This window comes from Podarcis bocagei (assembly GCF_964188305.1).
Source record: "Podarcis bocagei genome assembly, chromosome: 6".
Lineage (NCBI taxonomy): Eukaryota > Metazoa > Chordata > Lepidosauria > Squamata > Lacertidae > Podarcis > Podarcis bocagei.
Genome location: NC_138130.1, coordinates 70,774,703 through 70,833,795, shown reverse-complemented (window position 1 = coordinate 70,833,795; position 59,093 = coordinate 70,774,703). Strand labels below are relative to the sequence as shown.

The 59,093-nt window shown below is 42.5% G+C and overlaps 1 protein-coding gene across 1 annotated transcript; it reads right to left on the bottom strand.

Annotated features, from left to right (window-relative positions):
• Positions 1-35,501: 35,501 nt before the first annotated feature.
• Positions 35,502-57,050, bottom strand: IFT57 (intraflagellar transport 57). Its single transcript, XM_081199027.1, has 11 exons — positions 56,804-57,050; positions 50,677-50,839; positions 48,739-48,857; positions 45,010-45,100; positions 44,139-44,207; positions 43,096-43,215; positions 40,095-40,166; positions 39,434-39,565; positions 39,072-39,134; positions 36,642-36,708; positions 35,502-35,892 (listed from the first exon to the last, which is right to left on the bottom strand). Exons 1-11 carry the CDS (start codon positions 56,980-56,982, stop codon positions 35,711-35,713), a joined length of 1,257 nt encoding a protein of 418 aa, XP_081055153.1. The 5' UTR covers positions 56,983-57,050; the 3' UTR covers positions 35,502-35,710.
• Positions 57,051-59,093: the final 2,043 nt, after the last annotated feature.

The window sequence follows — 59,093 nt, the reverse complement described above, 5'->3', positions numbered from 1 at the left end:
CAGTGGGGTTTCTGGGTGGGAGTTCATCACGGTGAGGGTTTGCCAAACATGCCTTCTTCTTAGTACATTTCTCCTTTTCTCCCTGAGTTTGAGCGTCCTCAGAGTCCATGACACCTTAGGTAAAGGCTGTTCTCCAACTGGAGCGCTCACAGGCCAGTGTTTCCCAATTGTCGGTGTTTATACTACATTTTTTTTAGATTTGCCTTGAGAGAGTCTTTGAACCTATTTTGTTGACCACCAGCATTACGCTTTCCGTTTTTAAGTTTGGAATAGAGTAGTTGCTTTGGAAGACAATATTCAGCCATCTGAACAATATGACCAGTCCAACGAAGTTGATGTTGAAGACCCAGCACTTAGCTCTACACATATGGCTCCTTGAAGCTGCTGGTATGCGGCAGTTCCCCTGCATCCAAATACAAGCTCCAGTGGACTGAGTGGATAAGACCAATAGTGGGCCCAACGGTCAAGAAGGCCGTTTCTGCATGTGCTATAGAGGGAAATGAGGGGCAGATGGGGTTCATGAACCTGGGAAGGTAGTCCATCTAGGAGAAGGAAAACTCTGATATTAAATTCTGCTGTATTGCATGAGAGGAAAAGGTGAAGGAATAAACCCTATACAAATCCGGAATGAAGTCCCTAAGATGGTTTCATGACACCATTGTACACCTTCTTCTGGCAATTTCTGCAGCCAGCTGGTGCCAAACATTTTGCTCTGCTTTCCTTTGGATCACATCAGCAAGGCTGATAGGGTTGCAACCCAGGATCTCCATATACACTGCCCAGGCTTGCACCCTGGGGAGGTCACTTTGGTACTGCTAGCACTGCAGTTTCACTTCACCCCTGGAGGCGCACTCCATTGTCTCTCAAGACAGATGGATGCCAACAACATACAATAACAATAATTAGGGATGTATTGCAACATTCAATGCAGATCTCCATGTTTTGCCTTTCAGCTGGATCTTCTGCACAGGCACCTGGGAAATGATTTGGAGTGCTCCAATATAATTTTTCAGAGTGATTTAAGTTGTATTCTTTGTGAAGTTCCGTTGTGTGTAAGAGAACTTGCACACCATTCTTTTGAAGCTGAAGCACCTTCAGTGTTCTGAAATTCTTTGTTTTGCAGCATACGGTGGCTAAAAAGAACCATTTCATGCCAACGGGATGGCTCTTGGATGCTGTAGACAGAGACCCTGCTGCAGAAATAGTCATGGATCTTCAACCCCCTGAAACCCCAGAACGCTACACTCTTGGGTAGGATTTGTAGTCCAACAACATCTGGGGACCCAAGGTTGAAGAACAATGGTTTGAAGAAAGTGGTTGGAGATTCTTCTCCCTCTCACATAATGCTAAAACTCATGTTGTTGAAAATAGCAACATATTGGGAAATGACCTTCAACAACTGAAGGAGAAACAATATAGTTGAGTGTGAATGATGCAGAACATCTCTCATTGTGGAATGTAGATCTGCAAGGGAAATGTCAATGTGACACATTGTAGAAAACAGCGAAGGGTTGTGAATATGGTTGGGAACAACAACAGAGCCTCGACAAACAGTGACAAGGGCAGGATTAGACAACAGATGGGATTAGAACAAGTCATGAATTGCTAACGTCAGCTGGGTGAGGGGATCAATTTGGTCATGATAGTTCTTCAGATGAATAAAGCCCTGGAAACAAAGCAACAGAAAAAGTCTGCTGGCAAAGGACAAATAGAATTAAATAATGGGTTGCAGCAGGGCAGAAGGGAAGAGACATGGAAGGAAGGGAGCAATGGAACTCTCAGCAGAAGAGAGAACAGTAAACCTGAAGGTATAACTAGGCTCAAGCGCAAGCAGAAGTGGAGGCTGGTCCTTGAGGATGAATGGGGCACTGCCCCGGCAACCTCTGTCTGCCCTCAGCCAGCCCCCACCATCATATTTACAAGCAATACGAGGGTGGCTCTGCCTGTCAGCTTCCTCCTCCTTAAATCCAGTGTTGCCCATTGTAGAACTCAGCAAAGGAGGCGGAGGGACAAAATTAGAATCAGGCCACCTTCACATTGCAGATTTAAAGCACTATGATGCCACTTTAAACAGAAACAGCTAAACCCAAAGAATTCTTGGAGCTGTAGTTCGTGATGAGTCCTGAAAGTTGTTAGGAGACCCCCCCATTCCCCTCACAATTTGCAGAGTTCCCTGTGAAGAGGAATCAAATGTTAAGCCACTCTGAAAATTGTAGCTTTGTGGGAGGAGCGCTCAGCACCCCTAAGAAACTGCAGCCCCCAGAATTCTTTGAGGGAAGCCACGACTGTTTAAACTGGTATCACTGCAAGGTATGTATGTGGCCACAGCTGGCTCTGCCTGTCATTGGTTCTGGCTCCACCTACTGGGTGGGTTCCCTACCAGCTCCAACTGATGCTAGCTGTTATGTACTGAAGTTCTCACCCTGGGCCAGCAGGGGGATACTGTAGATAGTTATGCAAATGAAGGATCGAAAGTGACGTTCAGTGATTGGATAGTTTTAGAAAGTTGTTACAGTAACAAGGTACTGGAGCTCTATATAAGCAGGCTGACTGAGCCCTTCAGTTCAGTTCAGTTCTGGCCTCAGAATAAAGAAGAGCTGTTTGAAGAATCGCTGTGTCGTCTGATATGTTCGCCCACAACCTAACACTAGCCGCCACTGAAAACAAACACCTGAGAAGGGAAAGAAAGGAAACACCTGCTTGCAAAAGAAAGGAGAAACGGGGATTGGTTTTTGAGAAACTGCATGGACTTATTTCCCCTCCTGGTTTGAAAACAAGGGAGTTGTTTTTGCCTCATGCTTGCTCTGAAGCCATTACAGAGGCTTCTTAAACCTGCGGCCTACTTCTCCATATTGCTCACCCGGCCACCAACAAGACCATCACCACTGTCTCTGCCGAGCGTACAACTTGTGTTGTGCACTTGGAGGTGTCTGTGCCCTCTTTTTGTTCTTGTGCCTGTCTGAGGTATAGAGGACATCCAGTGAACTTTGTGTGCCACGTCTCACTCATAAAGCTTCTGAATACTGGTTGCTAGGGAACAAGAGCTAGAAAGGTCTGTCTCCTCAGGTTCTGCTTGTGGGCTTCTTGGAGGAATGCTGGTGGTGACCACCATGAGAACAGAACACTGGAAGAGAAAGGCCTTTGGTCTGATCCAACAGGGTCTTTCTTGCATTCACAAAACCTGTGAATTGCTATTATTGACTCCGACTCTTCCTCCATCTCTTTCTCTCTCACACACACAAACTTTCCCTGTGGGGTATGTGAAGTAGCTTAGACTCAAAGATTATGGCTCACTAAATGCCACCCAGGGATTTTCATGGCTGAGCAGGAATACAAAACCAGAGCTCTTCGATCTAAGTCAGGGGTCAGCAACCTTTTTCACCGTCCCTCAGAGCATGTGGTGGGCTGGACTATATTTTTTTTTTGGGGGGGGGAGGAATGAATGAATTCCTATGCCCCACAAATAACCCAGAGATGCATTTTAAATAAAAGGACACATTCTACTCATGTAAGAACATGCTGATTCCCAGACCGTCCGTGGGCCAGATTTAGAAGGTGAATGGGCTGCATCCGGCCCCTGGGCCTTAGGTTGCCTACCCCTGATCTAAGTTCAGTATCACATTACACTATTTTCACAAGGGGACCCCTAAGTATGTGCACCAAAGAGGACTCAGGCACAGAATACACACAGTCACAAGGGTAATGGTGCCTCTGAGCATGTGCAGGGTGCCTTTCGTTTCCCATTCATTCCCCTACACAGGGGCATCAGGAAGTGAAGTTTTCAAGTAAAACAGCATTGCACTCAGCCTCTGCACTGATTTTATTTTTAAAAAACAACCATTGTTTCAGCAGCTAATTGTTCCATCTGGAAAAAGTTATTTTTAATGCCATCAAAAATACAAGCAAACAGAATAATACGTATTGCAAGAATCGAGTCCCTGTCAGTCAGCAGAATGCCTGCCTATCTCATACTTCTGGCCAGCCAAATATAAATGAAAGATAAACCCTGATCTTTCGGCAGCAGCTGTATTTCAGTATGGGGTGAAAGGCACCAGTGAGTGGCATTCAGGGTTAACCTGGTCAGCACTAGAAAACAGAAGTCTGTTTGTGTTTCATTTGTTTTCACATGCCCAAGAGGAACAGATAAGCAATGGCACCATTGTCTGCAATATGTGTGTGCCCATCCAGTTGAAAACACAGGATGGCATGGTGAAAAAACAATTAACCCCTGATTAGATAATAATCCTGGAAGTGCTACCCAAGTTAGTCCTCCTCTGGCATCCCATCAGCATGTTAAATGAACACACAAGGAGCAGGCAGCTGTGAGGATAAGTATGGTAGCACCATCCTCCAATGCAATGGTATTCCCATCAACCTCCCTGAGCTGGAGGGCAACTTTGCAAAGCAAGGAGTCTCCCGTGCTCATAGAACCTTCCAGCTCATTTTAGAACCCTGATTTTTCAGGATTCTAAAATGTGCAAGGAGCCTCCGTGAATACAGCTATTGGGTTGTTGTTTTTATTTTTATTATGTATTTTGTGGTTTTAGATCTTGATTTTATTCTGTGAACAGCTCTGAGACCCCTGGGTATAGGGCAGTATAATAATAATAATAATAATGGAGACTCACTTTAACAGGCACTCCCCAACTCACAGACAGTAATATGAATTGTGGGGCAGAACTTGCATGCTCAATCCAGGTCCCGCCTTAATCTGTTTCCTGAACAGGCTCACATAATTTCTGAAAATGCTACAGTCTGAAAGCAATGAAAGACAAAGGCTTAGAATATACAGCGATGGTTAAGAAATATACCTTTGAGAACTCATGGTGATTATTACCCCTTTTCAGTTAAATATAAAGTTGAACAGCATCCTGTAATTACTGGAGGTGCCAATGGTATCTCACTAGTCCAAAATATATATTTGCCCAAATCCATCAGCTCAGCATCTTTCTCTCACTTCAGAAGCAACTTGGGTACCTGCGTGCCATTTATGAATTAGGAGCAGAAAATCACCCACTTTGTCTTCCAGCAAAATTCTAATTTAGGCAATTATTATTTGTTGTTGTTTTTGTTGTTATTAATCCAAATTAATTGGAACAGATGGAATTTAGCAGCATTTGCTCCATCTCCAGAGTCAAAAATTGCTACATGTAAGTTGCTGAAAGGTTCGTAAGTCTCATGGGTAGACAAAGATCTGTCTGGTTTTATTATAGGTGTGATCAGTCAGTGCGCTGTTTCTCAGATATCAGTGGAGTATTGTTGGTGCCTGAGGGTTTCCAGATATGGAAGAAGAGAGGAGCGATGAACATACAGGCCAAGAAATAAATAAGATGGAAGAGGCCAGAACAGATGAAAAAAAAAGATGTGAATGTTTTCCCTCACTTTTAAAACTGACTTTACTGCTTGCAGATTTGCCAGAGCATTTCTGTGGGAATACACACCTACACAGACTGCAAGCCAAGGCTATTTTCCTTAAAAACTATGGCTGATGGGCCTAATTCCTCCCCCCCCCCAGCCCCCTACCCACACCCCTTGCTAAAACAGGGAGTTCCCAAGAGGGGAACTTTTTTGTTGTTGTTGTTTAGTCATTTAGTCATGTCCGACTCTTTGTGACCCCATGGACCAGAGCACGCCAGTCTTTCACTGCCTCCCGCAGTTTGGTCAAACTCATGTTGGTAGCTTCGAGAACACTGTCCAACCATCTCGTCCTCTGTCGTCCCCTTCTCCTTGTGCCCTCAATCTTTCCCAACATCAGGGTCTTTTCCAGGGAGTCTTATCTTCTCATGAGGTGGCCAAAGTATTGAAGCCTCAGCTTCAGGACCTGTCCTTCCAGTGAGCACTCAGGACAGATTTCCTTAAGAATGGAGAGGTTTGATCTCCTTGCAGTCCATGGGACTCTCAAGAGTTTCCTCCAGCACCATAATTCAAAAGCATCAATTCTTCGGCGATCAGCCTTCTTTATGGTCCAGCTCTCACTTCCATACATCACTACTACTTCCCAAAGCCCTCCCTTCCTTATCAACTTCTGCAGGGGCAGCACAAGCCATGGAGGAAAGAAGCCCATGCAGAGAGGAGGACCCACTGAGAGCATCTAGCCCCAAACCTGGAATTGGCATGGGCTATGACAGTAACCCTGATGCGGGGTTTGTTATGTATACAGTGGTACCTCGGGTTATATACGCTTCGGGTTACAGACCCTACTAACCCAGAAATATTACCTCGGGTTAAGAACTTTGCTTTAGGATGAGAACAGAAATCGTGCAACGACTGCGCAGCAGCAGGAGGAGGCCCCATTAGCTAAAGTGGTGCTTCAGGTTAAGAACAGTTTCAGGCTAAGAACGGATCTCCGGAACGAATTAAGTACTTAACCCGAGGTACCACCGTAATTGGTTTAATTCACACTGAAATGTGAATGCCTGTGTGTATTGCAGAAAGGGTTTAGCTGGAAGATTCAATTGAAGCCAAATGAAAGCAAAAAGGGCTCTCTGAGCTGCCTTGATGGGTTGATAATTAACTGTTATTGTTCTCTGGTAGCTCTGATGTGGCTTTTAACCTTAGCTCACATGAGAGGTATTGAATTGCAAATTCACCACCTTGAAAGGGAGGTGGCTGAAGGTCTTTGTTCCCAGGCTCTGTGAGAGTAAGGATGTAAATGAAGATCTCCAGGTAAACAGCCTAAGTTAGGATGCAGGCTCGAATGCAGGCTGTCGGAAGAGAACGACCTCTGCTTTTACGTCTGTTGGAATTATGAAGAAGAAGAAGAAGAAGAAGAAGAAGAAGAAGAAGAAGAAGAGGAGGAGGAGTTTGGATTTGATATCCCACCTTTCACTCCCTTTAAGGAGTCTCAAAGCGGCTAACATTCTCCTTTCCCTTCCTCCCCCACAACAAACACTCTGTGAGGTGAGTGGGGCTGAGAGACTTCAGAGAAGTGTGACTAGCCCAAGGTCACCCAACAGCTGCATGTGGAGGAGCGGAGACGCGAACCCGGTTCCCCAGATTATGAGACTCTTAACCACTACACCACACTGGCTCTCTCATTAAGATGCTGAGCCTATGCCTTGAACTGCCATATGTCTTATGGAACTGTTTGGATGTATTGTTTGATGTTTCCGTTCTGTTTTGAAGAAAGTTCTGTAAGTAAAGTTTTGAAATAAACTCATGGGCCTTAACAATGTTTTATTTCCAAAAGGGCTCAGTTTTTATGCCTCCAGTCGCTTCAAACTGTGCAATACTAATATCTGCAATAGGGTTTCCCATGTGAATTAAGCAACACACCTTTCTAAACTAAAACAGTGCCTGGACCCGATGAATGGGATACAAAGAGAGCTCTTCTTACTGACAGGCCAAACTCATTGACAGTCGTGTGAGCAATGCTAGTTCGTTGAAACAAATGAAAACTGTGCCTTGGTATATGGATGCAGAAAGTGAGAGCTAGCCTGTTGCTGGCAGGAATTCCAGTACAGCATGTGAAGTGTATTTTTCCCACTTATTAACACAGAATGGCCTCTTTATAGTATGCAGACCTTTTAAAACAGTCTTTAAATAACTGCATTTTTAAAGCTCTTGGCAACATAGAGATGCTGTGAAAACACTAAGTACCCAAACAGAATAATCTTAAGAGAGAAAACTTATGGTGGCAAAGCAGACAGGAACGAATAGCTTACCAGAAATTTCAGTTTTATTGGCAATACATTGAAATGCCATAAAATTGTGCTGAATCAGCCCCCACAGAAGAGTAACTGAGGCCACTATATCATATTGGCACCTCCATCCAGTCATGGCTGTGCTTGCTGAATAATAACATAAGACCCATGAGATTTACAAACCTTTCAGCAAGTTACATGTAACAGCAGTGGTGGGCTTGGGTACTATGGAGCCTTGTAGAGGTTAAATTTGGCACCCCCCACCCAGTCTTTGTGATTCCTTCCCAAAGGCGGCTAAGGAGATTCCAGAGAATGTAGACAATGCTCACCCCAAACTTTTGCATTCCTATATATTCTCCCATTTCCGCCCCTTCCGCAACACACAACCCAAGCACAGATTTTTAGGTTGTATTCAATCTTAGGCTAATTTTCTGTAATTGGAAGGATTTCTCCTTGCATAATGACACTCCCCCCCCCCTTGTTCCCAGCTCTTAAATATCTTCTGCGGTTTCCTCCAACCTTTTGGAACAGATTTGGTGGTAGTCATGCATGAGGATTGGGACGCGGGTGGCGCTGTGGGTTAAACCACTGAGTCTAGGACTTGCCGATCAGAAGGTCGGCGGTTTGAATCCCCGCGACGGGGTGAGCTCCCGTTGCTCGGTTCCTGCTCCTGCCAACCTAGCAGTTCGAAAGCACGTCAAAGTGCAAGTAGATAAATAGGTACCGCTCTGGTGGAAAGGTAAACGGCGTTTCCGTGCGCTGCTCTGGTCCGCCAGAAACAGCTTAGTCATGCTGGCCACATGACCTGGAAGCTGTACATCGGCTCCCTCGGCCAATAAAGTGAGATGAGCGCCACAACCCCAGAGTCGTCCGTGACTGGACCTAATGGTCCAGTCCCTGCTCCTGCCAACCTAGCAGTTCGAAAGCACGTCAAAGTGCAAGTAGATAAATAGGTACCGCTCTGGTGGAAAGGTAAACGGCGTTTCCGTGCGCTGCTCTGGTCCGCCAGAAACAGCTTAGTCATGCTGGCCACATGACCTGGAAGCTGTACATCGGCTCCCTCGGCCAATAAAGTGAGATGAGCGCCACAACCCCAGAGTCGTCCGCGACTGGACCTAATGGTCAGGGGTCCCTTTACCTTTACATCCATGAGGAGCACTACTGGCAATCCTTTTGCACATTGAATGCCACCAATAATCTTACGTAACTGTAGCACAATCTTTTCTGGTGTCCACAAACTCTAGTGATATTGTCTTACCTAGGGACAGAGAAATGAGTTGTGTTCTTGGTGAGAGCACAGAATCCCACCTCTCCCGTTCTAGTAACCCCTGAATTTTCTTTTCCACTGCCATTTTCTTCAAAGCAGTGTTGCATCTGACAACAATCCCTCCCAACCCAGTCTCTAGGACTAGCTCAAGGGTGCCACTTATTTCCACTTCTGAAACGAAGAGTTCACGGGGAAGGGAGGGATCACGTGGGAAGCATGTACTAACCACAAGGCTCGTAGGCTTGTTTGGGAATTTTTCACATGGTTTGCCCCTCCTGTTTTTATATATTACAGGAGTACAGTGGTACCTCGGGTTACATACGCTTCAAGTTACATACGCTTTAGGTTACAGACTTCACTGACCCAGAAATAGTACCTTGGGATAAGAACTTTGCTTCAGGATGAGAACAGAAATTGTGCTCCGGCGGTGTGGCAGCAGCGGGAGGCCCCATTGGCTAAAGTGGTGTTTCAGGTTAAGAACAGTTTCAGGTTAAGTACGGACCTCCGGAACGAATTAAGTACTTAACCTGAGGTACCACTGTAGTATGGGGTGAATCATCTGGAGGCTCTATCCATACTACCAAGATGCCATACTAATCCTTTTCCCAGTTGATGTCGATTGCTGGTCATAGTTTAGTGGTAGAACTCAGTGGCAGAGCACGAACTCTGCATACAAAAGGTCCCAGGCTTAAGCCTCAGCATCTCCACATAGGTCTCGAAAAGACTCTTGTCCATAAACCCTGGGCAGTCAGTGTCAATAGTGCTAAACTAGATAGACCAATAGTCTGACTCAGTTCAAGGCAACTTCCTATGCTTCTGAATGTTTCGAGTGTTACAGGCTCAGAATCAATAAGAGCATAAGTCCATTGAACTTGCGTGACATAATTGTTTTGAATTTGGAAAATAATTATGTAGCTCACCCCAACTGGAATTTTGCCCAGAACCAAGATAAAGTGAATAACCTTTCAAAATTATAAATTATCTCATGCTTCAATGGTATTAAAATGGAACGAGATGCCAAAACACCCAAAATATATGTGTGTGTGTGTGTGTGTGTGTGTGTGTTTGTGTGTGTGTGTGTTAGTTAATGACTAAGAAAACCGGTCTTTGGTCTCTTTAGTGATCAGAAGCGATTTTTTTTATTGAATTCAAAAGAGCTATTAGAGTCTATTCTCATAGGAAACAGCTGCAATCTCTCCATATTTTTCCATAGCAACTGCCCAGAGCTGACTGCATAGCTGTTCCAAGTCTATTAAGAGAATGAATTTTCAGATATCAAGAAACCTGCTTGTATCCGCTTTGCATTGCATTTGATGAGCCTACCAGATTATGCTGGGCCTTGTAAACCATCCAGGAAAAAATTAAAGTTGTGGATATACCTGGAACCTATCACTGGAATCTGTATCACAAGCACTTGATTTTGAACTAGCCAAGGAAATAAATCTTCAAAAGGATAAAATTCAGTAAAAATCTTAACATTTAGCATATCTGGATCTGAAAGCTGATCATTTCAGCCTTGGAATTCTAAGATCATTTGAACAGTGGTCCACAGAGGTGGCATCAGGACTGAGTTGTGGGGAAGACGTCTACCCATTGCCAGCATAATTAGTAGGAAGCTGTCCCGCCCCCGTCCCGCCCCCACCCCCCATGCAGCAGGGCTCATTTACCATATTGTGAAGAGATACACATTAGCATCTAAAGAGCTTCCTATTCCATAATATCAATGTTGAATGTCTAAAATTTCCCGACTGTACCATTGATGGCCAACATTGCTGGAAAGTTCCAGGAGATGGATTTTTGGACTGTACAAAATGATACGAGCCATAAACAAAAATAATAATTAAACTGATAAGAACAGAGGAATCTCTATATTAGAGGATAAAGGTAAAGGGACCCCTGACCATTAGGTCCAGTCGTGGCCGACTCTGGGGCTCATCTTGCTTTATTGGCCAAGGGAGCCGGCGTACAGCTTCTGAGTCATGTGGCCAGCATGACTAAGCCGCTTCTGGCGAACCAGAGCAGCGCACGGAAACGCTGTTTACCTTCCCGCCAGAGCGGTACCTATTTATCTACTTGCACTTTGATGTGCTTTCAAACTGCTAGGTTGGCAGGAGCAGGGACTGAGCAACGGGAGCTCACCCCGTTGCGGGGATTCGAACCGCCAACCTTCTGATCGGCAAGTCCTAGGCTCTGTGGTTTAACCCACAGCACCACCCGTGTCCCTATATTAGAGGATACTTGATTACAAATCTATGTACAGGCAGTAAAGCAGCATACATCTTGGGAAATGCAAGTGCACGCAAAAAATGGTTTTAGTGGGCAACAGTAGAAAATAGCACCTGATATGGTGTACAAGTCCTTCCCAGGGTTGAGGTTTGGAAGTGAAGGTCAGTCTGGTTTGCAAATGTCCAAAAAGGGAGTTTGGGGGCATGTCTGGGTTTGCTTTTTGTGTGGCTACACTAATCTTCTTCCACCATATGGGTGCTTGGCAGCAAGAGTGTTTCTCCAGGCTAGGTGGTACTCTGAGGAGGCTCCTGGGAAGTCCAGTCTTGCCTAAGTCACAGTGGCGTAAGGGATGTGCTATGGTGCACATAAACTAGACTGGTTTATGCTTGGCGGCATTCCGTGAATCTTCAAATTCATTCAAACTTGCAAATCAAATATGGAGGCCAGTGTTTCTATCAAGAACTACTTGTCACTGGGTTAGGACCGGTTTGAATGGTTTAAATCACCCAAAGCAGGAAATATTCAGCCTACTGTAAATGTATTTTGTCTTACCAAAATGTGCCTTGAGTATGGAGTGTATGTTTGATCTTCTGTGTGTTTTGATACTTGCATTAAATAAATTTAATTTTTAAAATACTAATAATTGGGCTCTTTGGTTCTATACTTTGTTCAGAGGACAGGAGTTAGAAAGCATCTGCCTACCATTAGATAAAAGAGGAAGGATGCTTAGTTCATATTGCATTGGGAATCTATGTGGCAGTCTTCTCTTTCTTTGCTTACAGAACAACGTATTGTTCCTTGATCTAGAGTCATCATTACCCAAAGAGTCCAGCTATTGCACACCCCTGGGTGATCCTCCGGTTGACCCCTATATGGTGCAAGCAGAATGACAAACAATGAATGTGGCAGACTTGGAAAATCATTTGATTGCCAAATACTGCACTAATTGCACAATATCTGCTCAGATGTAAGTCCCACTGAGGACCTTTCACACGGGTATGATTAGCTCCCTGTAGTTTCTTTAATAAGCCGCTTATGTTCTTCCAGATATCTCTGTGTTTTCCTTAAGCTTTGATAGTATGTTTCTTTCAGAAGCAGATCTATTCTTTCCCTTGAAAGTTTTGTCGCTTTCCTGGTGATTGACTGCGGTTTAGCATTAGGGCGTTTTTCACACCTGGCCTTTCAAGTCGTTCTTGTCATGCCGGCGTTCAAGCTATATTAGCCAGCATGCTCATTTGAATTACAAATGTAACTTTTCCTGCTTTCTGTTCTGCATCAACAACAATCAGATGTTCACACAAATGAACACAATTTCAAAGGCTTGAAAGGCGTTTAAGTCTCTTGTATGAAAATGCTCTTCATCTTGAGATGGGGAACTCTTATCGAGTGATGCCGGTCTAGACTCTCTTTCCTGCCTATAGTGTTACAAAAGTTGCATGCCACCCCAACTTCTGCAGAGCGGTGCATGTGATTCCAGGGGGTTCCAGGCCTTCACCCAAGGTCAAGACACAGCAGAGACTGCAGTGCCTCTGAAATATACAGTGGTACCTCGGGTTACATACGCTTCAGGTTACATACTCTGCTAAACCAGAAATAGTGCTTCAGGTTAAGAACTTTGCTTCAGGTTGAGAACAGAAACCGTGCTCCAGCGGCGCGGTGCAGCGGCAGCGGGAGGCCCCATTAGCTAAAGTGGTGCTTCAGGTTAAGAACAGTTTCAGGTTAAGTACAGACCTCCAGAACGAATTAAGTACTTAACCCACCCGAGGTACCACTGTAGTTTATTAGCACATAATTACACTTAGGAATAGGCAAAGTGAGATTACAGTATTCTCAGCTCAGCAGCAGCTTGTTCTTCATAGCAGCCCAGCACTGCAGACAGAGATAGTCTTCTTCTTTTTTTAATTAAATATTTTCTTGATTTACAAAAGTGTGTGCAATGTCTCTCTTTCGTATTTTTTTCCTCCATGTAACATTTTTACAAATCAGTTTCATTTGTTGAGGCATTAGGAGGAAAAGGGGGAAAGGGGAGGGGAGATGGGTGGGAGTGGGGTCGGGTGGCGATGTTTCTATTTTACTTACTATATGTGGGGTTTGGTGTCAGCATTGCTTGTGCAGGTTCTCTGCTGTTCACTTGTGTTCCTTTGGTGGTGAGAGAGGTTGGGGTTGGCCTAGGATGTGGTTATTCGTTTGTGGTTGGCTGTGGTGGTCTTTGTTTTCATGTGTGAGTGGGGTGGGTGGGTGTTTTGGATCAGGTTAGCCATATTGATTTGTATGCTGTTGGTGGATTTTTGTGGTTGTCTTGTTGGGCTGTGTATTTGATAAAGTAGAGCCATACCGGGGTGAAGGTGTCTTCTTCTATTTGTCCCCGTGCCAGTTTATTGGTTAATTTTTCTAGTAGGGCTGTTTCCCAAGACAGAGACATCCTAAGCACCATCGCTGCTTCCCAGCCAGCTATAATAGCTACAGCCCTTCAGCCCCCACCTGGTATCCTCCCTTTGTTCACCTTCTCCTTCCCAGAAAACCCCTGCCAAACACAGTCCAGCCCCTTCGGCCTCAGCTATTCCAAACCTGGTGCAAAAGGCCGGATTTTCCTGTGACAGTCACGCCCCTTCCTGTCACCTTGGCAACCCCTGTTTTCCCCCCAGACCTCAGGATTCTTCTTGGAAGTGATAGTGACTTACTGTGGTTAGGCTTATCGCTTCCTGGTCCCAGGAAACTGGTCTCACCTATATTTTAGCACTTTGCTAAGTCCAACATCTGGCTCCAAGCATTTATTAAATTTACAAACTTTGGGGAATCTGCCCACCACCTTCAGAAACCTACACCACTTTATTCAGGAAGACTATGGCTTTGATACATGATAAACATAGGAGGTTAAAGAAACAATATCACCAAGTCCTAATCTGGATCCTTGCAAATGGAGAAGATGCTGATGATAATAATAATCACTGCCACCGCCATCACAACTAGTTCTTAAGAAGCACTTACCCAACCTCATGTTCTTACCTAAAATATTAGTTAAATGTGTTTTGAATTAGTATATGCTGTATATTGTTGCATGCCACCCCAGTCTCTGAGCAGTGCAAGATTCCAGGGGTTCCAGGCGATTTGGGATGAGGCACAGTGCAGACTGTGGTGTCTTAATGATATATACACATGATATATGTGTATAAATAATATATACCTGAGCCTGTGATGGAGGGATCTACACCCCAGGTGAGTCTTGCTTCTTCCTAGGCCACAGTTTTTGATTCCAACAGAAATCCAACATGGCTCTCTCTCTCTGTCACTCCAGCCTTCTGATTCTGCATCCAGCTTTTATCTCACATAACTCCAGCCTCCACTCTGGCCTTTTGACTTTCTAACTGACAGGTCGGGGGACGGGGACCCCTTTGCCCTCTAGCACAGATACACTCCCTTGGTTACCTTAACAACCTATATTTAATATGCCAGCTATTCCAGCAATGGTGGATCCAGGAATTAGAGGGGGCGGGGCTCGTGCATACAGCCTACCCCCTGCAAACTCATAACAATACAGAGCATTTGGAAACGTCTAAGGCTCACTTAAGACTGCCACCCGCTCTGTATGCAGCACAAAGATAGATTGGATGACCCAGTATTGTCTGACTCTTCTTTCAAAAATCTCTGTAATTCTATTTCAATAAAGGTTTGAAAAAAAAGCTTACATTTCATAACTCCATCTGAAATTCAGGGGATAAAAACGCTTACAAGCAATTTACAAGAAAGCAGCAGCTACTCTTTTAGTGACCCAGCCGCAAAGTATTTTTCACGACTGGAGGGTTGTGGAGGTAAATTCATCCTGGGGTAAGAGTAAAATTATTCCAGTCACAGCAGGAATACTCAGTCAAAGCCTCAATAAAGTGTGTACCAAATAGTGTATTCACAACAGTGAACAACACTCTCACAATTATAAGATTTCAGTGTGCATTAGCTGGTGTTTAGGTGCCATAAACAACACAATCTGTGGTAGCATCTGTTTTTGTTTTCTGTAAACTTGCTTGGGTCACATCTGTGCCATGCTTATAGTGACCTGGAAGACTTGCCATTTTAAATATTTTAATATGCATATTTGATTTCAGTTTAATTTCACTCTGTTGACACTGCCTACAGTATTAAGTGTGAGGACCAGTGCATCCGTTCGGCAGCTTAGAATGGTGTCCAAGATGCTCAGTCTTCAGATGGCTTTTCTTCCTCTTCCTTATCTTCTTGCAATAGATGGTTTCACAGGTTTTTAATAGCAATTGCAGACCCTCATATTCAACAGCTTCAGTGGCTCCAGAGGAAGGAAGGAACCAGAGGACTCTGTGCAGCACAAATGGGACCTTCCTACAAACTGTGATGGGAACTCAACAGTTAGAGAATTGCTTTGGAAAGAGTTACAGGCTGTTGACTGGAGCCCAATGGCAAGTACGTGATTCCCAGGGTACAGCAACTACACAAATCCAAGTGCTGGTTATGCCATATAAACAGTGGCAGACTTCAGGCTCTCAAATTTCAACAATGCCCAGTGCGATGCTAAAATTTGGCACCCCTGTGTCTCACGCTCCATTCTACAGCATTGTTGTAACACTCCCTGCAGTGTGGTGCCCAGTGTGGCCAAACTGCTTACACTACCCCAAACCTACCTCTGCTATGAAGTCCTAAATGGCTTGGACCAGGATATCTGAAGGATCACCTTCTCCCATACAAGCCTGACCGGGTGATGAGCACTTTTGGAGAGTCCCTTCTCTTTCTCCCATTAGCATCTGATGTGTGTGTTGGTGGGAACTTGATACAGCATTTTCTCAGTGGCTATGCCCAAACTTTGAAATTCCTTCACAAAGCACCTTTCTTGATAGCCTTGGCTGTCATTCTTTTATTTATTTATTCCAGCTGCTCTTATCTGAATTTTACATTATTTTACATTATTTTATTGTGATTTATTCTGTTGTTGCTTAATATTTATCATGCACCAGGTTTATTGTTAGCTGCCTGGGGCACTTTTTTATGAAAAAGTGGGATACAAGTGTAATAAATTCTCACTTTCTTTGGAGTGATTGACACTGGCCATCACAGTTTTTGAAATACAAGTCGCACACCAAGTACCATTCTTGAAGCAGAGACTTACAAAATACATACTGTCATCGCATAATATACATGTAACAAAAGTAATAATATTGCAATGTTATGTGCTGTGGCAGCGGCATAGCTTCATAAATATGAGATTGGATTTGGAAAATAAGCTGGTGTCAACCAAATACGTGGAATGATAAATAGGCAAGGACCCCTACTTTCTTTAACTCAAAACAGGAACTGCTAAAGAAAGGGTAAGTGCTGCTTTGTTTTGCTTTGAATGATGAACACTTAAATTACTCTGCATTAATCTTTTCATTTTCATTTAGTTATTTTGCAGGGACTCGCTGAAGAAAGAAAATAAAACGACAACTCTGATTTTTTTTAAAAAAAAACCAACAACAACCATGAGCCAAGACATTATGAAAATACCTCGCGCATTTTTACTCAAAAGTAACTCCCATGTGTGCAGTGGGACTTACTCCTAAGCAAGCATGCAGTTCCCAGCCTAAATCATGACATTGCAAACAAAAGAGTAACTTCCTGTTGCACAACAATCTCTGACTCCCAGATTGCAACAGGCGCTTCTGCTTCTGAAGAGGTAATATAGATTAACTCTGTTGACCTCCCATAGAAGCCAAGATTTTCAGAAACCTTTTGTTTACGTTGAATAAGCCTCATGTTCCCCTGTGGGTTCATTAACCGGCTTACCTCTATGGGTATATAAATGCCCACAGATAGAGATAAATCGATACATTTCTGTCTTGTCTGGCATGGTATGTGCCAAGTGTGCATAGCAAATGTATAAAGGGTATTGACTGAGGAAATGTAATTGATAAGGAGGGTTTTAAGACATATTTATATAGGTATGAAGTTGGCTTATACTGAGTCAGTCAGTTGACCCATCTAGCCCAAGTGTAGGGAACTTCAAGACCAGTTCCCAAATAACTGGCCCTCATAACCATACCCAAACCCACATCTCTTGCTGCCTCTTCTTTGCATTCAGAGTGTTTTCTTTTGCTGGAAAGTCTCCTTGAACTCTGTCCTACTTGCCTAGATGGAGCCTAGAGAAGCCGGTGTGTGTACAAACCATCTTAGCATACAAAGGCTGCTCCGTCCATTTTTGCCACTGGCCCTGCCCACCACTGGCACACGGCCCTCAGAAGTTTGCCTAGAAAGGAATGTGGCCCTTGGTCTAGAAAGGTTCTTCCCACCAGTGAACCAAAACACAGACATCCCTTGACACTCACGCATCTCGGAATTTTGCAGTGCGGTTTGCCAGCTAAGTAGCATGTACCAAAATGCATATTCAGAGGTAAAGTTATGCACATAAATGCATACGTCAGAGGAAATAACTTACAAAAATGCATTAGATATGTGTCTATTGGGCAAATACGCATGCAAACATATTTCTGTTAGGAGCAATTCACACCCGAATGCTGATGAATTTTTATGAGGAGTGTTTCCATTGCGAACGAATACACAGAGAACTGAATTTACAAGCGGAAGAAGGAGAAAATGAGGGAATCCAAAATTAACAAATTAACCAATCCCACATAAAAGGAGACCTGCTTGATCAGACCAAGGACTTGTATAATAAAGGCTCAGGAAGCAGATGAAGTAAAAAAAACTTTGCCTGAGACCAAGGAGAGCTGTTGCCAGTCAGAAATGTCCCCAATTTGCATTTTGTGTGTATGCTTAATTCTAATCTTATTTCAGTCCTATTGTCTGTCCTTCTGCCCATCCTTTTCTGTCTATCTTGCATATGTCCTTTCTTTCTTTTTTTAAAAAAGTAGCTTGGCGATGTTCTGATGTTAACAGGCTCCACGCTGTGCCTTTCTTCAGCTGCTAATTTCTTCCCCAAAAGATGCTCTGGAATGCTCAAGAGCAAACCAGGCCAAATTATTTTCTGCTTCGTTGACAATGGTCCTTTGTGCTGCACCTGTCACATTTCTATCTGTCACCCAGTAGTTAAAAATCAACAGCAGCCAACCCAAAATCGCAATATACAGGCACGGCCAGCTGAACAGACTTTCAGCCGAACAAGAACAATCCCCAGTCCCACCCGCCCCCCCTCCACCCACTTCAGTTCCTTTTAATACTAAATTATGCCATCCCTAGCCAGATTAAGGCCACCCCATTGTGCCTTAGGCTGAAAACGGAGTCTAAAGAGCAACAGCAGGTGGAGGTGGAGTGCAAAAATCGTTACTACTGATGGCTGGCCACCTGTGCAGCTGGGCTGCTGGAGGAATTTTAAAGATGAAAGGATTCTGGGAGGGAGGGAAGGAGAGAGAGAGAAAAAAAAATCTGGCTGTGAAAATGTGCAAGTCTTGGACATGTTGAGGATTGATTCCCCCCTAGTGTGTGTGCGACAATACAGTTAAGTGCTTCCTCTGATGTCTTCCATTAGCTTCAGGCTGCAATCCTAAGCATATTTACTTGCAGACAAATCCCACGGAACTCAATGTGATGTATGTCTGAAGAAACGTGGTCAGGATCAGGCTATTAAAGAAATGGCAGTCATGCATCTTTGGGACGGAGCTGCACCGAATACAGCAGGACTTACTTCAGGCTGAACACGCAGAGGACTGAGCTGTCCTTCTTGCTTGTTTCATTCATTTATTTATAAATCTCTATGCAGATTATAAAACTTCACCCTGCCCTTCTGATACATATGCATTATTCGGGGCAATTTACCGTATTTTTCGCTCTATAACATGCACCCGACCATAACACGCACGTAGTTTTTAGAGGAGGAAAATCCGTAGGCATGCCACCCGTAGGCATTCCCTCCATAACACGCACATTTTCCCTTACTTTTTAGGAGGAAAAAAGTGAGTGTTATGGTGCAGAAAATACGGTACATAGGTTCGAATTGCAACCTCACAACAGAACGTCGACATCAATAAAATATAATAAAGTCATGAGATTTTTTTTAAAAAAAATCAAATGTTATCTACAGAGCAAGGATTTTTTTTAAAAAAATAAATAGATTATGGTAGCTGTTCTGAAGTTGGTTTCAGGACTTATTCCCACTGGCCCCATATTATTGACTGACTAAGCAAAACTTAAATAATAAAAAGACGGAGCCACACGTCTGATCAGTCTGAGGAACTTTTGAAACTTGGACTTCCTGACATTCTGCTGCAATCACTTCTCAGGAAATAACCTGAGCGGCTGTTGGGGATGCAATTACTGCGAGCGAAATACTTGTGACGAAAGGAATGCCTTGGGGATCTGTGACTTTGGGAGCAGGGCACTGGCAGCAAAAATGCTCCCCAGCTGCCAGAGCACAAGCGGATCGTCTCACAGTGTAACAGAGGACTGAAGTGTGTCATCTGTTTCTCCCTCCCTCTCTCCCTCCCTCCCTGTGTGTGTTTCTGCACTAACACACAGCTGCACAAAGACAGCACAGCACTGACATACTGTGTAAGAAGTCAGAATTTAAACAAACAGCATCTTGCTTGCTTTTTTGTAAAAAATAAAAATAAAATTAATAACCACATTTGTCAAATTTTGGCAATGGGACCCAGCTGTACAATAGAGATCTGGATTTCCCACAGTTGCAGTTTGGTTGGCGCAAAGGTTCGGTGATGCAGTGCGCAGCTGTTGCTCCTTGCATTTTGCAAATGGCAGCTTTCGTAACCGGCTAATCGGTGCACCAGGAAGAAGGCTAATCGAGTGGCATCACTTTCTCTGAGCTTGTGCCGCCCCCCTTTTGTTGCATCAAATGGTACATAGTGGCAAAATAATATTCCACAAGATGTGCCTTTGAGATACGTGACTTTCAACACGGGGTCACCGACAGTGTAATGCTTTACATCTGCCAGAACACAAACAGGACTTCTCACAGCGTAGCAGAGGGCTGGAGTGTGCCGTATGTTCTGCGTGGCCAGGGCTGGCAGGGACCTTTCTGGGCAGCCAGCTTGGCATCAGCTCTGAATCAGAAGCAGAGTCATAGCACTTGGTAACAGAGGGCATCATGTTAACACATGCTGATGAGCAACCTCCTTCTATGTGGGCCTTTGGCAGACACACACACACACACACACACACACACACACACACACACACACACACCATGAAGAGCAGCAGAGAGAAATCTGCAACTCCACTGGTGTGGGGGGTGAACAGATGGAATCAATACAGTTGCTGGGTGACTTGCACAGAATAGATGATCTAATCCAATATATCTCACCCCTGACAAAATCCTGTTCCAGAAAAAGAAGAAGGCCCTGCTGGAACAATTTGGTCTTCCTCTTGATTCACTTGATATTCAGTTATGGAAACCACTATTTACAATGAGAGGAGTAATAGCTACACAAGGCAGCATGTGCTCTCTGAGCAAAGGTCTCCCCCTAAGAGGCTATGGCCATATGAAATCTTCATCCGTTATGCATTGACAATTTGATAAGTAGAAAGCTGATGTGATTTTTAATCTGTATTTACTCTATTGTTATTTTAACTTTTGGAAGGTCTTAAATTATTGCTGTTACAATTTCTTATTGACAACTTTATTGCTTTTTCGCAAACCACTTTGAGGGTTTTATTTTTACAATCAGGTGGTACATAAATCTTAAGAAATAAATAAATTTATGAAATAGAAAGCAAGGATGCTCTTCCTTGTTTAAATCTATGTAACCCTGCCCACCGCTCACCACACAAAATGCACATCTCAGGCCAATACCACTAACGCTTTATAGTTTTTTATCTTGAAAAACTTTACTGATTTTTATAATAAAGGAAAGATACTTTTTTTGGTACACAATAATACAAAAATGATGCAGGTGTGGATGGCAGGAAGGGAATAATAATAATAATAATAATAATAATAATAATAATAATTTATTATTTATACCCTGCACTCTGGGTGGCTTCCAACAAAAGATTAAAAATACATTGAAACATCAGTCATTAAAAAGTTCCCTAAACAGGGCTGCCTTCAGATGTCTTCTAAACATCTGATGGTTTAGAAAAGGAAAAGGGGGAGAACAGTTAAATAAATAAATAAATAAATAAATAAATAAATAAATAGGTGCAATGCATCTTTTGTAATGGAAGTCCAAATTAAGATAGAAAGTTTCTGTCTTAGGTTATTAGCAACATACCTTCCCTACAGAACACATACCCAGACCACATCAGACTGAACCAGCAGAGGCCGATGGACTTTTGCTGCTGGCACCACTAATGCTTATGAGGCATCACCCCAATCCTGCATCAGATACACATGCCCAACTCCACTTCTCTTCTCACTGCTACCATCTTCTCCTTGGGCTGGAAGAACATCAGTGGGGGAAAGAACTTTGAATCCTAGCATGGCACTTTCATAATCATAATAGCCTAACACAGGAAGAAACTAATGGGGTTAAAAAGAACATCATTGCCAGATCATGCTTTTCAGCCCATGGGTAAGTACAGAAGTCAACAGAGGTGGAGATGTCTCACATTGACATAGTTTCTAGTTTAGGACTCTGCCTGGAATTTTCAAGGTGACCTGCTGAATTCCTATTGGTTCATGCACATTTGTGTCATCCCATAGAATTCTGGCATGTGGATAGTGCTAATCCAGTCCTAAGTTTTCCATGAGCAGAGATAAAATCATGTTGACCTGTTCTTGCCATACATGACATCTCCCTAGGGTTCACATGCAGAAGATGTCAGCATGGCCATCATAGGACCTTATCATGACTGTGACAGCCCTGTGACACAAACTCCTCTGCTGCCTCTCCAGTCTTCAGGAGCCAGGAAAGAATAACCTCTCTATTCTTAATCTGACGGAGTCCTGAAAAAGCAAGGCAGGAAGGCCCAGCACTATAAATAAGGGCTCTTGGAAATAAGAGGAAACAAGTAGGACTTGCAGCAAAGTATTGCAGCATGGAGTGCTCTTGTTAGTTAGTTATGCCTTCTTCACCACAACCCATCATTTTCCACTACAGCTACCACACATGCTCAGCCATCCCTGGATTCCCCACCTCAAGGTATTTCTTCTGCTAAATATATTTTGTTACTGCTGCTACCCTGAAGATTCCTCAAAGCCTTCCTTCCCCTTGTGTGGTGTTATTTTTTGCTAATAATGAGCGGCACTCAAAGTCCAATCACTGGATATGTATGAGACGTAGCTGATTGAGATAGCTATGTTCATCTCAAACATATTTCAAGGTCGCAGGAGCAGATTAGTCACCCCACTTTGCCCCAGTTCAGAAACCACCAGTTTCAGCAAACAGATGTGGTCAGCATATAAAACGCAGTTCTGCTCTTTCTTGGGGAACTTCCCAGTTGAAAAGCGAAGTTGGCATCAGTTCCGCTGGGCCCCAAGCACAGCTACTTCTGGTTGCCGTCACTAAAAACAGTAGAGATGGGAAGCCTGTAACAGCTTTGCAAGGACTGCAAATGAGCTGTTTTTCCCAAAATAGCAACACTGCCGTCCATGTGGCATCAGTCCAATTTACCGTACTGAAATCAGCTTGTATGGAGGAGAAAGCAAACATTTCTGCTGGCAAATAGGTTAGTTTCATTTTTAAAAAAGGAACAAGCCACCCTAACGTGTAACAAACATATGGAGAACTACAAGACACTCCCCCCTGCTGCCTGGAACCCAGGTCCACTTGATCTAAAGACCTCCTGTTTCATCCAAGATGCATAAGAGTTGGCAGTGGCTGCTCAGGAGTAAGGAAAAGCTACACAGCTATTGAGAGGCAGTGCAAGCTACACTATGTGTTGAGAAAAGCAATCCAAGCTAACAGGAAATACAGGACTTCCAGGATGACTATGTTAAACCACCAATGTTCTCTCCAACCCACCCTTCTTGGGACTGGATTCTAGATTCCTGAGCTGCTGGATTCTAGATTCCAAAGCTTTCAGGTCAGGAGAAACCAAACTTACTGGCAACAACACCCTGAGTCTGTAGCAGGAACGGGGTACCAGTGGTCCTCCAGCTGTTGCTCAACCACAATATTCATCATCCTTAACCACTGGCCATGCAGGAAGGAGATCATGCAAGTTGGAGTGCAACAACACTGGGGACAAGGGCCTGATCCTATGCATGTTTACTCAGGAAAGTCCACTGAATTCAGATTCCCAAGTAAATAGGCACAAGACTACAGCCTCATCCTGCACGTGTTTATTCAGAAGTGAATCCCGCTGAATTCAGCCTGAAGCATTCATGAGTTCATTGCCAAGCAAGCCTGCCCAAGGGTTCGGCCTAAGACGGGCTTTCGCCACCCAGCTTCCCTAATAACGCCAAATGCTCAGTGCATTATTTTCTTCTCTCATTTGCCTAGGTAATCTGAGCTGGATGATCATCTTATCCCACCAACATGTGGCCGCCTAGAATATTTCATTATTGCAGAGTGACAAAAATAGTTCTTAATTTTATTAATCATATGGATTGAATCCCTTCCCCTCAGACACAAGCACTGGGCATGAACTTAATCTGAAGTGACTGATTTAGCTTTAATGCTGCTTCTGTTTCCCACATTGATCCATCAGTGGAATAAATGACATGGATAATTGCTTTTTTAGAGCAGGCTTTTCTGCTGCTATGGCTGAGCCCACTGTTAAGCTTGTGCTTTTACAAAGCACTGTGTCTGTTTGTTGGCTCAATAATGAGGAGGGGGGAAGACTCTGGTGCACCATTGTGCCATCTTACTGCTCTGTGGATGTGCAAAGCTATTTGCAAAGCCCGGATAGCAAATACAAAGTCATATACAGCTCTAGATGCAGCAGCAGTAATTACATCTATAGATCAAAGGCACAATAGGGCTCAGCTGTTTTATGGGCCTCGGCAATTACAAAATTGACAACAGTAGCAAGCAATTGTAGAGCTGCCTCTATTGATGAAATTACATTAAATGACACTTCCATATGAAATCTCACATAGACGGGCCTTGCACCTTAGTCCCAGTTAAGAGAATTCCTACCAGACGCCGGAAGAAGCTTTATATAGCATCCCCAGATCTGCTGTAGCAGCCTTAACGAGGGAGAACATTTCCCTGCATCAACATCATAAAGGTGCATTTTCATGTTTTGTCAACTAGACTCCGTTGGCCTCTCTCTCATTATGAAACTGGCCCTGGGTCGCCTTACACAAAAGATTCCCACCGATTTCATCAAGTGCGAGCTCACAATGGCAGCCACTGGTAACAATTGCATGCAAGGCAGGGAAGCTGCTTCTCAGATGTTAAAAGTCTCCAGGGAGATAAACAGAAAAGGGCTCAAGACCTATGGGAAAAAGCTTGCCTGGCATTAATTGAGCTCTAAAGCACCAAGTCAAACCTTTGCCACCAACTTATATTAGCAGTTTTCAAGGCCGCTGAGGGCCCCCTCCATACCGGGCTTGTATTTTTTCCAGGGAGGGAGGTATTTTGCAACATGTCCTTGGTGCAGTTAGAGTGCCCCAGTGGTGGATTTATTCTGGACCATCCACACATCGTTCTGCTTTGTTGGTTGTGCACTGATGTTTCCCCAACGTTATCTCTTTACTGCCATCTGGAGGGGCACTCTTGCATTATAGCGCAACAAAAGAGGAATTGCAAATAAACGGGAACATTGTGGTATAAAAGGTTGCAGGATTTCAGCACCAGTTTACCAACTGGGAACAAAGCAGTAGGTCCGCCCTGAAACATTTGCAGGCGCAGGCAGTAGCGAAAGTGGGATCATGTATAACCTTCTTGATACCATCATGAGCACATGTGCATAGCTGTCAACTTTTCCCTTTTCTTGCGAGGAATCCTATTAGGAATAAGGGAATTTCACTTAAAAAAAGGGAAACGTTGACAGCTATGGAAAAGATATTTGAAAGGGCCTTTGCTATGTCAACTCCTGCAAAATGGGGACAATCATACTGACTGAGACAATATATGTGTAAAGCACTAGACATCTACTAAATATTATTTTAAGTGGTCGGACTTTTCCAACATTCGGAGTATATTATCGTTAAAAAGACAAGACTGTGATTTAGCCTGCTCAGCCTTAGCAGAGGAACATAACTGTGTCCTATAATACAGGAGATGGCTGAAAGAGAAAGGAATGGCTCCACCCACTGTCTGCACAGGACCTCCAAGGGAACACCCCAAGGTTATGTAGCCCTTGATAGGAAAAAAGCCCCCCACCCCTGGAGTATAAGATCAGAAGTCTGGAGCAGCCTTCCTGGCTGGCCTTTGATGCTCACATTTGACTCTTGCAACATATCACAGGCTTGGATCTTTCACCGCTTTCTGCTTTGAAAAATGTAGGTAGGCAACATTTCATTGCTATCTTGCCATTTCTCCACTGCTTGCCCATGCAATTTGTTTAGTTAACAAGATTTATATACAGCATAATCAACCAAAGGAAAACTTTGAGGTGTTTGCATAATATATCAATTTTAAAAATATCAACAAAAGCAAATGTTAAAAACAGTAGACATAGTGTTATCAAAGTATAGATTTAAAACCATGCATAATCAGATTACAGCCCCGGGCACACCACACATTAAAAGCACATGACATCCCCCCAAAGAATTATGGGAAGTGTAGTTTACCTCTCACAGAGCTATGATTTCAAGCACCCTTAGAAAAATACTTCCCAGGGGAAGCTGTGTACTTTAAATGTATGGTGTGTGCACAGCCAAACTATATGGGTAGTCTTGCCTAATCAAAAAGGGTTTTAGCTGGAGTCGAACCCAAAACAATGAATAATTTCATCACATTGCCTAACAAATGTTATGCAATGTTAAGCTAAGCAGTGGTGGTATGGTGCAAGTCGTTAAAAGATATGCTTTCCAATAATTACCTCACGTGCAAATCGATTTGAGCTGTGCACTTGGGAGAAAACTGTGCCAATGTCACAGAGCTGGAGGTGCAGCTGTCAAGTACCACCATTCAAGTGCTTAACATTTCCCTGAAGTGAAGCAACAGCTGTATGCTAGGAGGCCTGTGCAGCTTCATAGCAGGATAGAGAAAACCTATGGCTTTAAAATTTTGATATTTTAATCTTCTGAAAGCTTATTTGTACAGTAACCTGGTGTTCGGGTTTGTTTTTTTAATATAAGACTTGATGATATTTGCATTTTTGGAGGCTCAAAATGAGATACTTGCAAATGGAAAAACCTGTAGCTCTCCATTCTGCTACTGCCATTCTATTCTGAAATACAGCTGACTTTGGTTTTTAGTACATTTAGTTTTAGGAAGGTAGGAAATGGCTTCGTTGAAAGCAGGTCTGAATATACATCCATCTAGCCAATTTCAGGGGTTCAGCCTGAGGGTGGGGAGAGGGGGGCAGGACGACAGATGCATGCCCCACCCCAAACATCCTCACACATACGAGCTCAACTTCAGACTTACCTGTGCTATCATGAAAGCATGAAGGGGCCTTGTAAGTAAGTTCAACTCAACCCCCTTAGAAGTATTCTCTCACAGGGTTCCTAGTTACAGAAGACTTCCAAGCACGAGCACACCTTTGGGCAATAATTGAAGATTCTGTCTTACTTGCCAATTCCTAATCTGTGTTTGTTTGTTTTTTGCTTATGGCATCCAAAGTAGCCATAAGCCACCAGTCTCCATTCTCCAAATCTATACAGGGCAAATAGGTAGTTATTTCTATCTTTGCAAGAGCCGTTTTCTGTCGTGCACAGGGTCATAACATTTGAGGGAGCTGGATATGTTTAGCCTAGAGAAGAAGAGACTGCCAAGGTGATGGAATAGCCACCCTCAAATATCTGAAGGGCTGTCAAATGGAAGGTGGAGCAGACTTGTTTCCTGCTGCTCCGGAGGGAAGGACCTGAACCAATGGATTCAAGTTATAGGAAAGGACTAAACATCAGGATGAACTTTCTGACAGTAAGAGCTGTTAGACAGTGGAACGGACTCTCTTGGAAGGTGGTAAACTCTCCTTCACCAAAAGCTTTGAAGTAGAGGCTGGATGGCCATCTGTCAAAGATCTGTAGCTGTGCTTCTTCCATTGCAGGAGGTGGGCCCTTGCGGTTCCTTCCAGCACTACAGTTCTATGATTCTATACGTGCTCAGTATATTTAGACCCAAATAGAAGAGGTCAATGTCTCTCCTTCAGATGTTCCGTGGTCCAAGAGTTAACACTGATTTTGTGAAGAAAAGTCAAGGCCCTCCAATCTACAGCAAAATGTTTGGCTGCTTTCAGAGCCTTGAGATAATCTCCCTCTGTAGCCAGTGTCCACTTGCTGATAAGCTAGGTCTCAGAAGCACAGACCTTCTCATATCCAAAACAAATTATTTGAGAACAGTGCAGATAGAAATGAAATAATATTTCAAGAAGCCCTGTTTTCATGCTCTTTCATGCCGTACCTCATGAAGCAAATAAAAAATGCCGCACCTCATTGCATCTTCTTATTTTATGAAAATCAAGTGGCAAAACAAGATGCCCAATACATACATGCCCTCTCTGGAAATGTAGTGATAGCAAAAGAAGGAAAAAGGCCTATCTAGTTCAGCCCTGCTGTCTAGAGACCAGTCACATGTCTTGGGGAAGCCACAAGTAGGAAATGCATCACAATAGGCCTTTCTTGTGGTTGCCTCCCAGCATCAGGTATCCAGGGGCATATTACCTCTGAACTTAGAGATACAATACAGAAGTAAAATAACATTATATGGTTACGGACCCAGTAAGAGCTTGGAGACACCATATAGCCATCATGAGCTGACAGCCTTATTCTTGTCATATTCCATTTCAAAGCTATGCAGGTTGGTGTCTGTCACCTTATTCTGTGGTAGCAAATTCCAGTTTGCTTGTTTATTTAAGAGAGACATATTTCCTTTGATCTAGTCTGAAACTTCAACCACTCAGCCACACTGGGTGACCCCGAGTTCTGCTATCACAACAAATGGGGGAAAAACTCTTTAAAGTCAGCAGGGAACATTGTACATTTTTGTGCCATCATCAACACATACAATCGGTAGAGCTGCTTGTTTGTGGCCAACACTGTCAAGTGCTTGTCCTTGTAGCCACACTGATGGGAATATTGCATTTCTTCACAGCCAGTGCTCATAACCTTCTACAGCGCAGGTGGAGAGCTGTGTTTCTTTGGCTAAGAGCGTTGCTTCTGTGCTGTGCACAGACTCCAAGAACAGAGGTTGCCGATTGTGGAACAGTACTAAGACCAGGGAAAAGCAGGGGGAACTATGTCTATGCAAGTCGTAGGAACATAGGAAGCTGTCTTCTACCAAGACAGTTCTCTAGGGTCTATCTCCCTCTGTGTTTTCCAACCTTGGGTGCCCAGATGTACCTAAACTACAACTCCCATCGTCTCTGGCAATTGGGTAAGCTCACTGGGGATGATGGCAGTTGCAGTCCAACAACATCTGGGGATCCAAGACTGAAGAACACTGATTCTTGCTCAGCAAAATTTTAGTAGTAGTAATAAGAAGTTACTACTTGTATTCCACCCATTGCCCCAATTACGCCTGGAGGCTTCCAACAACAATAATAATTAAAAACACAGCAAGACATTCATCATTAAAAGCTTCCCAATACTTGTATAGGCTGGCAGCAGCTCTCCTGGAGATGCAATTCATTGAGTCTGCGGCCTTCTGCATGCAAGGCAGATGCTCTACCACTGAGCTGCAGCCCTTCGTCAAGTCATACTTGGGCACAGTAAGCCACACAAATGCCAGTGGTGTTAGATCAAAGTTACACAATAACCTAGGGCTCCAGAAATGCAATGTGCTGTATGAGAAACAGAAAGCTGTAGCCATTTGTCACCAAAAGGCTCCAGCAAGAAAAGATCCAAGTCATTTAAGGACAGATACATTCATGAAAAAATGGGAGTATAAGAAACCAAAGATTCATTAATGCCCAGTTTACTCTTAGCCAGATCACATCATTAGATGTTAAGAGTCAAGCAGACCTGGAATCCTCTACCTCTGCAGCTGAATTCACATCTCCAGGACAGAATGGGGAAAAGCCCAAGTGTCATGTTTGATTATGAAAGACAACCATTATCATGTATATTTCAGATTATTTATGATGTACTTCACTTTGCACTTACATTAAGGCTCAAGTGTGTGCGCACATACGTTTTAATCTTCAATTTAGAACCCCAAGTGTGATTTGCGCTATATATATATTTGCCCACACAAGCTGCCCAAAATTCTACAAATGCACGCTCAGATGGACTGACATAATGGATTAACTGGGGGCCAAATGAGACACAGCAGATTTATTAGGGTTTGTTTGTTTGTTTGTTTGTTTTACTAATTAGAATCTACAGGCTTTGAAAAACTGTGGAAGAGGCGCTCTGGGAGAAAGTGTTGAATCCTTTCCCTGGTGTAAATCTCCCACCGCCAGCTGCTACTAGCCCAACTGGGATGGATGAGAGAGACCAGAAAGAGCATATTTATCTGTCTTCCCTTCCCCTCCTCTCCTCTCCCCAGAGCAGCGAACATGGAAAATCTGGATCACAGATTTGGGTCGGCTGTGCACAGTCCACTTTTATAGTATGCAGCAATTCTGGTGATTTAGTTTGCTAAAGAATCTGTGGCTGCTTTTAACATAACCTTTTATGGACTTGTAAGCATAGCCTTGCAAAATACACAATGAATTGAACTGATCTGGTTAAGAAGGCACCTAATCATCCATGCAACACATGCTTACAGGTTTTCTGCTCAAAATTCATTTTTTCTATATAGGGTGAGATTTGGTATTCAGAATACCTAAGCAATTGCTAATAATATATAAGAATAAGAATCACCATCACCATCTAGTACTAGTACTAGTGATTAAGGAGAATGGTTGGAAACAGGTGCACAGCTGGTCTTAGAGCATCTGATGACTGCTAGGAAGTTAGTATGTCATGGGGTGGAAATCACCAGAGCCCCATCAGCAGCTACTCTTTCCCCCTAAGACTTGCCATTTAATTCTTGTTGCTCAACCAAGTTTAGGAATAGTAGTAGTAGTAGTACCCTGCCCATCTGATTGGGTTGCCTTAGCCACTCTAGGTAGGAACCATTGAAACAAGCCATAGTTGGCTTTAGTTTAGAAAAATACACCATGATCCATACATCAGCTATTAAGGTACCTTAGCTCTACTTCATTCTATTGTGTAGAGATATTTTAAGCTTGGAGTGGCACACCTCTGCACATTCAAGTACGGCAGAGGAAGGAGAGATGCTTCCTTACAAGGAACTTTTTTTAATCATCAAATGATTCTCCAAACTCATTAAGAAACTTCTTTCTGACAGTAAAATACAACCACATCTAATGCAGATACGTGACAGCAACATTAGTCTAAATACAACAATGGAGCTCAAGAGTGAACGTAATGAGCAAGTTTGTGTAATGAAAGTGGGAGGATTTAAGTAGGCAGCAAAAAAAAAAAAAGTTTGAAAATTAATTCCTGAAATTAATTCAATTACTTAGCATGTATTGTGGTTTAATCCACAAAAGTTTTAATACAAGCAATGGAGGGGAGAGACTGAACGAAGGCACAAAAGCGGTAAATGACTTGCCAAGCAACACACACCCTGAATGGATGGATATGGCTGTGGCCCCACTGCATCCCAATTTAGGAAACAGCCCAAGACATTTAGATACCAAATCAGAAAATCACAATAGACCCTCTTATGTGGATGAAGATGTAGACTAAACCATTGTCAATCTGCTGCCCTTTAATGGTTTCCAAAATCTGTTGTTTGACACAGGCAGCCTGCCTGATGTTAAGGCCAGCCTTGCACCAATTGTGTTTGACCAGATGAGCTACTTGGCCCCGTTAGGAACATCTGATGCACATGATTCACCACTTCACTGTCTATTGCCACAGAAGGAGTGAGGACATAGAGAGCCCACGCCCTGCAGTTCATACAAACTGTTTCATTGTAGGAAATGGCCTTCACATATGTTGCTTTTATCATTATGTGAAAGTATTATTGGGTGGGAAAGTTTGCATGCTGAGAACTCGCTTAATGATCACCAGAGAACTAGTCATGTGAATTCAGCCTCAAGTCATTGCTGACCTACACTTGGCACCATTTAAACTCTACTGAAGTCAGCTGAGCTACACTCCAAAGAGATGTGACCTAAGCACTGAAGCAAAGGATTGCTTATAGTCCAGAAACTACCTCTTTTTTAAGCGCTACATCAACAAGAATGCTTTCTTGCTTGAATCTCCAACCAATGATTGCTTAAAGGAACAGGACATGGGACTTTCAACTGAGCAACTATAAGAGACTAGGAAAATCAACAGCAGCTGGATGATGTCAGTTTTCCTGGAAACCTTGTGGTAAAAAAACAAACAAACCCAGACAGAAGAATGTGTTGGGGAAAACCCACTATATGAAAGGATCCAGGAAGCAAAATTATAAATGGCTAACAATGAAGCACATTGTTTCAGTGGACACACCTCATTGTTAGGCAAGTCACATGAATTTCAGTTACTTTGGAAGTGTTAATTTGTTCTGAACACTTGCAGCCGCTACACAACCTCCTACACCAATCCTAAAACTTTTCTTGCTGCAAGGATGTAATCTATATAAGTGAAATAGGTTTTCTAGAAAGCACACGTAGCACCCTGCCCAAATTGATTAAGGAAGCTATTGCAAGGTTAAGACAAGTTCCCAGCAATGTCAGAATTTGCATGCAGATAATCAAGAGAAATTTGATTTTTTTACTGTACATAAGGGTTTAAAAAGAAGCCTTTAGTGCATTAAAAAAGGCCTTTAAGATAGCAATGCTGAGCACACTTAGCTGGAAGCCCAACTGCAAAAATGTCTGCCTACATTTGGGGCGGGGGGGGGGGAATGACAGCAGCCTAAAATCACCAATAATATTACATTAATAAATCAAGTGCAAAATACATCACAAATCAGTATATCAGATAAATACATTGACAGAAATGACCTCAAATGAGTTTTTGAATTACCTCAAATGAGTTTTAAGCAGGTGTCTAAATGCTTATACCAGTGTTCTTCAACCTCAGGTCTCTGGGTGTTGGATTAAAACTCCCACCATATCCACCCATCGTAGCTGTGATGGCCTGGGACTCGGGCTCGGACTCGGAGCCAGAGGAGTCTCAGGCCGCACCGGATCCTTTGCCCAAGGCAGCATCTGAACCTAGTCTGGGGCCTGCTTCTGAAGAGCCCCAGTCTGCACAGGTTCCCCTGCAACAAGCACCAGCTGGGCCGAGTCAGAGGCCTGAGCCTGCCCTGGTTCCTGATGCGAGGATTACCTCGTTTCCTTTAGCTGGGCAATCACTTACAGCTGCTCCACTACCAATTGGGTCAGGAGAGGCTGAGGCGGCCTCTGGGTCTAGTAACCCACAGACATCCCCCGAGCTGCAGAGACTGAGGTCTGAGAGAAGGAGAGACCTAAGTACTTGCAGCAGGACTGCTCGCCTTTGGGCGAGACAGGGAGGTGAGTCACTGGGGGATCAGGACCGGCCGTTACCCCGATAGAGATAAAAGACTGCTGGACCCCGCCCCAGGCTGCGGGAGCAACGTTGCTGTTTGCCAGAACCTGCCTGTGATCCTGTGCCTGACCTTGCCTGGTTTCCTGCCTTGTGTCCTGCCTTGGCTCTGTCGGACTGACTCCTTGCGGAACCCTTGGACTCGGGACCGGACCTAGACCACATTACTCGGGTTACCCCTGGGCCCTGCACAGTAGCCAAAGGTCAAGAACAAAGTGGGTTGAATTCCTGCAACATCTAGACACACTGGCCTATAATGTAGGCACCTTCCTAATGTTCATTGGGAGAATATTCCAAAAGGCAGGGGCCACCACACTAAAACTTCTAAACCAGGGGTTAGCAACCTTTTTCAGCTGTGGACCGGTTCACTGTCCCTCAGACCATGTGGTGGGCCAGACTATATTTTGAAAAATAAATTTTAAAAAATGAACAAATTCCTATGCCCCACAAATAACCCAGAGATGCATTTTAAATAAAAACACACATTCTACTCATGTAAAAACAGCAGGCAGGCCCCACAAATAACACAGAGATGCATTTTAAATAAAAGGACACATTCTACTCATGCAAAAACACGCTGATTCCTGGACCGTCCGCGGGCCTGACAGAAAAGGCAATCCATGGGTCTTAGGTTGCGTACCCCTGTTCTAAATGGACATGTATAGGATTGCACTGTAAGTGTTAGGCGAGTTTGCCAAAGAATGTGTAGATTGATTCTGAGCGCAATCCCTTCCCTGGTTGTAGCTCTCCAGGTTGCTTTCTGGCGCATGTAACCATGTTTAGAACAAAGGAACAATGTTAATCCACTTTTTAAAAACTTTTTTTTTTAAAAAAAGAAATAGGTCTGATCAGCCAAACTATCCTGATCTCACCAGCAACTAATAATCTTTCCTCCACTTTTACAGCCCATGCAACCTCAAATAAAGCACAGACAAGCATGCAACAGGCTGGCCTGCCCCTCACTTCATGCAAGGCATCAAGGCCTCCAGTTGCCAGGGCAAAAGGGCTGTATCACACCCTCACAACAATACTGGGCACTGGGCTCATTACTGGAGCAGTGGGTGGGTGCCAGGCATCTGCCATGGCCTGCCTTTTTCAGCCAGCTACTCTAGAGCAGGTGAAACTGGGCAGCTGATGGGGGAACCAAAAGGGAGCAATCAACAGACCCCTCCTCACTGCTTTCAAACAAGCAGTGTGGACTCAGACAGGAGGAAAAACAGCAGCAAGCTGAAGTGAGTTTAATGACACGTCTCTCTCACATAAGGACATACCCAAGATCGAAATGTTGCAACGCAACGCAACGCTCTGCATGTTTGTTGAAAATCAAATCCCACTGACTCCCAAGTGAGCTTCTGTAAGATTGCAGGTTTAATGTATGTTGCTGAAGAGCCAGCAAGGAGTTTCTCAACAGAGCCCAAGGTTATCTTGGACACAGCGGGAGGGATGCTACAGTGTTACATTCATTATCCTCCACAGCTACAGATGCACATTTCATGGTTCTGCTGACAAATCCCATACAAATCAGCCCAGGCATTGCTTCAGTGTCTCCACTTACGTGCCTATCTGTGAAGTCAATTTAGTTGACGAGCCCAAGAGACCGGGTCACTTTTGCAGCAGCTCCCCAGCTGTGGAACCCTCCCCCTCAAAGGTGTACATGGCTTTTATGCTGCAGATTAATAAGTGTTTAATAATAATAAGCAGCTTTTAAAACATCTTTTTCAAACTGTCTTTTGATCAATGGTTTTTCTGCAGAACTGCATTACAAAATATAGTTTTTCAGTTGTTTTCTTAGTCTCTGAGACTGTTTTAACTGACCTTTATAATAATTTTGATTTATTTTAGACCATTGTATTTACTGTTTTTTATTATATCATGAACTGCCCTGGGTGGGCTATGTCCAAAAATGCAACATATAAATTTTATGAAGAAAATGAGCAACATTCTTTATTAGTGTGCAAGGATGTTTCAACTTCGCTGGCTACTGTTTGAAAAAGGACGCTACAATTAACTGGGCAGTTTCCCATTTTTTTTTTGTAGAGATATGTGAGAACCTCAATCAAGAGGCACTACACCTTTGACTCTGCTTTATTTTTGTCCACCCACCCATTCAGTTTTTTGTTATTACTATGTGGTTTTTTCTCTCTCTGTGTATAGTTTATTGTCCTAATATTTTAGAAGCCGAACATACACGGCTTTCTTTTATCTTTTCTTGATAATATGCACAAAAATTAATATGTCTATTTTATTTACAAACCTACAATTTATTAGTAAGTGAATTTGAATGATTCTATCTACCAATTGACTAAGCATGACAATAAATTAAAATGTGTTTAATCAGGTTAACAGCTGCATTTAAAACCCATTAGACTAATGGGGCTTGTGCACAAAAGGCATGTCAGCTCAAGCTACAACCCCTTCACTCTGAACAGGAGAGATTTAGGATCTATTCTGTAGACAAGTTCCTGGGAATAGGCATTCAACTCAAGGCAGAATACAGTGTGCTTTAATTCTGAGCAGACTGCATAGGATTGCTCTGAGTTTATTAGTCACCTTTAAATCAATGAGATCTGAAAAATGCTTGACTGGACAGTGGCATAATTTCTGAGGGCTCATTGCTAAACCAGCTCCTTTATACTAACTAGGTAACTAACCCTGAAGATAGCTCAGTACTCTGTGTAGACTACAGCAGGTCTCAAAAGGCTGAATACAGTCCCTGGGCCTTATAGTTTGATAGCCCTGATCTGAAACCTATGAAAGAGAAAAGGCATCATCTGCCTTACTGATTGCTTAAAGTTTTGCAACAATGCATTTTCACCCCAGATTTTTGCTTTCCAATACATCCACCACATTCAATTCAAGTCCTTTGGCCTAACATACTAGAAGCTTGTGAATAATTTTTTATTAATACTTTTTATTTCTTTTTTTTTTTACAAAAAGTGTTGTGTAATAAATCTTAGACACAAAATGCAATATGACTGCATTTATACAGACAGAATTAACAGATCTGTAACATTCTATGCAACATGAGATACATAATGTAAAAAAAAGTACAAAATCAGATTTGCCTAGAATAAAAAAGAAAGTCAAATAAATTTAATAGGTACCAACAATGGAAGAATCTGGAATTATAGTAGCATGCATATCTCTAGTCATATTTGATTTTTCTTTCAGCTTTGACTGGAGTAACGTGTGTTCCACCACGCCAATTCGTATGTCCATCTGAATAGTTTCTTGCTTCAGTTTGGTTAAGGCTTGTTTAATTTTTACTAAGGGAGCTGTTAAAAAAGAAAATGCAAAACAGTAGAGTTTCCTGCTAGCTTTCCTCACAAAGAAAGGTATTGTTTTTTCTTCCTAATTTGCTCTCTTTGTTAATCGGGAGAGAGACTTAAATGAACAAAAGAATGACAATACTCTGGAGGCATGACTTTATGGATTCATAATTTCACATGGAAGCTATATTAAAATAAGGTTATCAAATTTTTTGACATTTTGGATCTCAAAATGTGCATTAAAGGGTACATACATTTTTTAAACATAGTTATAGTGACAGTATTACATTTTGCACTGGGGAAGGAATATATCTTCTACAGATTTATTTTTCTGTACACGCTAGTACAGATTCAATCAGTTTCTCAGAGTACCAGATGCAGCAGCCTTACAAATCCTGAGGCTACAGCTATACACAATAAGTTTTTTCCTCAAGAATGTGATGCAAGCCCAGGTAAGGGTTTAGGCTTATGTGGATTTTAAAATGGAATTAAGCCACAACTGACAAGTCCTATATGCTTTATCTTTTTACCAGCTGTGAGCATACCTCTCCCCATATGAATGATAGAAAATGCTCAATTAATCACTCCCTGTCTTCACAAAGGCCCCAGCACAGGGTTTCACGGCCCAACAGGGCAGGAAATCTTTTGCAAACCAGCCATTCTGGTTCTGTTGCTCTGCATTAAGAGTTTTTGCTTACTAAGCTGCTTAGAAGGTGGGAGCTTTGTCTGAGGAAGGACCTGAAAGGCGAGCTTACCTCCATCAGTCATACTGCTTCCCTTTTCTTCCATTTCCTGCTTGATCTTCTCTAATTCTTCGGTAATCTTAAGAGAAACGTAAGCAATGAATCATTTGCAAAATCTAGAACACTCTGAAACCAAAGATATCTCCACTGGTTTTACAAGGAACAACATGAATTTAAGTGCTCACAGACATAAAAAGGTGAGAGATGGGAGGGTTCATTGTTCTGTTTGTGGAATATGGGTTAAGACAGGCATAGGCAAACTCCGACCCTCCAGATGTTTTGAGACTACAATTCCCATCATCCCTGACCACTGGTCCTGTTAGCTAGGGATGATGGAAATTGTAGTTCCAAAACATCTGGGGGGCCGGAGTTTGCCTATGCTTGGGTTAAGATGTAATTGTGACAGAGGGCCTTTTATTCTTCTCTTCTTATGTTTCCATTTCTCTACTTTCTTCCTTTTCTTCTTCCTGTCCCCCCCCCCCCCTTATTTTTCTTCGCTAGATTATTTTGGCTTTTATTGTATTTTATGTTGAAAACTTTTAATAAAAATTGTTAATATTTTTTAAAAGGTTTCCTGCGATGCCACTACCCTAATTTTTTTGTCTCGTGGCTTTTGTAAAATGAAGGTACCCATGCAGATTTTAATACTATGAGCCTCAGAATAATTTAAATACAAGCCAAAAGTAAAGTGACCCAAGAGATGATAGTATCATTGCACACAGATAGCTCAGTTGGCTAGAGTGTGGTGCTGATAATGCCAAGGTTTCAGGTTCAATCCCTGTATGAGGAAGCTGCATATTCATAGAATGCAGGGGGGTGGACTAGATGATCCTCAGGGTCCCTGCCAACTCCACAATTCAATTATTATGATTGATTAATCCCTCTAGGCTACTAGTTGCTGATTGTTAAGTGCATGTCTGAAATGAAGAATGGCTAAACTCGATGTAGCCTCAGGATTAGTATCATTTTGCCATATTAATTATATATCAAGGTTTGCATAACTGAAGTGGATCTATCCAGGAATCTGTAAAAGTGAACTAAACTTGGTGGAAGTTGCCCTCCCAGCCCTGCGAGAAGTGGAGAAGGGAGTGGGAGAGCACAATATTTCTCGTGGGCTTGTCTGGGCCTGCCCTTGTATTGGAAAACACAGCCAAAGAGAGAAGGTTATTTGGCTTTCACAAGGCCATTTTGCTTTATCTTGAGACACAAAACGCTAATAAATATTTGTCTGAACTGTGAAAAGTAAGGGTCATTTCCATCCTCATATTTTGTGGAATAAACCTCAAGCACCCAGTCTCAATGTGTGCCCTAAACTAAATGAACTAACAAATTATTATCAGCCCAAGCAGATCACTTTCAAAGATACTGTTGCCAGTGATGTGTGTTTACTCAATACAGTGGTACCTCGGGTTACAAACTCTTCTGGTTACAGACTCCGCTAACCAGGATGTAGCACATCGGGTTAAGAACTTTGCCCCAGGATGAGAACAGAAATTGCGGCGCGGCAGCAGCGGGAGGCCCCATTAGCTAAAGTGGTACCTCAGGTTAAGAACGGTTTCAGGTTAAGAACGAACCTCCAGAATGAATTAAGTTTGTAATCAGAGATACCACTGTACTATCCCAGCTGGATTTGTTTCATATACAGCCAAGATTTTCATTTACTCATTCCATAATGGTTAAAGGCAAGAGCAGAAAAGAAAATATAAATGTTCACAAAATCATGACAGTAGTGCAACCAAACCACTATTTTGCAGTTTAACTGGAGGTCTTGAATTGGATTCTGTTACTTTAATTACCTGCTCTTACAGAAGCCCTGGTTAAATGAAGGCTTCATACCTATCATTTCTTTATTGTGCCAGGACTGGCATGCAGCCAAGATGAATATGCATGCTTATTCACTTTTCCATCCAGTATCATCAAGAATGCAAAATGGATTAAGGGAACAAATTCCATTAACTGTGATTTGGTGCAGATGAAAACACTCATCTGTGGCCCATCTTGTCATACAAAGTTATGCACTCCTGTCATTTAATATTAGTCATCTCATAAAAATAAAGATTAAAGCTTAGTGCTTATAAAAAAGTAATTTGAAAAGGAATGGTAACTCATTCAGCCTGAAAAACTTTACAGAAGTCAGCAAAGTAAACCACTTAACTAAGGAGTTAAGTGATATTACCTCAAATGAGAGAAATACCTGATGAACTAGACTGATTAAGTCTTTGCTCTCAGTTTGTTTACGATTTCAAACATAAAACTTCTAAAATACAGAGTCTATGTTCTTACTTGGGAGTAAGCCTTAGAACTAATTGCATCACAAACATACTAACACAGTAGATGAAGACTGAAATGCTTGTCTTGTCATTATTTTAAGATTTTAAGATTCTGGAGAGAAAACACACACAAAACATCTGGACTGTAAAATACCACCAAGAAAAGTTCTACCTCAGAAAGAACTCTAGCCCGCTCTGTTACTCCTCCACTTCCTTGTTTGTATTTCTCTTTGGCCTGTGAATAAAAGAAACAACTTTTTTACCTTGAGAGGAAAATGAAGAACCCCTGAGATATGTCCTATTCCACACAAGCAACTTAATTGAAAGACTTGTATGATCTGATCTATAATTAAAAGGCCATGAGAGCAACCTAGAGAATTCTTTATGTTTACATCATTAATAGCACATGAGTAAAAGTCACAGCTTGAGCTTTGAACAGTAGAAACCTAGAGTTAATGGTGGAAGAGGCAACACTACAGCCTCTTAACAGCAATCCAAGACTACAGAAAAACAAAGAGACAGTCAGCTTGTTACCTCACTCAGAAGTGCCTGTGCAGAACGATACTCTTGAACCAAATGCTCCAGCTGGTTATTGATATACTTTTCTCGACTGCTCACTTTTTCCAGAGTTCTGCTTATTTCATTGTGAAGTTTGTCGAGGTAACCCTGTCAGAGTTTGAAATGGGTCAGTTCTCACTGAGGGCTAGGCAAGGATCTAAAGATCTACTCAAGAGCTTGGGCATGCCCAGTAGGACTTCAGACTCTCTTTTCCATTGATCCCATATACAAGCAAACATTTGGAAGTTCGCTCACTTTCAAAACCAGCTCACATAGTTCTTTGGACCATGCCAGTGCATTACTGAAGGAACATAGAGAGTTGGCGGGGGAAATATTTCAACTGCTCCTACAAAACTGGATCCAAAGTTCTTAAGCAACAGCACTTCTGTTACAATTCAAGCTTGCATGTACCCCAAACTTCTACTGTATAAGAGGAGTGGCCGCTAACAGAGAAAGTCTAGCACAGGAGGAAACCAAATGCCTAGCAGCAGTTCATTTTACTAACTAGTGAATCAGAAGCACTTGAGACCGCACATACACACAAAGGGGAAGTTCTCCAATGAGAATCCCCTGAATGGTCACAAACTCATAACCACCTTCATTGTATGTGAATTACTTATATTTATCAGAGACTCACCCTGGTATCTTTTAAAGCATATTCAATTCCATCTTGGTGTTGGTGCATTTGATCTACATGGATTCGCCAGTCCTGCAAGTTAAATAAAAAGGCTTTATACAAGTGATATGCAAGCTTGTAATTTACTTCAGACCTGTCAAATCATGGCTTAGCAAGTTTGAGGCATACTTACAAAAGGTAGCATGATTCAACCTTTGGATTGGTGCCTTAAATATTATCTAAATACATGGGGCATCTTCTTGTTCCAAAATAAACTTCTGAACATCACTGTTCAGCTGTTGGATAGAAGCGAACACTGTCTGCAAATTGTTGTTTGCGACGATTCTTGTTCCAGAAATAATTCTAGCCGAGTTCTCTGAACACTGACATGGATTCCAACTCCACTCCTTCTGATACAAGAAAAGAGGTTGAGATTGCATTTACTATGCAATCAAAACCTTCATTACAGCCTTCACTACAGAATAGTTCAAGTTTAGCACTGGCAGAATTTTAATCACTTTAAAACAACATACTATTGTATGTTGTACCAGCACCAAGAAATCTCTGAAGGGAAAAGGACTGGCCAAGAGTAACACACAGCAGGCAGCAGAAGAGAAGCTCTCCCAGACATAGAAGATGGATGCATATGGACAATCGTCAGATCAAAATAACCAGATAGAACTATGCTGTGTTGGAGATATCCAAATGTACTAGCTAGAGAAGAAGTGAGAGAAGAAGAATAAAGGGGTTGCACAGCTTCTCTAAGAAGCCTCAATGTGTATTACAACACTTTAGTCTTACAACAAGTCATCACATTAAGATAGAGACAGACTGCTAGTGCCCTCCATAGCTCAGTGGAAATATGAACCTAGATTTCTTATCTCCAAGCTCAACACTCTAGTCATTGTGCAACAATAGATGAACTTGTGTGAAACACAAAAACAAGAAGCTTACACTTCTCTTAAACAGCAGATGAGGCGTATAAGTCTGTGTCAAAGCTGAATACTCCTCAACTGTAAAGAAAATTTCTCTATACTTAGGTAGAAGGCTAGGCTAAACCTAGAGATTTTTTGTATTTAGCAGCATTCAATCATGCTCGCACACCCCTGTACACCAACCTGCACTCCTAATTGGGACAGGTCAAACACAGGTTGACCACCTCATGTCCTGCTTATGAAAACAAGGTCTCTCAGGAGGAAGCGGAGACTAAGGGAAATAACTCAAGGTAAAAAGGAGTCATTGCAGGCTTAAGAAGAGGAATCCTTATAGCAACAGGGAAGCTAGAAGATTTTAACAGATGTACTTCGGAGAGAATGTGGAAGAAAGAAGAGCAAGACAAGAACTGTATTTGTTGAAAGAGTGAGGTGAAATTAGAGAATAATCCCTTTAAAATCTGAAATTTTTACTCTGCTGCTGTCATAGTTTTGTATAGACTGTGAGAAGATGTAAACTGATTTCAGCACTTTTAATTTGGTTATTTTATCTCTATTTTTTCTATCTACATTAGTTGAGATAACTGCAGCAACCATGAAAACTGTAGAGGTGCGTGATAAGAAGTACGCTTGTATTTTTATATGTTTGAGAAACGGCATCAGTCGCCTGGCATCATACGGGATATGAGAGGAGTATCTGAAGACAATCCCAAGGTTTTGATGCCTTCCAGACAGGATGTGGGGGGAAAGATGGAGGAAAACAATTTGGATAAGAAGAAGAGCTCCATCTTCAGTTTGGAAAAACCCATCAAGGAATCATGAGTAAATGTTAGCAATACATTTAAACGTAGCTAGATAGAAGTGAAAAGTTACATGTAGGTGGATAAATGACGGTAATTATACTCATGTATATGGATGAATACAGCCAGAGTGTTCGTGTTGAAGAAGGAGAGTAGAACCCTGACAGATTCCAATGAAGTCTTACAAGTGTGAACAGAAGAATACAGTCACATGTGTGTGTGTATAATACACAAACTGCAGAGCGATCAATACAACTAAAGACAGCCTGAATCCAAAAAGAATATAGATGAAAAAGAGGCCCTAAGATTTGGCAGTAATAAAATCAACAGGAATCCCTGATGGCTAACATTTTGCTTCAAGCAAAACAGATGCTATAAGCAGAGAACTAGATGGAGACTGGAGGGCTACACCGGGAGAAAGCTGATATAGCAAAATGGGGGCAGTAGAGCTCACCACAAAATGCAGAAGTCAAAGATGGTTTGATGCCAACTGTCCAACAGTGGGACTAATTTGGAGACAGCATCATTAAAAGCTGCTCTCCTCAGGAGAGGCTTAACCAACATAAATCTGAACATCCAAAGCATGGGTAGTCAACGTTGTGCTCACCAGATGTGGACAACTCCCTTCATCTCTTATTAGTGGCTATGCTGGCTGAGATTAATGCGGTTTGTGGTCCACAACACCTGGAGGGCACTACATTAGCTACCCCAATCTAATGTTTAGGTAGTTGAGGGAATCCATTTAATGCCCTCCTAAAAACTATTTGTTTATACATCTGCACCACTTTCAATAGGATCATTACATCTAAAAACTGTACAAACATGTTTATGCTGGGTTTCAAGTACTTTGCTTGTAGACACTAATCTATTTTAAGTGCTCAGATGTCAAGTAGCTTTAAAATAGCACTTCACATCGAACTGTGAAATTTTGCAGAAGAAAAGGCAACTAGGATCTCTAAATCAGATTTGGAAATGACTGTTTATAGTCATTTATAATGTGTTGATTACAGTCTGGGCCTTTAAAAACACACAAGGGAAGGTCATTTCAGGAATTTGGGTTACTGCATTAGTAGCAGCACTATAGATATTTATCTATCTATTGCATTTATATCCCACCTTTTCCTCCAACAAGTTCTCTCCACCCTTATTTAACCCCCACAACAACATGAAGTAAGTTAGGCTGAGAGGCAAGGTCACCCAGTGCGCTTCAAGGCTGAGAGGGGATTTAGCACTGGTCTTCCAGGTCCTAGTCTGACACTCCAACCACTACAAAACACTGTCGTTACTCACCTTATTATCAGTTCTGATTGTGACTTTCAACTGTGGTAGTACCCGTTCCACTTCAAGGTTCCACTCAGCTGCATCTACTGTGGATTCTAAAATCTCTTCTTGCTTTGATTCAATCATATCCTATCAATAAGTTTACATTATGCACATCAGCAAATGATGAAACTGCAGAATGCAGTAATACCAGAGAGAACACAAATTTCAAAACCTGCAGTGCCAGCACAAACACTGAAGATGATGCATACCAACATTTAAATGACTACTAATTCACATTATTATTATTATTATTATTATTATTATTATTATTATTATTATTATTATTATTATTATTCTGCCCATCTGATTGGGTTGCCCTGACCACTCTGGGTGGCTCCCAACAAAATATTTCAAACACAATAAAACCTCAAACATTAAAAACCTCCCTGTACAGGGCTGCCTTCAGATGTCTCCTTTGCCACTGCTTGTAAAAGCCATCAAATAATTAACATGAGGAAACTCCTGAAATTAACTTTTGTATTACTTAAGCACAAATTATAACGCTAGTTTGATAAGTTAGCATGTGTATACTTGATTTGTAAGAAAGCAAACATAAGAGTAATACTACAATGATGTCTTTAAAGACCCTATGCGATGCATAATTCATTGCGCATTCTATTATTATAGTCAAATTAAACATTGACTGAAATTGTTAACACAGTCAAGATGCAATTCATAACTACTACTGAGAAGTTGTAGAATTTATGGTACATAGAATTAATGGTATATTGTACAATTTATAGTATATGGTAGATGGACTAAGCTGTCGTGTGCTTCCAATGATGCATTAAGTGAAACTCAAATTGCATGCTGAGGCTTTCCACATCTGCTAACTCTTGTGCTACACACACACACACACACACACACACAGGCAAATGGCTTGAAGAGTGTGGACATCCTTCAAAGGATTGTGAAAAGCTGTACACAGCGATGCAGCAGCAATGGGCACCATGAATGAGCAGAAGTGTCTTTCACTTGCACAATGTGAATTGAAGAGCAAGAACACTTACCGATTTGTAAGTTTGTGCCTTCAAAACGTTCAGATCAATGTAGTTTTCTTCATTATCTGTCTCTTCTTCCTTAAGAACATAAAAAATAATGTTCAGCAAAAATGCAGGATTCTGTTTTAAAAACAGTTTCTGAACTGCATCACAACCGTTGCCAAAGGAAAAATGAAAAATGGTATTATGTACTGACCCTGGGATAGCTCAATCAGTACAGCATGAGACTTAGTCACAGGGTTGTGGGGTCAAGCCCCACGTTGGGCAAAAAGATTCTTGCATTGCAGTGCACTAGATGACACTCGTGGTCTCTTCCAACTCAACAATTCTGTGATTCTACTACCCATAGAGCTTTTTAGGAGAACCACTCTTTTGGCAATAGCTACCACAACTGCATTGCCCCCCTTGTGTTAAAACATCACTGGTGGTTGGCTCACACAATAAATTTTCCTCCATGTATCAGCAATTCTGGACACCCACCGTACATGTATTTACATGAACAAGGCAACATGGCAAGGAAACTGAGCAATCATGGATGCAGCAGGCAGAAATTCCTATGATTATGACAGCTGGAAAATTGCTGCCACATTAACATGAACTGTTGCAAGCTATATCAGTCCTTTTCATTCTATATACTAGCTTTTGGTTCATGCAAGCATGTGCCACAGAATGGTTTGGACTGCTAATATACAGTACAAAACATACAGCGCATTGAACCCTTTGATTTGCAGCAATTTAAACTAGAATTTTCACAATTGTTTAGGCAACAATTCTAGCCTACTCTGCTAGTTTCTAAAGGTTTCCCCCCCTCTGGGGGGAAGAAAAGTGTCTTCACATTTAACAATAAAATTAATGTCAACAAAAAATTACCTATACCTACCGCAATTACTTCTTCCACTTTATTAAGGGTCAGTTCAGCATCATCTTCTGTTATTGCTTCTTCTTCTAGCTCCTCTGTTGGATATGTTGCTCTAAAACAATGAATGCAAGCCTCTGAGAATGTTACAACAGATATAGACAGAAAGACAGCTAATGTAAAAATGCAGCTGTTTTGAAAGCAATGCTAGGATAGAAAAATCTTCTGCTGCTATATTTTTCTGTGGAAAGTTTCTAAAAATGCATTGTTTCATAAAATGAATTTGAAAAATATGATATCCATCAAATCGGGCAATTTAAAAGTTGTAATTAAGTTTTTCAGATGTTTATGCCTAGGAAGCATCTATGCAAATACAATAAACATAAATGTATAGCTCTTTTGAGTGTACTAAAATTAGTATGTTAATAGCTCCAGTGCGTTAATTTCTTTTGCTTAGAAATCTAAATAATATAAGAAAAATGTATGCTATTGAATGGTCATGCCTTAAATTTTTTACAAGCATTCCGGGGGGAGGGGGGGGGAGATTACCAAGCAAAGCATTGAGTTGGTTTAAATATAATGTTTAAACTAAATTGGTTTCTTCTCTTAATCAAATACTTCAGTTCAAATACGCTGGGCTACTGGAAAGCTCTCTTAGATATTTATGCAGCATGTAAAATTAACATAATATGCTATAGTTTTATATTAATTATAAGTCAAACACGCCAGCCGAGCAACGCTAACTCCCAATCCGCATTGCCAGAGGGGTGTGTGTGTGTGTGCGCGCGCACACAGGCTCCCCCAGTGCACAGGGTTCCCTGCATTCATTAAAAGAACGGGCTGCTGACAGGCTACTACTGGTGTAAGGGCCTGGAACAGGCTGTGAGGGGGTAGAGCAGGGCCAGCCATGAATCTGCTGGATCCTAAGCTACTCCAGTCCTGTTTGCTGCATCAGCCTGGAACTGGTGAAGCAAAATCTGGGTAAAGTACTCCCCTCTTTGCACTCTGGCTGGTGGGAGCAACAGGGCTTTGGATGCAGCTGTGGGTCTGCCACTCCTTACAGCCCACTGTTCTCTGGTTAGGAGTTAAGATTGCTCCCTAAATCATATTCTGATTTAGAGCATTGGGAGGCCCAATTATTTTATTTTATTTTTTTAAACATGCCTGCCTGCTGCTATTTGGGCCATGGCGTTGAACCAGGACCTTTCAAAGGCTGAGTCCTCCAACCACTGCAGTTCTGAGGAAGAGACTGATTTATTCCTATGTAGGTCTGTTGACACCAGAGCCTTCCTTAGCCTTGAGAAGAGACTGCTGCCACCAGATTTGGATGGCAAGACTGTAGATCAAGAGAGTCTTGGGAGATCACCACACCTGGAAATTCTGTTACCCCAAAGGAACGATCGGTTGCAGCAAAAGGCACCAATCTTTTAACTAGCCAGTAGGCAGCACTTGTGGGGGTGGAGCCTCCAGACAATGACTACCTAGCCCTGCTGTAAAACCCAGCCGGTTGCTTCAGGATATCAGTGAAACAGCTTGGAGGTTTTGGTTTCACTGGCAAGAGCACTATCCATGATCTTGAACCCACATTTTGGATTAACTCCAAGGTGGCTTTGGAACAGGAGACTACTGACCTTACCTTGCTTAGGCTATCACCTTAGTGGTGGGTTTTCCTTTTAGAATGACAGTGATTAACTTTTTGTGCTTTTGAAAGCTCACAGGGAAAAGGGAAACAAAAGCAGCTAGTTTGAAATCTGCATATAAATATTTCAATGCAATGCTCAACATTGCTCTTTTGCTATGAGTCATTTCTATTTTGAGAGGTGACAGAGACACCTGTTGTGGGGAAAAAATCCAGCCCATGCCATGTTATTTTTCATCAAATTCAAGTAAAGGTCAAGGTAAAGGTACCCCTGACCATTAGGTCCAGTCGCGGACGACTCTGGGGTTGCGGCGCTCATCTTGCTCTATAGGCCAAGGGAGCCGGCGTTTGTCCGCAGACAGCTTCTGGGTCATGTGGCAAGCATGACTAAGCCGCTTCTGGCAAACCAGAGCAGCACACGGAAACACTGTTTACATTCCTGCCAAAGCGGTACCTATTTATCTACTTGCACTTGACGCGCTTTCGAACTGCCGACCTTCTGATCGGCAAGCCCTAGGCTCTGTGGTTTAGACCACAGCACCACCCACGTCCCTAAATTCAAGTACAATCCATTAAAAACAACATTTGTGGGATATCTGTTAGCCAAAACCATCAACCAATCTACACGGTGGATCATGGGAATATCTGCTTCTTGGTTTTAGGGTTTATTTAAGTTTGCAGTACTTGCAGTTGCCAATAAAATCTTGAAAATTTAAACCAATTTGTTCATGTTTCGTATATTTGATTTCTTCTGCATGCATCTTTAAATGATACTTTGTTTTCTTTCTCTTTTTTAATGTGTACACCACTTTCACTGTCTCTGCATGGCCTGGTATACACTGCCTGGTTTGTATTGATGCAGCTTGATTTAACTATTATAGTATTGTAGCTATTTTGTATTTTAATGGCACTTGTACTGCAATCTTTTTGTAAATGCTTTTTTATACTGTAGTTTAAATGCTTTGTACATCATTTTTAGTACCCTGGTATGAAAGAGGCAAAGAAACATATTAAATAAGATCTGGTGTGTGTGTATCTGTAACTGAGTGAGGCTGACAAATGTTATCATTTCCCCAGAGAAGGAAGGAAGAAGACATTGAGAAACAGTGTGACCTGCCCAGTAAGCTTGGCACTGAGCAGAGATTTGAAATCAGAACCTACAACTCATGTTCTTAAGCACTGCCCTACACCAGCACCTGTGATGCTATGAGCACTAGATGATTGTTTGCAGAGCTGTGGCTACACTGCATGTGGGTCTTGGACATGGACAAGCCAGATTCAGGTCTCTGCTCAATATTTCCACATGAAGGTACTGAAGCAAGCAAGTCTATCTCAGCCCTAACCTATCCCACAGGGTTACTGAGACAATAAAATGAGACAACCCAATATGCTCCACTTAAAGTTCCATGAAGGAAGGGTGGGCTAAAAATTTGAGAGATATGACAGTCGTGGAAATAGGTGTTCTTGCTAGGGAGAGCACTACAGTTTACCCGCATCTAAAATACTATGATTCACATACAGTGGTGCCCCGCAAGACGAATGCCTCGCAAGACGGAAAACTCGCTAGACGAAAGAGTTTTCCGTTTTGGAGGTGCTTCACAAAACGAATTTCCTATGGGCTTGCTTTGCAAGACGACAATGTCTTGCGAGTTCCTGCTAGTTTTTTTCCCTCCCCCCCTTTTTCTAAGCCGCTAAGCCGCTTATCAGCTGATCCGATCAGCAGATAAGCCGCTAAAAGCCGCTAATAGCGCTAATCCTTCAATGGGCTTGCTTCGCAAGATGAAAAAACCGCTAGACGAAGAGAATCACAGAACGGATTCTTTTCGTCTTGCGAGGCACCACTGTATATGTAATATATGTAATAGAGCCTCCATCATGAGAAGGACATCTGGGTCTCACACAACAACTGAGTAAAAAGTGTAGACTGACTGTGAAAACATACAAGAACAAAAACTAAAGTGGTGTGGAAACTTAGGCATGTATCTCAAAAGACAGCATTAGAAGATGATAGTTGGATATGACCTGCTTGCATTGCTCTGGCTCTCTCATTTTATACAATTAATGCCTGGATTCCCAGAAAAGAAGAAATGTAAGAAATTATCTTGTTAGGATACCTTTTCCATGCAAAGGATGTGTATTTTAAGGCTTCTTCAGCTAAACAATCAAGAACATAGCATGCTTGCTCTCCATAACCTGCCTTTAACTTTGAAGGAGGAAAATCCACAGATCTGCCCTAAAACAAAGATAGATATCATTACCAGAAATGCAAAATCATTACATCTACTAACTACATTTCTTCATTCACAAAAGGGTTGTTTGTGTGTGTGTGTGTGTGTGTGTGTGTGTGTGTGTGTGTACACAGCACCAAGAAGCAAAGGTTTGTGTGAGTGAGTCATCACATATGGAGCCAGTTCATACATTCAGCTGGAAATATCAGGTGATGAGAAATCAATTGTTATACATATATGTGTGAACCAGACCTCTGATTGCTGCAATCATGATCCATACTGGCTTACATCTGAGTTTTCTATTTGGATGTACTGTCTAAATGTGAGAATGACAGCCAAAACATATAATAGTTTCTCATTGGCTTTTAAGAGACCTTTCCTGGCAATAATCCATAGCTACACTACTTGGATTGGTACTTATTCAGTTTCATCTCTGATTCCTGGAATTACTAAAATAGCAACTTATTCAGAATCTAGGTGAACATTTTTCTCCCAGTACTAGTCAATTTACATACCACACCAAACGGTAGTTAAATCAACTTAACTATGACTGGTAGGATGTCCAAGCTGAGAAATTATGGTTCTGAATTGGTTGGCAAACCAAAATTAGAAATAATAGTTTGCAGTGGGTTTCCCAACTACGAGTAGTGCTAACTATGATTTGGTGTGATGTCCAAATTGACAAGTCATAGTTACGGCCATCACTGTGCCTCCAGAAGCTCACTGCACCATGAAAGAAAATTAAAACATAGTTCTAAAGTATGTTTGTCTGCTGTACATTTGGAATTGCAACGCATGATCTCAGTTTCAAGCTATGGTTAATTCCAACCACATTTTTATATATTGTTTACATGTAGCCAGAGGATCACTTAACACATGAAAAAGCGTCTGCTCAGGCTTTGTTTCGAAGAACTGAAAACAGCATGAGAATAAAAAATTATATTCAGAACCAACTCCCCCACCCACTTATTAGAAGCAACACTGAAATGAACTGGTGTTAATCACTCCCATACAAAGCAACTGCTGTTGCATCCACCCACCTGCTCCAGCAGAGAGACAGAATCACTCTTGTTCAGGAGGAGGCGGATGACAAGGCCCTGTCACTTTTTCCACCCTGCAACTCTATGATATGACAAATTGCACCTGCTGAGGTTCCCTCTTCCACACAACTATTCAAGGAACAGGAACTAGTCCTGTCTTCCAACTAGCTGTCCTAACAGTAATAGTGTGGTTTGCGTCTATTTTCTAAGAAAACTTCTCATTTAGTCAAACTCTGTATCAGAACATGCACACACATTAGTGCAAAAGCTTTCAAGAAACAAAGTAAGAGAAGAGAAGCTCAATTCTTAGTCACCTTCCTTTTAAAAATATAAATTCAACTGCAGTATACAAGCATCTCTGCTGTGTTTTCATTTCCGTTTGATCCTTAAAAACAATTCCATTTTTCTCTCCTCCTTTTTTATTTCCAAAATCTTCAGTAATCCAAAATGCAGCCTTCCCAATAGAAACTCAGCATGATTACTTCCAAGTAAGTGAAAAGATGGGAAATGGAGTGTCAACCACAGAGCACATGCAGTATGACACTTGGGTTGTATTGATGAACTTGGGTGTTTGACAATCATGATCCTTAAAAACCACACATGATAAGAGTGACAAAACATATCCCTGATCCTAGACCATGGTCTGCAAAACCATTGTAGCTGTTTAAAAATCAATATAGTTCTACTTAATTATCAGTTAGAAAGAACTAGCATATAAGTCACCTACAAAGTGATTATAACAGACCAAAAAATTTCAGATACACACAAAATATGATCCACTTACAAATGACCGCAGTTCTGATAGTATGCTAGATATTGTTGCATTAGGGTCATCGTATTCCTGTGGCTGCTCAAAAGGATGCCCTGCTTTATTAATTAGCCAGGCAGCAAGGGTGCAGAACATGTAGAATTGTTCACCTGGGTTAATGGGCAATGCAAAGTAGTGCCTGTTTTAAAAGGGGAAAAAACAAAAAACAAAGATTAGCCTCCCTATCTTGAAAAATATTGTCCTTCTGGCTAATAGAACTTATCTGTATTACTATAACCCTCTATGCCCCCAAATTGCTTTTCTCAAGGATGACATTAGGGCTGGTATTTCACTGACAAGCAATTTCCCCGAAAGATGTGCTATTTTCTTTGCAGTACTTTCAAAATGTTATGCCATAACGAGCCATGACTTTCATTGTGTATGTACACCCTGCAGATAATTAATTTGAGTCAAAAGCTGTAAATGCAATTCTCAAGAGTATTAAAGCTGTGCTTGAGAGTTGAAAGGGGATTTGATTATCAGGTAGTTTATAAAACTTTTTGCAGCTTGACCTTCTATGGAAGTACACAGCAGTTCAGACAAACGCACAATACTTCATATCGTCAATAAAACAGAAATTTACTTTAGAAATATTGTTACAAATAAGAAATGTTCAAATTGGGGCATGAGGGGCACATTTGTTGGCTTCCGTCTGTCTTGAGAGACAGAGAATGTGCCCCTGGTGGTAAAGGCAAACCACTGTGTTAGAAGCACCAAAGTGACCTTCCTGGACAGTACTGTGTATGGAGGTCCTGGGCTACCCCAATGACAAGACTCCCCTCTCAGCCTTGCCGATGTGGTCCAAAAGAAAGTAGAGTTATACATCTGGCACCAGCCTGATGGCAGGAGTTGCCAGAAGGTACAAGGTGCCATTCAACTGTCTTAGGGACTCCACTCAGATCTGTGTAGGGTCTATTCCTCAGCCTTTTCTTCTCCCTAAGATATCCCACAAGGCAGCAGAGGTTTAGGATGAGAATTTTCCTTCTCCTAGATGGGCTACACTCCCAGGCTGATGAGCCCCATCTGTCCAACATTTCCCTCTGCAACACATGCAGAGACTGCCTTCTTAACCACTGGACCTACTATTGATCTTGTCCGCTTGATCCACCAGAGGCCTGTGTTTGCATGCAGAGAAAGGTCCTAACTCACTGAGGGTTTGAGACTCTTTGGGTTCCCTCACCTGGTTTAGTTGGCCAGTCAAAAGCATTCTCAGGGTGTGGCCACTGTCGCATGTTGACAGATTCTAAGAGCCACAAGTGAGAGCTGAGTGCAGGGTGGGGACCAAAGGTGGACAAACTATCCCCAAAGCAGCATTTTCTACCCTTCCCCTAACACCCCATACAGGTATCATTTCCTAAATTACAGTGTCCACAATTTACAAAGCAAAAAGAGAGATTAAATTTGTCCAACAAACCCTCCTATCTTAAAATGAAGTTCTATCTGCTAAGTTCAAACAGCAGCTTTGGAAGTATTTTGAAAAACCTGTTTTGAAAAATCTACTGTTACCAAGCCTAGACCTTCAACATGGAGTATCCTAGAAACTTAAACAAGCAGTATGAAAAAAGAACAAAATATTAAAACTCTTTAACAAAAATGAGGAATCAAGAGATATCACACACAGGGTACATTAATATTAACAGAAAGCCCTGCTAATGGAATGTTTGGAGACAGCATACCAGAGGCTATGGATCCACAGATCCAAAGCTCTCAGGTCCCCTGAGGGGTCCAATAATCAAACTCCTTAGCTGTCCCACCTTGGAACTTGCACAGCAAACAATTAAACCACCAAGTGACCTTCCACCATCTGCCCTGGCCTGCATGGTTTTGAATACAATAGTGCAGCTACTGCTTTTATTAAATAAAATGTAGTCAATACAGTGGTACCTCGGGTTAAGAACTTAATTCCTTTTGGAGGTCCATTCTTAACCTGAAACTGTTCTTAACCTGAGGTGCCACTTTAGCTAATGGGGCCTTCCGCTGCTGCGCCGCTGCGAGATTCCTGTTCTCATCCTGAAGCAAATTTCTTAACCCGAGGTACTATTTCTGGGTTAGCGGAGTCTGTAACCTGAAGCATCTGTAAACCGAGGTACCACTGTATCATATAATACAGTGGTACCTCGGTTCTCAAACGTCATCTGTTCAGGAAACCTGTTTGGTTTCTGAAACGTTTGAAAACCAAGGTGTGGCTTCCCATCAATTGCAAGAGCTTCTTGCACTCAGCGGAAGCCGCATTGTACGTTTGGGTTCCGAAAAACGTTCAAAAACAGAAGCATTTGCTTCCGGGTTTTCGGCGTTTGAGACTCGAAACGTATGACAACGGAGGTGTTTGGGAACTGAGGTACCACTGTAGAAGCAAGTGACACCTTTCAACATGCCAGTGTTTTTCTTTTGGGGCAAGTATAAAGAGTTCTATCAAGTATAATAACAATATGTACTTCTGCAGTGACATTCTTCCCAAGAAACAGAAACATTCACTTGTCTCTTTAGCCAATACTTTAAACTCCAAACTCCCAAATCTTGCCAGTATCTTGAGAACAGGATACTGTATAGTGATCAGTAGTATTAGGGGGCTGTATTTCTTGAATCTGATTTATTCACATGCAACAATATTGATTCAATTCTCATATTCTGAGTGTCTTAAATCTGCAATAAAAATGGATTATAATTTATTTCAAAGAATATCCAATTCGGAAAAAGAAAGTGTTTAATAACTTTACATTTCATTAAAAGCATTTCCAAATTAATACAAGTTTTCTATTTAAACTGAAGTAATGAAACTGTACGACATATCTTGGAACTGTTAATTGGTAGATCTGCCATTTTTGCCAGCAACAAACCAAGTCTGCAAATCAGCTACGCCAATATGCTAGTGAATAATATTCTTTTGGCACAATGCAAACCCTGGTTTCTGCCTGGTGGGGCTTAATGGAGCAGCAGGGCCACCCCTCCCTGCTGTGCAAGCTGGCTGGGGCAGAAAGGTAGGGGAGGGCAGCCAGCCTGGAGTTGGTGCAGCAATTAATCCCAGATGGGGGCTGATGCCATTACACAGACAACAGTGAGGCTGCCTTGAGATCCAAGGAATCTGGCTCAACCCCATGCCATCCCAACACCCTATGGGGGGACGACTTTCCAGTTACCCACCCAGTAGACAGGCAGAAAGAGGAGCTCTGAGCCAGCTGAGTGACACTGGCATGACTTGCAGGGCTGAACAGAGGGACACCTCTCCACAATTCAACCCCCTCCTATTCTGGGGGCCTGGACTGCCCCCTTGCGTGTATGTGTGCATGATGTGGTGCAACATCAATGCTGATGCGAAATCATATTTTCTTCTGTGAGCCAGAATATATATTTTTTATTTCACGGAAGAGAATAGATGATGTGATCTAGGTGTTATACCCTGGACTGAAGGGAGTGCATAAAGTGCAGTTTACTAGTTCAGACACCACAGGAAACTGTAGTCTTAAGAATCAAAGACAGCTTTGACAGAAGTGGACAGAAGTGGACAAAGAATCAAAGACAGCTTTGACAGAAGTGGGAGGGGAGGTGGGAAGGGGCAAAAGGAGGACTACACAGCTCATTTCAAAACAAACAACTATGGTTTGTTTATCAGGTGATGATGTCTGGAACAAGCCAGCATCTCATCTTGCATTTTCATCAACTATGCTTTGAAAAGCCGACATGTAAAGTGTAGTTGGAAGAATATAGCTCAGCAAGGTGAGAACAAAGGTTTTACCTTGCACAACATAGAAAACATTTTAATTATAGCTGAGTAGTCCTAGAAGTTGTAACTTTGATGTGGATTACACTGATGAACAAAAAAGGACTAAAATGTGCTCAACAATAATCAACTGATGCAACAAGGTGCTTTGAAGAGCTGTTCAAGATAAAGCATCGTCTTCTTCTTAACCTAAAACCTCATTCAGATAACAATTAAGTTTCCGGCAGTGCAATTCCTTGTGTGTCTACACAGAAGTTCTGAGTTCAATGGGACACTCCTAGGTAAGTATGCATAAGTCAAGTGTACTACATATATTCCCAAGTATAAAGCCTAGGAACATTTAAAAAGAAATCATGAACGCAGAAACTGCAAAAATTCTACTCTGCACAGCATTTGAGCAACATACACAAGTTCTCTGAACACAGCTTTCATCCAAACTGCAAAAGGATTGACACTAACAGTCAAGCTGGCAAAAAGCCTAATTGGCCACGCTTAAATTAAATTATTCCATGTTTACAGCCACTCTGCTAGAGTTACAAGAACAATATGAACAAATCAGGTTGATTAATGAATTAATACTATTTTGTATTTTCTTTTATCTGTAAATGAAATGAGTGCTACAATTTGATGAAAATAAAACCCCTAAAACATGACTTTGGTACTTCAAAGATGTAACAGTGTGGTGAGCCAGTGTGGTGTAGTGGTTAAGAGCGGTAGTCTCGTAATCTGGGGAACCGGGTTCGCGTCTCCGCTCCTCCACATGCAGCTGCTGGGTGACCTTGGGCCAGTCACAATTCTTTGAAGTCTCTCAGCCCCACTCACCTCACAGAGTGTTTGTTGTGGGGGAGGAAGGGAAAGGAGAATGTTAACCGCTTTGAGACTCCTTAAGTGAAGGAGTGAAAGGCGGGATATCAAATCCAAACTCTTCTTCTTCTTCTAACAGACTCTAGTCAGAGCTAGAGCTTAAATTCCTGCAAAACTTTCACCAGTCACAGCACAAACAATTCTGAGCAACAATTACCCTTAAGGAGGAGTGATCAGTAAGCCACAGTCTGATAAGGTTCACCTTTTATAACTTAAGACAATTATTTGTGATCCATTAACAGTGTCTTCCACTAGGACCTACTATCTTTGGTGTATTATAGAGCACTAGAATTTATGGTGTATTACAGAACAGAACAAAGAACAGGTCCAACGTTGTCTAAGGATCAGTCTTAGGGCTACAGATGAGGAAAGCGGAACAAAACAAATGGAAGCAGGGTACACTAAAGGTATAAGACTGCAATGAACAAGCAAGTTCTCTCCTCATAAATATGACCAATTCTGCTGACTCTCACAGAGAGAGAATCCGTGCCTGATGCACATCCAATGTACAACCTCAACACCACTACCAAACACTAGGCAAATTTAGGTCACTGACATTACAGGATTGAGCACTGGAAATGGAACACCTCAATGTCTAAAGACTACTTATTCACCTAATTAAAAAATGACATTGTTTATTTATCAGTCTGAGAGGAAAGATCTTTCCTCACCAAGCAAAATCTCAAAAGTTCATCTAGAAAAGTCCCATCTTAATACTGGTTGGATCACAACCCCCTGCTGCACTAGATGGCACACTTTTATGAGCAGATTCCTCCAAAGAAAAAGTTCTTCGCCTTCTAAAATTTAGAAGGGCGCCAATGTCCCAAAACGCCTACGTATAGGGGGTTACATAAATTCAATAAATAATAGTAACAGTAATACATCCATGTTAAAAACAAAAATCACCAACTCTTGCAGCATAACCACACGCATGTTCCATCAGAAGTAAGTTCCACCAAGTTTAACAACATTTTAAGAAAACGTGCAGCCGTCACAGTCCTAACTCATCCAAAATGTAAGTTTTTAACCACTTAGCTTCTCAGGGGCTGCAGAAGAAAACGCGTGCCCTGGAAAACGGACGAAGCATGCAGACATGCGGCACAAAGTCTATGCACGTTTTATGTGGCAGCTAGTTCTCTTCTGCTCCGGCGGAGTTGCTCACCCCGAAGTGAGCGCGGGCACAGAGACAAAGCACCCGGCGGCCCCGCTCTCCAAACAACATTACTCGTCCTGCACAAACTTCAGCGTGCGCCGCGGCCACCAACCGACTCACCTGCAGGGGGGAATCGCAAACCACCAGAGTTCCCAAGAGACAAACTCAACTGCCAGCCACCAAGAGGAGACCAACCAGGGGCAGGGCTGACCCAGCAGGGCGCGCGCACGTGGGAACCATCCCTTGCCGCGGACACGTGTACGCCTCGCGGGCAGGGCCGAGCCTTTCGCTCTTCGGCCGGGAGCTTCCTCACCACCCCTTCCGCGCCGCCGCTCGGGCTGCTGGACGGGAGCGAGGCCCGCTTTTACCTGGAGGGCGGCCTCATGTTGTGGCTCCGCAGCGCCGCCTCCTCCTCGTAGTTGAGCAGCTTCAGCTTCTCCAGAAGGTCCTCCATCATGACGAACATGTGGTAAACCGCGCCGGGGCCTCGCTCCACAGCCCCCGCCGCCGCCGCGGCGTCGCCTTCCTCAGCGGCCGCCATGACCATCCCTCAGCCAGCCCGGAGTTGCCCAGCACAACAACACGCAAGCGGCTAGGCCGGCGGCGGTGGCGTAGCCGGGGAAACAAACCCCGCCCATCCGAATACTCGCCCGCCAATCGCTTCTCCCCTGGTGCTTTGGACCCAATCGTTTCGTCGCGCCTCATTGCGCGTGCGTAGAGCGGCACGGCGCTCCCCTCCCCCAGTCGCCTCGCGCGTACGTCTCCCTCCGCTTCGCCTCCTTACCTCTCTTTTACGTCTCGGTTGAGGTTCCATCGTTGCCAGGGATCGCGAAAGGGGCGTGTCCCCGGAGGCGGAGTCACGTGCGTCGAGTCCGCTTCGCCGACTCCCTGCAGAAGGAGAGGGAGGCTGCGATGTTCGCGGCCAAAGGGCAGCGCTGAGGCGGAGGCAGGCAGGGGCGCCTTGGCATTAAAGGGGCCGAAGACAGGAGCCGTTTCTTTTCGGTCACAGCGGAAGGGAACTGGTTAAGCCCTTTGCGTGTTTATAACGGCTGGAGACGTGTGAACGCATCGCCGTAAAAAGAGGAAACGCATCTAGCACACGAACCCCGCAAAAATTAAAAAGGTGTGCACAGATTTGATGTGCGGGGTAGAAATAAAATTATTATTATTACGTATTATTATTTGCACGAGCTGCATTTTATTCCCATGTGCAGATTTAGAAGTCATGACTGTAATTTAAATACCGTAGATGTATTATATGTATTTCATTGTAATAGGTCCGCTGTCCAGGCAGGCACTGTTAGTGTGCAGCTTTCAAGGCCCCTGCTCTCCTCCCTTCTTATTATACTTCTCTCTCCGCATTTCCTCTCCGCCTATGGAATGTTGCAACTGAAATGCCCTGTAGTTTTGAAGAGAGACTGACAGTTGAAATAAAAAGTTCAAGGTAGCTATTTTCTTATAATGCCTTTATGGGCACACTTAAACCATAGGAATATAATTTTACATGTTTTAGACTGCACTTAGACTGCACAGTGAGCTAGCCTGTAAGTTCCATCAAACAAAGTGGGACTCCTTTCTGAGTAAACTTGCATAAGATTGCACTATTAAAAATAGTCCTGATTTGCGGTCAAAAATGGTGATACATCAAAATCAAGGCTTAAACCCATGCTTTTTAGTGAATCTCAACAGTCAGTAGGCTAATACAATAATTGGACTGAATACCACTCAGACACTACCAGCATTGTTGTAGTAGATGTCAATTAAAAATGCTAGTTGTACATTTTTCTCATCATTAGTGTCAGCACCCAGAGAATTTTAGGAACTCTTCAGCCCAATTGAATGCCATTCTCAATTCTAAACATAAATTTCCATCTGGGACTTGGATGCGCATACTTTCTGCAGTTGACTTGTCAGAACATGACAGTGCTGGTTGGCATGGTGTCAAATGACTTGGTTCAGTTTCTTCATTGCTGGAAAATGATGGACCACATCCTCTGCCAAATTTCTTCCTGGCCAAGTCAGTGACATTTGTTGGCCATCTGCATATGATAGCTAAACTGGCAGATATCAAACTTCTGACTGCCTTCAAGAATAGTGTTCTGTTGTCAAGTCTCCATGAGCAAAGGATGCTTATCTAAGATCATATTATGAATACTGCTGAATACAAGCTGTTCATAGGTTTTGTTTTATATAGGAACATGGGAAGTTGCCTTATACTAAGTTAGACCATTGTTCCACCTTGTTCTGACTGGCAGTGGCTCCCCAGGGTTTCAGACAGACATGTCTCCCACCCCTGCCTGGAAATATTGGAGATTGAACTCACAGTCTGCGCACACAGCAGATGCTCTACCACTGAGCTATGGCCCTTGTTAAGGATACAACTTTTCTCAAGAAAACTAATGGCTTGGGATGGCTGGTAGATGTTTCACTAATGGGAGCTAATTTTTGTAAGATGGCTTAATGATACAGAGTTTTCTCTGGAATCACCAGAGAAAACTGTAATGAATCCCCCAGCAGCCATTCAAATGGGGCTAAGAGCTTTATCAGAGCCAAGAATAGTCTTCCAATGCCAACCTGGGCAGGACTAACAGCTACAAACATCAGAAAGGAAAGTGAAACTAAATAAAAGTAGCTGCTTTGCCCCTATGGGATAATGTC

What these genes read in the sequence shown, in the direction of transcription:
- IFT57 (XM_081199027.1), bottom strand. Translation starts at nt 56,982, where the DNA reads ATGGTCATGGCGGCCGCTGAGGAAGGCGACGCCGCGGCGGCGGCGGGG. An exon ending in AGGCACAAACTTACAAATCG is followed by an intron (nt 43,216 to 44,138) that starts GTAAGTGTTCTT and finishes ACTTATTGATAG; the next exon opens with GATATGATTGAATCAAAGCA. An exon ending in AAGCAGTATGACTGATGGAG is followed by an intron (nt 35,893 to 36,641) that starts GTAAGCTCGCCT and finishes CTTTTTTAACAG; the next exon opens with CTCCCTTAGTAAAAATTAAA.